Source organism: Monodelphis domestica, chromosome 5 (assembly GCF_027887165.1).
Source record: "Monodelphis domestica isolate mMonDom1 chromosome 5, mMonDom1.pri, whole genome shotgun sequence".
Classification (NCBI taxonomy): domain Eukaryota; kingdom Metazoa; phylum Chordata; class Mammalia; order Didelphimorphia; family Didelphidae; genus Monodelphis; species Monodelphis domestica.
The window spans coordinates 44,985,047-45,041,353 of NC_077231.1; the positions used below are offsets into that span (position 1 = coordinate 44,985,047).

The window sequence follows — 56,307 nt, forward strand, 5'->3', positions numbered from 1 at the left end:
GCAATTAAGATCAGTGCAAACTATATACCCAGCCTAACAAAGATGACAAAGAATCCAAAGAAACAAGTTGAGGTAGAAACTGAAATCTCAGGAATATCTAGGAAGAAAGATTGGAAAAAGGACAATTTGACTTGGAAAATAATTTACATTGTAATTCTTTTCCATGACAACTTTTGATGGACTTTTTTTTAAGGCAGAATTGGATCTTCTTGGAGGAAAAAAAGGCCAGTAAGAATGATTGTTATATTAAAAAAAAAATATTGTGCCATGTACTTAGGATAGTTTATTATCTATACTCCTTGAAATTGTTACCCATACTCTTGAGCTTTGTAGAATGTTTTAAGCTATTAAATGGCACTAAGACTTTTTGGGCACCTTGTCTGAGGTAGCTGAATGATAGTAACTGTCTCACAATAAAGGAACTTGGTTAGTTATTTTCTTCTATAAGAATTATGTTCCTAAGTACTGCTGGTTGTTTTTAAATTTTATTTTTTCTAATTATGTCTGCTCTCCCCTCCATGGGAAGTAATTTGAGATAGTCTATACTTATTAAGGACTGTTATTTATTTAATTTTTTAGTTATTCATTTTGTAATAGTCATCTTTTAAAACTAAGCCCCCATTTAAACAAATGACATGTTTTCTTCTGGATTTCTCCTCCCACAGTTCTTTCTCTCAATGTTAGAGCATTCTTGTTCCTAAATATCTCAGCACTGAAAGACGGTTATATTTGAGAGGCCATGGGGCACTGTGGATAAAGGAAGGCCTTGACCAAGGCCTAGTTTGATAACCTGCTCTTGATGCATCCTAGATGCCTGGGACCATGGGCAGGTCACAACCTCCAGAGGCAGCTCTTGGATTCTGGATCTGCTTCTGAGGAGGGAGGGAACTTGCATTCCAGGTGTTCTCTTCACTGAAGAAATTTTAAAAAAAAGATGCTTTGTCTGTTTTGTGTATCAGCAGCAATTTTGTGGGACCAAGGGCTCCCTGAAGGACAGTCTGTTCTGGACTCACTGGAACTGTGTGGCCTCTCTTCTAATCTATTTTGATAGCTTTTAAGCCTCAAGTCTATTCGGGTGTTTATCTTTGTATTTTTAAAACATTCTTTGGTTTTCTCTATTTTATAGAACTGTTTAATTGTATTAAGAATGATAAAGCAATTTGTACAGACCTCTGTTTGGCCTAAGTTTGATTTTACATAGACCAAGTGAAAATAAAGATAAGCTCCAGGTGAGTGTTTTTGGAGCAGTGAGGCACACTCTAGGCACTGGTGTGTGCTAGGCACAAACTCTTTATCCTAATCCTAAGTAAATTCTAAAAAATAAATAAAATGGGGCTTTGGGGGGTTAGGAAAGGGCTACCACCAAAGTCTCTGCAGCAAGAAGGGGGGCCAGAGGTGTGCTATCTGTGAATCTTACAGAGATTAGATAAGAACCACAAGAGGAGAATGTTTTCTGTACAGAAGATAATCTGAGTAGCACAAAGATAGAAGACAAGCACAAAGGTGAGATGTTTGAAGACTGCAACAGGAGCACTGGCCACCTTCCCATCCTGCCTCACAAACCAGCTGAGTGACTTCACATTTTTGGGCCTGGGCGCCACCCTCTTCCATTGTTGTGAGGTGAGAAAACATGGGGAAAAGGCTCTGCAGCCCTCCACATGGATATTGGGATTTGGCTGGATTGAGGGGACCAAAGTCATCTTTGATCACAAGCCAAGCTGCTTCGGGTTCTACTTGAGGAGGAAAGCTGGAGGCATTTCCTTGAATTTGAGGACGTTGGATGACCCTGAAGATCCCCTCCATGTCTAGGTCAGAGCCTGTTGCTTTGTGTCATGCATGTCATCTAATGGGACTTTGCATAGTTTCTGGATAGGTCCAGTTTAGTCAAATAAAATTCTTGTCTTCGTATTGAAGTCATATTTCCTGGAAAGAGAACACCCACTCCCCACCCCTGTTGTCCCCAAAGTGCATTCTTGGTTGTAGGGAGAGTTTTGGTGGGCACTGGCCAAAGTCTGGGGTGGCAGCCAATGAGCGTCCATCTGTCCATGCCTGCTAGCTGCTGCCAGATTACCAGAGTCCTTCATTTCATCATATCTATCTTTTGTGAATTTTAAAATCTCCATCTTGCTTTGTTTAGCACCCAAAAATTGTGCACACCCACACTACATGGGCATGTGCTAGTCAATGACAAATCAGAGATAACTAACTGCCCACCTGGGCTGTCCTAAGCCAAGCTGGAGTCACCATTGGCACTTGAGAGGCACAGGAAGTGAGGTAGGGAACAGCCTCTGGAATTCGCGCACTTCCTGTGGACAGGGCTAGGAGCTTGAGTGGAGAGGAGGCCCACAGACACGTGAGTCAAGGACTGATTCTCTTTTCTACCTTGGCCTTCGGGCCTAAACTCCCTCTGGCTCTGCCAGAAGGTTGAGTTAACCTTTTTCCCATTTCTCTTCTTTCCTTCTCTCCGTCTCCTTTTTTTTTACTCCTGTTGTGATTAAACCACCATAAACTCCATTCTGACTTGAGTGTTTCATTTTAGGAATTTCTTATGTAAATTCCTTGGCGACCATAAATTAATCTTATAACATCTTTAAAGGTGATTTTCACTATAACACTTTGTTATTCATATCCATATCATATTGTTCTGGCCAGGATACCAATAGAAAGTCTGATCTTGGCTCCTCTATAAATTTTTAAAGTTCCCTTTTATTTAATAATTCCTTCATTCGCAATGCAAAATCATTATAGTTAGGGTCAAACAGATCTATTGCCCTTTTACATTTCCTTAATAACTCGATTGGGTTCTTCTGTAAAGCTAGGTGTTCTCCTTTTAATTGATTCCAAGTCCTCAGGGGTGAATCTTTTGTGGGTTTTTACTTGGAATATTTCATCTTTGGAAACTACAGGGAGATTCCCAAGTGGAAATAGGGTAGCCATCCCACTAGCCTCTTGTTGTAATCTATTAAGTTGTTTCATTTCCCCATTATTTCCAGTATCCCCACACTCATCTCTTATTCACCATCTTTCTTTTATATATAACTCCAGCTGTTGTTTCATTTGCCCCACCATCAATTTAAATTCTGAATCCTTTGTAATTCAGATGACCATATCTTTTTAGCATTTGCCTATGCAAATAAATACCACTCTACACTTAAATAAGACATAGAGATAGACACAACAGAGGGGAATATGTGATAATACAGTTTTCAGTTTGATTTCCATTGCAGGTTTCATGCAGTGTAGTCTAAAAGCATTGCACATACATTTGGAAATATTACAAATAGAATGTAAAGGATATGCAGAATGTAATCCCACAAGATCTTAAAAACATCCATTATTATGTCCCCTGTCAGATTTATATTCATTTGTAATACAGTATACACTGGTGAAATAGTGGTATTAAACTCCACTGTGATCAGATTTTACAATAAACAATCACAAAGTTGAAATTTTGAGAAAAAAAAAATTCCAATATGGCTGCCAAGAGCATGTGGTAATGGCCCTTTAATGTTTTTAAATGTCCCACAGCTTTCCCAGAGTCTTAGAATTCTGATGGCCTCCCCCTCTGGACTGTACCACTCTCAAAGGGGCTTTAGAATGTTCCACTTAACTGCTTTATCTCTAATGAAATCTTATCTGGATAGATGAAAATATGTAAAAATTGTTATTCAGTCTACCCAGCTCAGCCAACTGAAATACCAGTATTAATTAGGAGGATTTTATAGGGAAGCAACACAGAGGGATTAACATAAATATTTGGTTTTATTTAATAGAGGAAAGGTGAGGGAAAGAGGGAGATTGTAAATTCCTAACTAATAATCCTATCATCCTACACTAAAATCCCAAAGGCCAGTCCAACAGAGATCTTACAAAGTTAGAGTTTTTGACAGGCAGTTGTTGATATCCAGATGGAGGTCTGCTGAGGTCCAGGGAATGGCAATCTTCCCCTTAGTCCACCTAAGGGTATTGGGAAACTGCTTACTCTTGATTGAAGGTCTGCTTGTCCAAGGTCCAATGGAATCCAGGAGACAGGAGATTTTCCACGATCAGGTTTCCCTATCAGCTCCAAATCCAGCTGGGACAAACTGACTCTTCAATAGCTTTGGAATCTTCCTCTGTCAGCTCTGAAGAGTCTGTCTTGAGGACTTGCCAATCATGCTTATCCATTAACCATTACTTCCATTGCAACATGGGGCGGCAGTCTGTCCGTGCCTGCCAGCAGTAGCCAGTTTACTTGGCTTTCTTTCAAGCCCATTCCAGGGGCTTTGGGCAGTTTTTAATGGCTCCCTGTGGAACAATGACTTATTTTCATTGTTTTAATAAGAAGAGAAGCCCTTTTCAGGAGAGAGACCTTGGTGTTGTCTTTGGGATGGTAGTCTGATTTTGGGAAATCAGGACCTGAGTTTTTGGGGAGCTCCATAGCGCCTGGTTACCCGTCCACCCACAGATAGGGACAAGAACTGTATTATCGTGGTGCCTCTCACTGGAGGCCCCCGAGTCTGGAAGACCTGAATTCAAACCCAGCCTCAGACATTCACCAGCCCAGGAACCTTGAGAAAGACGCAGATGCTTCACCTTGGTTTGCCTCAGTTTCCTCAAATGCAAAATGCAGCTCGTAGGGAAGTATCCATTGCACCTGGCCCAAACCGCTGCTGTGGGGAGGAGACACGGAGGGAAGCCCGGGCAGGAGCAGGCTTCCTGTGTTCTACTTTTGTCCCGTTTCTCTAGGTTGGTCATTTAAAACCTTAAGGCGGAAGCAGCTCTGGCCTCGGTGGGTAAATTGCCCGAGTCAGGAAGACCTGGGTTTGACACACCCCACACCCCCCTCCGGGATTACAGAGCTGATCTCTAGATCCTCAGGGGATTGGGGGGGGGGGGGGGAGGAAGCCGGTGACCATAAGGGGCGGAAGGGGCCCTCCCGGTATCTCATGGGCAGGTCTTGTGAACGTTGGGATCCTGCTCTGTAAGGGGCTGCCCAGCTCCCGATGCCGCCCTCGGGCTGCCCATGTCCCACTTCCGGCCTCACGGGTTAGACAGGGTCGGAGGGGAAGAGAGCTTAGGGGTCCTGCAGCCTCTACCAAGAAAACAGAAATGAAACAGGAATGAACTCGGTAGGCAATTGTTCTTCTCCGAAGCAGACCCTGGTCAATAGCGGTCATCTGAAAGGGGAAGGGAGCTGGGAACCCGGGGACGGCCTCCTGCATGCAGTAGATGGGCTTTAAGCGAGTCTGCAGAGAGGGAAACCAAGGTAGGGGAGAGGGTGCTGAGCATTCCAGGCCTGTGTTGGAGGGAAGGCCGAGCGCCATCTGGCGGCCACCCTGAGCGTCATCTTGCGGCTCGGTGCCGGATCACTTGGGCTACTAAGTGTGAAAGCAGTGCCCTCTGGGCCTGCTCTTCCCGGACTTTCTCCTTTTCCGTACTTTTTATTTCGCTTTTTATCATTATAATTTGCCCCTCCGCTCTCTTAACCTCAGCGTGCGCCCCGCCTATATTTTAAACCATCTCTGGAGACAAACAAGAACATCCAAGATAGCGCTGGGCCCGGAAGACCAGAGTCTGTTTGGCCTCACATTCTCAGCAGCTTTGTGCCCCTGGGCAAGTCACTTAAAATGAGAATAATAATAGCACCTCTAATAACAGAGTGGCGGCGCGATAAGATTTGTGAAGCCCTGGGCCCCGGGGGACACCCTATAAGGAACTGCCCTTAGGCCAGAGGGGAGAAGAAAATGGGTTTCTGAAAAGCTTAGAGGCAGAAAGGAGACCCGAGGTGGCCCAGAAGGAAGCCGAAGGTCCGGAACTATGACCAGGTTTAGCTCCTATCGAATTGCTCACCAGCTCAGGGAGGGAGAGGATTTGGCACCAACATTTTAAAAGATGCATGTAGGAAATGGCTTTTACTTGCGATTGGGAAAAATGTTAAATGACATCCAAAAGGATGTGGGGGAGTTCTCCGGGGGATGGTGAAAGCCGCGGAAGCTGGTTATGTATGACAAACGGCCTCGGGGGTCACACCGGGCTGAAAAGTCATTCCCCGCAGCAGAGAGAAGGGAGCAACCTTTGTCACATTCTTAACAAGCTTCCTCTCCCTGGTCTATTGTAGAATCACACATTCCGGGTTAAAAAGTCCCGTCGTCCACTGCCTTCTGACCGAGGAGGAAAGGGAAGCTCCAAAGCCCAGGGACTGGTCCTGGGTCCCACCGATGATGATGAGGGGCCTGGCATGAAAGCGAGGGAGCTAAGCGCCAGCCTAACGCTTCAAGTCACCTTAATATTGGCACAGGGTCGGCCGACGCTTCATCTCGACACGAGGGACTCCCTCCCTGCTGATTAGGATCCGAGGTGTGCGGCGGAGCATCCTTGGAAATGAAAAAAGTACTCCCGAAGTTGGTGTCTGTCAGCCGCTCTAACCACGTGGGCATTAGAGTAGTCCGGAAGTTCCGGGGCAAGGCCAAAGGGTGTGGACCAGATGCTGCCCACCGGAAGTGCTGGTTGCAGGTTGTTTCCTAACTGTGCCTCACTGCCTAGGGACGACGACGACGACGACGACGACGACGACGGTCTCCGTATGGGAGCAAATAGCTGTAGTGAGTTAGTCACTGATCACACGGGATCGCCACTGCAATGAAGGCCCCATATTAAAGCGGACATAGAAACAGGTCTCCCAGGCCCTAGGTTCAAATGTGACCTTAGACACTTCCCAGCTGTGTGACCCTGGGCAAGTCACTTAACCCCCATTGCCTAGCCTTTACCACTCTTCTGCCTTGGAACTAATACACGGGTAAGGGTTTAAAAAATTTTTTTTAATTAAAAAATAAATAAAAGTAATGAATATGCATTTCTTAACAGAAATATTTAGGTTTATAAGTTTGTAAAGAGATGCTCTAAGGACATTAGTTATTTAACAGTAAACATTGACAAAATAAGTCATTAAAGTATGATGGTTAAATAACTCCTTTATGAAGGAAATTTTCAGTGGTGATTTACACAAAGCCAAGCATGAGTTTGCTTTTTGATGGTTGTTTTTTTTTTTTAAGTTTGCACTTTAAAAAAATTTGTATCTTTTGTTTTCATGTCTTCCTCACTTACAAATGTTAATTTCCCCCACCTCCACCAAACAAAATAAATTTAAAAATGAAGAGGGAAAGAAAAGCAATTCAGGAAGACTAAAAGACACATTAACCAAGCCGGTTAGCATACACAGTGTTCTATATGCATAGTCCCTCTGTTCTGCAAAAGGAGAGAAATGCATTCTCATATAATTTTTCTGAGTTAAATTGGTCAGTTCAAAGAGCAAATAAACACAGTATTCAGTTTTCATTTTTGGTCTTTCCATTTATATTGTTGTATTCAATATATATTTTTCTTGGTTCTACTTATATCACTTTTCATCATTTCATATAAGCATGCCCATAATCCTCTGTATTCTTTTCATCATCTCTTCTTGTGCATTAATACTCTATTATGTTAATTTACAAATGAACATACATGAACATTACAAAATAAAATTTAGTTATTTTGCAAAATAAAAAAGAAGAAAAGAAACAGGTCTCCCAGGGCCTGTTCCCTGCCCAGAATGACACAACCGGGCCTCAGGTGACAGTGGTGGATGCTGTGGACTCCAGCTGAGAAAGGGAAGCTGGAGAGACCTCTTAGGAAGAAACCTGAGGGGAAACTGGACAGTAAACTTCCAATGGGCTCCTGGGGCGTTGGGGTGGGGGAGCCACCTCTGCTTCCAGGGCTTTCCAGGCTGCAGTCATCACTGCCTATACACTGTGCCTTCCTGTCCAGAGAAGAGATTTTGTTCCTGATACTCAAAACTTCTGATCCTCAACCATCATCTTCTCCATTGTGGGACTAAAATTGCATGTGGCTAGTTATTCCTAAAGAAAGTGTTAGGAAATCAGGGGATTTCCTTTTTGCTTAATGGAGACATAAGTACACTCATGTATACATATGTAAATAATAATTAAACATTAAAATAACTTGTAAAGGATACATTCACTAGAAGGAAAGTGAATAAACTATATTAAAGCAAATTATTGTTTTTAATTGCAATTAATATGCAAATTAAACCATTATTTGCCTTACTTTCCTTGGGTCTAAGTCATTTTTCCCTTTAAAGTTAGGCCTCATTTTTTAAAAAAAGAACATCATAAATTCTATACTTTACTTTCAAAGTTGTCCTGCTTGCCTGTGCTTCCTTCTGAACTTTCTTCAGTTCTCTCCTGTGCATTAAAAACCTGTATCCAAGGCCCTCTTCATTTTTGGCATCACTATTGCTAACCCTCTGTAAAGGAAAATTTAGCATTTTGACCTAAAGTATATTAATTATTTGGTCGCCATGGATATCCCCCCCCCCCAAAAAAATACCTAAGTCAGCTGGAAATTTATAGTGATTTAATTAATATAGTGGAAAGAAGAAGAAGGGAGAAGGAAAGGGTGTAGGATTTCTCCCGCCTGGCTTGTGCCAGGGGGAAGATTAGAGGCGTTAGGAAGGTAAGGTTTTGGAGAGTAAAAGAGGAAGGAATCAGCCTGAAATCCAAGAGGGCTCAGCCAGGATGCCTGAACCTGAATTAGCTCAAGGGCAAATTCACTGCCAAAACCCAGACAAATAGCTGACACCATGCCAACATGTCAGAACACTTAGCAGACTGCCAGCCAGAGTCACCTCTCCGGGGAAAGAGGGAGAGCAGAGGAAGTGACGTGCCTTATAGACAGTTTTACATCACTTTCCTGCATCTCATCTGTACCAATGTTAGCTTAGCTTGACTTAGGACAGCCCAGGGGTCTGTCAGCTGTTTCTGCACATGTCTGTTGAAGGCCATCTTCTTAGATACTTAATCTTTGAATATGGTGCAGACATTCCTGACCTTGTTAAACTAAGTAGGGTGGAGCAATGTAGAGTTCCCAAGACCTGATTCTGTTAGACCAAGTATCTCCATTGTTACAAATCAGGAAATAGCTAAATCAAATCTTCTAAAGTACAGTCTGAATAGGGTGGAGCAGTTTTAAAATTCACCCCTCCCCTCCCCGATTAACCTAGAGAGAAAAGGAAAGAAAAATTGCTTGTAACAAATAAATATAATCAAGCACAATAAAACTGCCCAGTGGTCATGTCTAAAAAATGTATGGCTCAGGACCTGGTGTTCACAGAAAATATGGTTGATCTTTGATCAGAATTGTGAAGTTTTTAAAAGTTGTTTTCCTTTACAGTATTATCCTTGCCTAATTGTTCTCTCTGTTCTGTTTGCTTCGTTTCAGACTATCTTGGGGTCTCAGAAATCATCTTTATTTCTCATAGGTTTTATTCTGCTACTTTTTTGATTGTTTAGCTACAATCTAAGCCAACCCCTTAGATTCTAGTTCTTTCCTTTACCCTCCTCTTTTCAATCCTTCTTTAAGACTCAGGAAGTTGTTTTGCTTTCAGCTATTGGCTCAGGGTTTAGAGTGCTGGGCATATTCCAGAATTAAAATTTGGTCTTGAAACTTCCTGATCCAGCAAGAAGCCTCAAGGTAGGAAGATAGAGGAAGGATAGAAGTTCTGGATGCCGCGAGGGGGATGGCAAGGCCAAGTTAGAGATATGAGGTGGCAGGAATGAGTCAGAAATCCAGGCCTTATTAATTATCATGGAGCCACAGCAAAAACTCCGATCAGTGGACTACTCAGAAGGCTCATACCCGTCCAAAGATCCAAATTTAATACCACACAGGTCAGAGACATGATAGAGAGAAGAAAGTTCCTGGCTGAAGGCCAGGTCCCAGGTGGGAGAGGTAGATAAGGAAAGGAATCAAAGATGGAGCTTGGCCAGAGGCCAAGCTCCAGCAAGGACAGGCATCAGTGAGAGCTGAGATCCAAGAGAGAGGGCGGAGCTTGCTGTGGCCTGGAATTTAATCTCTTTGATATGCAATATACACAATACATAGGGATGATTATCATTGGTTAATGACAAGGTATAGGTGTGGTTTCTCTCAGCCAGGTGAACACAAAGAAACCTGTTTTCCTGCCTAACCTGGGGGAAGCTGGGGTCAAGGGTCAGAGGCTTTCCCAGCCATGCTCAAGACTGAGCATGCTCTCTTCTAAGCCACTCTATACATACTAACTGTTTCCCTTGCCCATAGCTAGGGGTGGACTGCTACAGGTCTCAAACAGTTACTAGCTGTGTGCTATTGAGCAAGTAACTTAACCCTGTTTGCCTCTGTTTCTCATCTGTTAAATGTAAAAGTAGAAGGAAATGGCAAACTATTCCAATATCTTTGCTAAGAAAACCCCAAAAGGAATCCCAAAGAGTTGAACACAATTGAACAACAACAAAACCTGGAAAAACTATAGGGCCCTACCTTAGGAGTGCATGTCAAACTTGAAAATAAACAAATTTTTATCTAAAAAAAAAAAAACCAACCCCAGTGTCTAACAAGTTGCAACATTCTAGTTTACCTTTTAAAAATGTCAATTTATATCTACCTCCAGAGAAAGAACTGATGAGTCTGAATGTGAATGGAAGCATATTTTTTTGTTTTCCTTGTTTTTCTTTTTTTCCGTTTTGTGTTCTCTTTTGCAGTATGGCTAATAAGAAAATATGTTTTTGCATGACAGCACATGTAAAATATATATCAAAATTTTTGCCTTCTCAAGGAAGGGAGAGAGAAGAGAAGGAGGGAGCATGGAACTCAAAAATTATTTTAAAAAAACCCACTAAATTGTTTTTACATGTTATTGAGAAAAAAATTTAAAAATATTCTTTAAAAATTGCCAGTTTACTGTCCTGGCCTCAGGATAATCTACAATTTCTAATTTGGTTAGTTCTTTCACTTATAGTATTAATGATGGGATAAGCAGTAGCTATCAAAATGTTTGAATGAAAACACTGGACAATTATAACATAGAATGGACCACCAAGATTCCAGAGGCAATTTGCATCCTAGTTCTTTCATTCTCTGGTTTGGTTTTTGTTTTGCTTTTCTCCACTACACCTTCCTCCACTTTTCTCTATTTTTCTTCTATCTCTCCTCTTCCCCTTTCCCCTTCTCTGACTCTTTAGGACTTCTTCAGTTACTATACCTAGATCCACTTTTTTTGTTATTAAAAAAATTCTAAACAACATCAAATAAAATAAGTATTTTAATATACAAACTAAAGAAGGAAAAGAAGGTTGTATATGAAGTCACTATGAAATCTCTATTTTATACAACTTGCTTTTCCTTTTAAGAATATTATAAACCCAACATATCACTTTTAAAGCTGTCCTGCCTTTCTGAATTTCCTTCCTGGCCTTTCTTTTATCCTCTTCTGAGCATTAAAAAAAATGAATTAGTATTTTTTCTTATCGCTCTTTGTTGGCCTTGTTGCCACTCCTTTGAACCCCCCCCCCCCCAACTTTCTGTATCTCCCAGTTCCACCCACTCCACTGGAAAAAAATTATTGACATTTGTGACAAGTATGCATAATCAAGCAGATAAGTCTCCATATTGGCCACATTAAAAAATATGTGTCTTATTATGTGTATTGAGCCCTTCACATTGCCAGATGGTAGATGCTTCATCATTGTCCAGATATCCTCTTAAAAGATCAAGTCAAGCCCTGATTTGTAGCACCAATTTTCACAAGAAAAACTGAACAATAGGCACATGAAAGCCTAGTAGACCCCTGATGTTATTGTATAATTTATTTTCCTACTTCTACTCACTTCAAGCTGTATTATTAGTTCATGCGAATTTTCTCAGGTTTCTGTGAATTTGTCATTTTGTCATTTCTTACAGAGCAATTGTATTCCATTATGTTCCTCTACTACCTTTTAGATGGTAGGGGATTTAGCTTTTTTTGCTATAAAAAAAGAGTTGGTATAAATATTTTTTAATATGTAGATTATTTTTCTCTTTCTTTGGTCTCTTTTAAGAGTATATTGGGGGGGGGGAGCAGCTGGGTGGCTCAGTGGATTGAGAGCCAGGCCTAGAGACAGGAGGTCCTAGGTTCAAATCTGGTCTCAGACACTTTCCAAATGTGTGACCCTGGGCAAGTCACTTGACCCCCATTGCCTTGCCCTTACTGCTCTTCCAATATGGAAAGTAAGGGTTAAAAAAAAAAGAGTATATAGGCTTAATAGTGCTATTAATGCATCAAAGAATGTATACTGTTTAATGACTTTTTGAGTATTGTACCAAATTGATTTCCAGAATGAATACAGCAAAAGTTCATTTAACAGTACATTAGTGCACCTGTCTTTCAATAGTCCCTTAAATAACTATCATTTAAAAACTTTTTGTTTTATTTACCAATCAGATATGAGATGGAGCCTCATAGTAGTTTTAATATTATTTTTTCTTATTTTTAGTTATTTGGGTCATTTTTTCATAGGGTTATAAATAACATGGATTTCTCTCTTTTCAAACTACCTGTTTCTAATCTTTGACCATTCAGCTATTAAGGAATGGCTCAGACCTTTTTTAGAGAAATTTGCACAGGAATTTCCCTCTCCCCAAACACACACTAGTTATTTACTTTATTTTTTAAAATAATTTTTAATTCATATTTTCTGTTTCTCTTATCACCATAATATCTCATATATCCCTCCCCCTGTGTTTCTTTAAGAGTCATCCCATATGACAGCTTTTTTTTTTTGAGAGGAAAAAGAAGTAAAAAATGTTTCCTTTCTAATTTCAACTGTATTGACTTGTTTATGCAAAAACTTTTTAGTTTTATATAACAAAATTTTCTGTTTGACCTTCTTTATCTTTTGTTTGATTGTGAATTCTTATCCTATCCATAGTTGTGTAAAGATTAGGATCCATTGATTACCCCACCCACTTAAATGTAATTACCTTTGTTTGAAAAGAACATTTATGGATTAATTAGTCTGAAGAAAGTGTGAAAATGACAAACACCTCCTGGAATCATTGGAAGATACTTCAATTAGGTATGATTGTTTCTATTAGGGGAGGAAATTGGTCACACTTTGAGGAATTTTTATCTGAAAGATCTCTCAGAGATTATCTAGTTCATTCTCCTAGATTTCTAGATGAGGATATTTAGACCCAGTAAATTTATTAACTTCCAAAAGTTCAGTGTTAGTAACAGAAGTTGGGATTAGAACCCAAGGTTCTTGATTTTCATTCCTCCCATTATATTGGACTGAGGAAACATAAGCATTGACTGTATTTTTATTTGGAATTTTTTGGTTAAAATATTTTTACTTTAAAGAAGGGTCTTAAAGGATGTGAAGGATGTTAAAATGAAAAAGGAAGGAAGCCGACTATAGATCACAGGATCACAGAATTAAAGACAGAAGAGACCAATAAAGAGGCCATGTAGCACATGTTCCTCTTCTACAGCTGAGAAAACTGAAGCACCAAAAAGGGAAATGATTTCTCCAAGAACATACAGGTGGCAGAGGTGGAAGCTCAATATATTTCAAAGTATGAAGAATCTAGATTTTCAAAAGTAGAAGATAAGTGTTGCCAAGAAAAAGGTGATTGATAGTAATAAAACCTTTAAATGCATTTTCTCTATTTTGATTTCTACCATATCAATTTTTTAAAAATCAACTACTCATTTACAAGAGTTTTTTTCCCTCTTAGTATAAGGGATAAATTTAGGGTTTTTTGACTAATATATTATACTTATGGTTGCTAGGGATTAATTCAAATTCCAATAAAAATACTCAAGTCAGTTTGGGAATTTTATGGTGGTTTAATTAATGTTGAGGGAAGGAATTAAGAAGAAGAGAGAAGGAACAGGGTATAAGATTTCTCCTGCCTAGCCTGAGCCAAGGGAAGTTCAGAGACCTCAGCCATGAGGCCTCCTCCAAGATTTAATCTAGCTCAATTTCCAGCCACTCTGAGATGAGGGGCCTTCTAGGAGGATAGCATTTTAGGAAAGGGAAAGGGAAAAAAGGAAAACCCGGGCAAGAGCTGCAGGCACGCCAAGATGCCCAGCATGCTACCACCAGTCACATCTCCATTGCGAATGAGAGCCAGAGCCATCTCTCTGCCAAAAGAGGTGGGAGAGAGGAAGTGACGCAAAATATATAGACACTTTTTTACATCACTTCCTGTGTCTCACATGTACCAATGATACTTTTAAGCTTGACTTAGAACAGCCCAGGAGGTCTGTCATTTGTTTCTGATTTGTCATTTGCTAGCACATGTATGTCATAGGCCATCCTTCTCAACACTTAATCCTTACACCATGATACAGTGAAGTTAGAACAATTTATACATTGACAATATCATAAGGAAAAAGAGCTTTGAAACATCTGAGAACTCTGATGGTCCCTTCAGGATTGTTTTCCCATTTTGTCATCTTTATCAATTTTATGGGTGTAAAGTAAAACTTCCCAGAGCATTTCTCTAATTAGTAGTTATTTGGACCATTTTTTCATGTGTTATGTTTTATTTTTTTGGTATGGGGACATTTATTAAACAATTAAAATTCACCTGATTTGAAAGTGTGGAAGAGGCATGAAGAAAAAGAGGATTTACAAGCCAAACCAAGCATGTGAACCAAAGTAAAGGACCTGATCTGTCAATCAAGGCAAAGATTCCAAATGAAATGTTCCCAGGAGAGGCAGTTGGAGCTGGCCAGGGGAGATGAACTGAGATTTCCTCTCTGGGGTTACTGACGAAGGGAGAAACTCTTCTCTGGGGTTCCTGACCAAAAGAGACTGGCTTTTTCTGATCTAGGCAGAGAGACTTTTGGGAGGGCTTCTGGAATTAATCTGAGAAGAAATTAACTTTTGTTGGTGGTTTTGTGTGATTGAAAGAAGAAAGAAGATTTAACCATTGTCCTCCACCTCTCTGGCTATCTCTGAGTCACAGTTGTGACAAGACTGACATTTCCCAAAACCCTCCTAACCCTTCCTTGTAGATTAGGGACAACCTCATCCCTCTTACCTCAGTCCACATCCTGTTTATTCCCAATAAACCCCCCTTACTTGAGGAAGTAAGAGAAAAGAGTTTTTCCTCATAAATCTTATAGTCCACTCAGGGGGGAGGGAGGAAGCCAAAAGGCTTCAAGAAGAGGGTGATTAAGGGAGGTGAAGGAAGGGTAGAGGGTAGGAAATATCTTGACTTATTAGCCACTAGTGATCAATAGACAACCCCAGAGCACCCCTCTAGTGGTATCTATCTCTCTAGCAGCATCTCTCATCTATCTCCATTATAACCAGGCAGCCTCAGGTTTCCCCTACTAGCAGCTCTCCAGTCAACCAGAGTATATTCCAGTTATTACAACCAGAAACAGTTCCACAGATTATCTCTTTTATTACAATAGGTACTCTAATTTTCTTTGAATGAACAAAATAGCTGTTCAAGTCAATTTAACTCTCTTTTATTCTGTCATTTTACGTTAACTGATTTAAAATAATTTCATTTCATGCTAATTTTAGCTTTATTCTCCATAATCACTCAAAAATCATTTGGCTTATCTGTCCACACAGGAAAAATGTCTATTGTACTGACTGCTAATCAGTGGGATGGACAACCCACAGAGTTTGTTCATCAGTACAAATATTTTGGACAGACATTGCGAATAGATAATGAAGCAGGCCCAGAATTGAATAAGAGGAGAAGTAGACTTTAGAAAACCTGGCTGTCATTGGACAAAAAGACTTGTACAAGAATATTCATAGCTGCGCTCTTTGTGGTGGCCAAAAATTGGAAAACGAGGGGATGCCCTTCAATTGGAGAATGGCTGAACAAATTGTGGTATATGTTGGTGATGGAATACTATTGTGCAAAAAGGAATAATAAAGTGGAGGAATTCCATGGAGACTGGAACGACCTCCAGGAAGTGATGCAGAGCGAGAGGAGCAGAACCAGGAGAACATTGTACACAGAGACTGATACACTGTGGTACAATCGAACGTAATGGACTTCTCCATTCGTGGCGGTGTAATGTCCCTGAACAATCTGCAGGGATCTAGGAGAAAAAACACTTTTTCATAAGCAGAGGACAAACTGTGGGAGTAGAAACACCGAGGAAAAGCAACTGCCCAACTACAGTGGTTGAGGGGACATGACAGAGGAGAGACTCTAAACGAACACTCTAATGCAAATACTAACAACATGACAATGGGTTCGAATCAAGAACACATGTGATACTCAGTGGAATCACGTGTCAGCTATGGGGGGTGGGGGGGAAGGAAAAGAAAATGATCTTTGTCTTTAATGAATAATACTTGGAAATGATCAAATAAAATATATATATATAAAAAAGAAAACCTGGTTGTTCCTTTAGTGACTTCAAATTTCTTCTTGAAACAGAGACTTTTAGCATCTTTTTAGCATCAATATTCTTCCAGTGATTCTATGTAGTTGCAAGTTATAGAGTGCCAGTCTCTAAAGAAATGCAGTTGAAGGGTAGCAGAGAGAAGGTGTGAGTAGGCAACATTACACATTACAAATGAGGAACTTACATGAAAAGGATGTAAAGGATTTCATCAGAAAAATGTCTGAGCTTTAAGTCCTTGATGAGAGTTAGGGATGTCTAATGGAAAGCCCATGTACTAAACTGACATTCAGATGATATCAAGGAATCTAAAGGAAGGCTCCATGGACAAAAGTTGCAAATGATGGAAGGGCATCAATGCATTGAGAACTGGACTGTTGCAGGGAATACCCATACTGATGAAAACACAGACAAAGCTGACAATGCTCTCCCTCTTTTGCTGCTTGGGCCCTCCTTCCCAAAGCACCCTGTTCTTACCTGTTTTGTATTTCTTTGAATTTATTAACTTCATATTTTTTCTGGATTTGAAGAATATTCTTCAAAAGCTTCAAAAAATTCTGGGCAAACTAAGAAGGCTGCAGAATTTATGTGATCTAAGTTGTTTCTAGACTGTTATTAGTTCTTCCAATTCAAGTTCTATAAAATATCTTGATTATAACAGAACTCTTACCAAATAACAAGTGTGAAGACTATTCAAATTTACTCTAAGTTCATAAGTGCTGGGATTTTTCCTTTTAAATGAATTATTCACATCTTGTTATTTCCAAGGCTATAATGGAATTTGGGTTATGTCTGGAATTTTTATCTTTGATGACTGTTGAAAAATGTATTGCAAAACATTTTGCTCCCAGATAAACTTGTTTCCTACCATTTTGTAAAGGCAGTCAGTTATCACAAATTAAGTCAGATGTAAAGGTGTCCTTGGACTGTGATTAAAGAGACCATTCTCAATGTGTTTGAGATGAGGTTAATAGACTGAGGCAACTGAAGATAAGATGGGGAAAAAAAGATAAAAACATTCCTTGTATGTTTAATTTTATGGAGCTGCATAACTGTGAACCAAGTTCTAACTGAGGTTTAGGGTTTATTTTTAGATACATGGATTCTTACATTTTACCACCAATGGTTTTTATCTTCCTTGTATATTCATGTGAATTTAAATATCATGCACTAAATGTTTTGCCCTTGTTCGCTATTATGTAGCCAAGGTGTTCCTAGGCACCATTCTGTATAATTTGCCCTTGTAAATGGTGTGGGTCAGTGAAAAATAGATATATATTTTTTTCTTGCTCAATTTACATTAGTAAATTGTTTTCCAGTGTCATATTAATTTATTTCTGCCTCTTGTTTCTGCATAACTGAAATAGTTGCTGAATCCATGTAGTTTTCATTGGTGTTGCTAATATCTATAGTTTTAATTTTAAATAACCTGTACTTCCATTTTTTAAAATGTAACCAACCCAAGCATTTTAAGCAATAATTTCAATGGTGTGAAAGTTCAATCAGTTTAACCCCTTGCCTCTAAAGTGGAGTTTGCAAAAAATGAATAAATAAACAAATAAATAAATAAACAAAAAAAAAGAAAAAATGACTGTTATAAGAAAACAAGGTCTGGTTTAAAGCAAAAGAATGTTCGTTTCTAGAAATTGTGCAATAAATAAGGAGAAGTTCATCTCAGTAATGATATTTTAAAGTGAAGCTTTTATGCACCATTGCCTAACATGCACAGCCTAACTGTGGAATGCTGGGAAACAAGAGTGGTTGATAGACCAGCTAAGCATGTATTGATGGAAACATGACTGGCTTTTTCAGCAGCCCCAGAGAATTGATAGAGGTATCATACCTACACTGGCAATAAACTACAAAATAAATCGCACCTGTTTCTTGGACAAACTGATTCACAGAAGATGAAGCTGTCACACAGATCAGGGATGGACAGTCTAACTCTGCCGTGCTGCTGGACAGTAACCCAAAGCTAGACAAGCTGGCCATGCTGTCTCCTGCCAGCTGCCTCCCCAAACTACCTGTTATGTATCTCTTTGAATTTATCCCCTGCACATTTATATACTGAGACGTGTAGGTGTAGGTGTTGTCCTCTCCATTAAAACGTAAGCTCTTTTTGAGCAGGGATTGCTCCACACCTGGTATTTGTATCCTCAGAGCCTCATAGGGTGCCTGCCACAAGGAGCTACTCAATAAACATTTGCCAGTCCATTGTGGCTGACTGAAAGAACCCTATGAAAAAGCTATCCTTGGAACTCCACGACGGAGGAAGAGGCTTTGAGGCCATCGGTAGGGATTCCTCCCCACTTCCACGGAGGTTTTTGGAGAGCATCTTTCCAGAAAGAATAATAGAGATGACTCTTTTCCCCCCCTCTGACGATGGTGCTATAATTTCTGACAGTAAGGTTTATTCAATAAACTTTTATAGAGTGCCTATTTTGTACAAAGTGCTGAGGATGTGAAGAGAAATAAGGCATAATCCCTGGCCTCATGGAGTGTGTACTTGTAACAAGGGAATCACTTTAAAAGACTGATATATATTAATTTAAGGTTGCCAAGGAATCAGCTATGTAATTCCTAAATGAAAAACTCAAGTCAGCCGTCAGCCTTTTTTGGAGTTTAATTACAATAGGAGTAAGAAAGGAATTAGAGATAGAGAGAGAGAAAAAGGGAGAGAAGGGAATAGGGCTTAAATACCCCTTCTGTTTAGGCTGGGCCAAAAGGCCCAAGCCCTTAGATAGCTGGAGCAAAGAAAAGAGATCAGTCCCTATTACTCATGTGTCCAAAATGGAGAAACAGTCTCAGAGGCCCCCACCTTCAGCTTCCTTCAGAGCAAGCCTTCCCAGAGCCCACAGGAACCACATCGACCAAAACTCCTCAACCCCCTGGAGTCTTCAGACCCCCTATCTTTAAGGAAACTCTCCAAGTTGCCTCCCCTCAGTCCTCACATCTACCAATCACTGTCTATCAATTTCCCTGTCAATGGAGGCTCTAGCTTAACCCAGGACCGCCCAGAGGTTTCTGGCTTTTGCACATGTCTGTTGAAGGTCATATTTTCAAATGATTAAATCTTTACTCCTTTGCTACAGCCCTTTCTAAATCCTGTTAACCTGAGTAGGGTAGAGATTGGAATAATTAAATTTTGATCTAGGCTGCAGCCCTTACTCAATCCTATTAGGACTGAATAGGGTGGAGATTTACTCCAAGTATCTCCATTGTATCAATTCTAAAATCAATCAAGACTCAAAGAAATTCCTGTTCTATGCTTAAGTATAGGTCAAAGTCCTTTCCATTGTTCAGCAAAGGGTTTCTGTCCTAAAGTAATCTTAAGAAGGGAAGAGAAAGAACCTCCCATGCCAATGGGGTTCCCATTCCAATAGACTATCAGTAAGAAATTTTCCAAGTATGAAATATCCCAATGGTGAAATTTCCAACATTTATAAGTCTAAGGAAATTTGAGGTTTACATACTTTAATAATTATGATAGAGAGGGGTCAGCTGGGTAGCTCAGTGGATTGAGAGCCAGACCTAGAGATGGGAGGTCCTGGGTTCAAATGTGACCTCAGATACTTCTCAGCTGTGTGACCCTGGGCAAGTCACTTAACCCTCATTGAATCAGTAGACTCTTTTTTTATTCATCTTAAGCTCTTAGCTGAGATCCCAATGATTAACAGAAAATCTTCATGTCAAAAATATATCAATATAAAATCGCTTTTGTCTAAAAGCTTTATCACATATGATCTCTCCAGCTGCTCAGCATCCGTTCCAGGTGGAAGTTGTGAAGTTTGTCGATTAATTTGAGGAAATGATACATCTAAAGTTAATCCTTGGCTGGCTGAAGCAGCAGCATTATCTATGGTGGCCTTAGAAAGCACAAGAAAGTTCTGTAGAGCAGGTCATCCCTGAAAGCTATGAGAAAGAACCTAGCTCTGGAGAGGAATCATGCTTTACCTTTTCCCTTGAAGCTCTTCTAGGGATATTTCTCTTCTTCATTCACTGGCAATGGTATCTGAGGTTGGAACAACTTACTTAACAAGAAATGCTGCATTCAACAGGGAGCAGGTCCAAAGAATCCAAGTTGCAAAGTGAAGCTGTGGAGAGGATTAAACCTAGACAACCCAGCAGAGCAATCTGTGCAGGGGGAACAATGTGAAGGCATCATGAGAAAAGATACAGGGACTCTGAAGTGCCAATTAAGCAGTCTATCAACATTTCTTAATCATCTACTGTGTATGAGGCACTGTGTTAATCAATGGGAATAAAGAAAGTAGAAAGATACAAAAAGAGCTTACAGTCTAATGAGGGAGACAACATGCAAACACATGTACAGAATAATTCAAAGAAGGAAAGCAATGGAATTGAGGGGGTAAGAAAGGCTTCCTTGTAGAGGGTGAGATTTTGTTTTTCTTTTTCTTTTTTTTAATAATTTATTTATTTTAAAGTATTTTTCCAAGGTAACATGATTCATGATCTCTCCCTCTCCTTTTCCCTCCCCCTTCCCAGTGGAATTGCTGGCAATTCCACTGGAATATACATGTATTATCACTTAATATCTATTTCCATATTATTGATTTTTGTAATAATCTTTTAAAGCCAAACCCCCAAATCCTATACTGTTATGAGGGAAAGGAGAAATGGTTTGCAAACAGGTAGCAGAGAGGAGAATTTGCAAAGAGAGATCTTATTGCATGCTGCAGAACTGACTGTGTTCTGGACAATATAAAAAGTAGACACTGGGCTTTTGGTTTCCGGTTTCTGGGAGAGCCTGAAGTGACAACTTCCTCCTGCTCAGGATATCTACAAGCCAAGGAGGGGTTTTGTTTCCTACCTCCTTGAAGCTGAAGCTATCTATCCTATTGTCCAGTTGGATAAATCCTGCCTACTTTGTGATCTACTCATGTTCCAGTGTCCTGAGAGTGTTCCCAACTGCTGTGAAGCTCTGCCAGCATGCCAGTAAACTGTGGGGGAAGGCCTGAAGCCATCTTGGGCCCAACCCAAAGAGGGTTGAACCCTATCATAAAGGGTTCAACTCAACTACTTTGATGAACTATATATCTAACCAAACATTATCTGGGAGGATTATTAGATCAGGTAGTCAGATAGCCAGGAATTTCTAAACAGTCAGAATAGAAAAGTAGGCAGGTAGAAGATCAGAAGACACCCCTATGCAAGGGTCTTAGAAGGTGAAGGGTTTAGCTAGAATTTATTAGATCAGGGTATCCTTTTCCCTAATCCTCCCTTGTTTTAAAATCCTTCCTTGTTTTAAAATAAACCCTTGACCTATTTTTTACATCTGTCTGTGAGTCTGAGCACACTGGCCCAGTGAGGCTTGTGGGTCTCTTCACTGTGAGTTACCAAGAACCCAATAAAACCTTGGTATCTCATCTTAACAGAGACTATCCACCTTTTTCAATACCCATATAAACAAGTGATAAATCATTTGTTTTTAGAAGGTGAGACTTTGGATGGGACTTACATGATGTGAATAGTTGAGTAACAACATAGAATTCCAAATTGTTTTCTAGAATTTTTGGATCGCAAGAATTTTTTCAATAGTTGTCTATTGTGTGGCATGAGGCAGGCAAAGGCCAGATTTTTTTTTTTAGTGATATCAGCAACATTATACAGGGAATATCCATATGGCTTTTTGCTATTTCTTTACTATATTATTTTCCCATTGGAGATCTCTTACTTCAAGGTTTTACTTAAGCCATTTCTCAGAATGATTATTGTACTTATGTTTAACATAGGTCAACTTGGTAGTATGGTGAAAGTTAATGCTTTTGGGATAGCGAGGTTGCTCAGTGCCTAGAGTCAAGAGAAACTAGATTCAAGTCTGGCCACAGATACATCCTAGCTAAATGACCCTGGGCAAGTCACTTAACGGCCAATTGCTTAGCCCTTCCCACTCTTCTGTTTTAGAATAGATACATCAATTCTAAGACAGAAAGTAAGGATTTTTAAAAAAACAACTTAAAAACTGAATGCTTTTTATAGCACAATATTTGGTTTTCTCTACTAAAGTCTTCCTCTGTGATTGTCTCCAGATGTAATGGAGTTAATATAAGTTCTTTTTTTATTAAAAAATTTTTTTTAATTTAAAAAATATTTTCCCATGTTTACATTATTTAATTTTCTTTCCTTCCCCCAAACTGGATCCAATAAGCACTTCTACTGGGTACAAATTTATCACTTATACGTATTTCCATATTATTCATCTTTGCAATAATCTTTCAAAACCCAAACCTCCAATCATATAACCATATAAATAAATGATGTCATTTGTTTTTCTTCTGTGTCTCTACTCCCCTAGTAGCAAAGTCCATGACATTGGATTGTTCCACAATGTTTCACTTTCTGTGCACAATGTTTTCTTGGTTCTGCTCCTTTTCCTCTGCATCAGTTCTTGGAGATTCTTCCAGTTCATATAGAAATCATCTTGTTCATTATTTCTTATATCACAATGGTATTCCATCACCATCATATAACATAGTTTGTTCAGCCATCTCCAATCAAGGGATATCCCCTCATTTTCCAATTTTTGGCAACATTTTTCATTATCTCTTTAGAGTACAAATCTATTAGTAATATTGCTGGATCAAAGGGCAGGCAGTCTTTCCACCAGGAGTGTATTAGTGTTCCAATTTTGCCACATCTCCTCCAACATTTAACTTTTTCCTTTACTGTCATATTGACCAATCTGCTAGGTGTGAGGTGGCACTTAAGTGATGCTTTGATTTGCATTTCCCTAATCAGGATGGATTTAGAACACTTTTTCATGTGATTATTGATAGTTTGATTTCTTCATCTGAAAACTGCCTATTCATGTCCCTTGACCATTTGTCAATTGCTGAATGGCTTGAGAAATTAGACCTTTGTCAGAGGTTTTTGTTATAAACATTTTTTCCCAGTTGCCAACGCAAGTTCTTGAAAACCATGTCAACAAATTTTGATTGATTTTGCTCAGGTGGGTTAGGTTACAAATATAGCAAGCACTTATGTGTCTGCCTCACATGTCATATAGGTATGTATGATATATATAAAGCAAGAGCTGCTGTAGCTCTGCTGGGAACTGTGTTGAATTGCCTTCCACCAAAGAGGGCTTAGCAAGTCGTCTGTAATTTCCTGCCTCGGTACTGAAAGTACCAAGTGATTCAGTGACTCGGTTGGGATTTTGAAAGCGCTTTATAAATGCTCCGGGGTCCGAAGCGACACTTGCACCCAACTTGCCGACAGTAAGGCGGCCTGGCCTCTCTTCCCTCCCATCGAGAGGTAAAAAGTTGCACTGAATGAGCCCGCCTGCCCGCCGCATTCTCCCCTTATGACTAAACAAGTCTCCCTCCTGGGGCCTGTGCTCAGTTCTCCCACAGGGCCACTGTTTTGCGCGGGTTGTAAATCTCCTAACGAGACTGAGACTTTCGTTTCCCTCGTGCCCTATTTTCCAGGGAAAGCGGCCAAAAACGGCGAAAAAGAGCAACAAGTTCAAGAGAATCTATTAACTTCCAACCGTTGCTCCACACGCTCGTGGACCTGCTTGAGGCGGACGCGCGAGCCCAGTCTCGGACCGACCCCGGCTTCTGAAGAGATCTAGGAGTAGGGGGAGGGGCTTGCGCGTGCGGGCGGAGTTCGAGCGGTTTCCGGCGCGGGCCTGCGCCAATCCCCAGCTAAACGTTGGGGGAGGGGAATACCCGGAGAAGCTCCGGGAGGTTTCCGGCGCCGACGCGTTCGGGGCTTCCCTGGGGTGCGCGGATACCACTGAGGCCCTTACCCGACCCCCCCCCCCCCGGCCCCATCCCCGCAAAGCCTCAAAGCGGGGCCTATGTCGCCGGAAGCCACCCTCCGAGGGCGGTAGGGCCCCGTTCCGCTGGGGGCACAGGCCATCGCCAGCACGGCCAGAAGTTCCCCTCAGCTCTGGAGCCGGAGGTGAGGCTCGAGTGGCGGGGGTCTCGCCCGGTCTGGGTGGTCGGGGTAGGGGCGCTCTGACCACGGCGTTTCATTCTTATGGGGCCTCGCAGCATCCCACGCGGGGGTTGAGGGGAAGGGTCTGCAACCGCTGGCGGGGCGGGAAAGGAAAGCAGCGGAGGGGCGGGGGGTCTATATGTCCCGGAAGCCCATGGTCGCCAGGTGGGCACTGGGGCAAAGGTAACCGGAAGCCTTGGCCTGAGGGTGGGCGGCCGGGCTCTTCCTCCTGGCGGGTGGTACTGCACTAACAGGTGCCGGTTCTCCTGCAAGTCCCGACAAGAACCGTGGCGCTGGGCCGTCCTTGCCCGCCAGCTGACTCAGCTTTTCCTCTTTTGGTTGGTCATGTTCGGACACGTCAGGAGATGGTTGGCCCGGGGAGCTAAGTCCCTACTTGTCTCTCACTGTGGCTATTTAAACCCCAGCCAGAGCAACGCCTTCACCTACCGGCTTTTTTGTTTTTTAGGCTCTGGTTCCCCTTGTCCGATTTAGGAGAACGCTTTCCGTACCCAACCAGGTAAGGAGGACCTTAATCCACGGAATACACCAGTTTTCTTTTCTGTTCTGTTTCCATGGGTTGTTTATTCTCCTGTTAATAATTCTGTTAATGCTTGTGCTTTTAGTTAAGTGTTTTAGGTTTTCTTCAACTTGTGTCATTTGTATTTCTCTTTTCCTGATTTTAGGCAAATGTGCAATACCAAAATGTCTTCTGATACAGACGGTGCCTTAAGCACCTCACAAATGCCAGCTTCGGAACAAGAGGCTCTGGTCAGTATTTGTCAAAAAGTATTCTATACTCTTGTGTCAAGGGGGTTTCAACTAAAAAGAATGAAACCCAAATATAACATGATTTTCCTCTTCTAAGTGGATTAATTGGGATAGACCGTGATTAAATTGTTCCCCTTCAAACATAATTTTGCAGAAAAAAATTTTTATTTACTACTTATGATTATTTACTAATTCGACAGTTTGGCCTTGTTCCTAATAGTAACATTAACCCGCCCCCCCCCCCCCCCCCCAGTAAAGGAATGGAAAATTATGCTTTAGATTGTACCTTAACTTTTCTTCTTTTTCTATACTACTATTAGCCGTCTAGAGAAATCTTGAAATTTGCAGGTTAAGATGACTAGTATTACTGGTCAAATTATAGTTTATATTAATTTTGTATAATCCATAACATTATTTTGTATCCTTCAAAGTACCTAACCAGACCCTTTTGCAATAAGTACTTTTAAAAAAGAAATTAAGGACCTTCAGGAACAAGATTTCTTTCTAGGTTTACAGTATGTGTTACCTCTTAAGCAAGAGAGGTCTTGTTTTCCTCCTGCCTGAGGAGTCAGTCAACTTGTGGCAGAGTGCTTGGCCTGTAGTAGACACTTAATACATACTTACTAGTTGGTTGACTGGCATAAAACAGTTAACAAAATTTCTGAGCCTTATGTTCAGGCAATCATTCTTTTATGTACTTTACTTTTAAGTTCTGGTAAAGAGGTATCATGGATATCTTTATTTGTAAAAGTTGATTTATCTACATTTATTATCTTTTTATAGTTTATTTTAAAGTTAACTCTTAGTAATGAACATTTGTTGAATATTTGAATATGAACTGGACTACTTCCAAAAGTGCTCTTTTTGCCAGTTGGATCTCAAGCTGTGATCTCATCATAGCTCCACAAGTTAAGCAGTGCAATTGTTAGTATTTGAATGGAAAAAACCCAAATGTTCCATATTTAGAACAGTGTGCCTATTGTTTACTCATGAGATCCAATGGGGTGGTGAGACCTAGAATAACTTTTTTTTTTTCAACTGGAACTACTTTATGAAAGTATGAAATTTATTTCTTTAAACAAACATTGAATATTATTGCAAAAGAGTTTGGCTACATGCTGTAGAGGATACAAAGTATAAAAAGAGAAGGCCTCTGCTCTCATAATTTACTCTCTAGTAGAAATAGATTTGATGAATATTGGAGATAATGAGGTCCTGAGAAAGTAATTTATGAACTTAACAATATGAAAGCTTTATTTGGGAGGTCATTGCACTGGATTAAAAATAAAAGCACACGGTCCTATTATTCTGCTTTTAAGTTTTTAGCTTGACAATGAAGAATTTGTTACACATTTATTTAATAGTTTATAGACTAGTATTTCTGGAGCTGGAAGGGACCTTATAGGTCACCTAGTCCACCTTCCCATTTTGCAGGTGAAGAAACTGAGGCCCACAGAAAGTGTGATTCTTTTATTCCTATTTATTTCATGACAATCCATGAGTTGTCTTGATCAAATTTAAGTGTAGACAATCTGTAGAATTGGATAGATAATAGATTTAGAACTGTTAGGAACCTCAGAGGTCATCTAGTCCTACCCCCTCATTTTACAGAGGAGGAAGCTGAGGCCCAAAGAGATTAAATGAAGTTGCATATTGAGGTTTTAAGTCCAAATTCAACATTAGCATTCCATGCTTTATAATATCATTTATTTTGAATATTATTACATGTACTTACATACTAAGAAATTCTTGGTTATAGAAAGATTTGCAAGTGTAATAGATTATATATATACTTTATAGGTTAGACCAAAGCCATTACTCCTGAAGTTGTTGAAGTTTGCTGGTGCACAGAAAGACACATTTACAATGAAGGAGGTGAGTTATTTTCAGAGACTATGAATGAAGTAAATTGTATTTTGAGATGAAATATATATAACTAAATTTCTGTTATTTCATCTAATGTAGCATATAGTTGTGGTGAAATAGTTTTAATGTGGGGCTATTTGTTCAGTAGCTAGGGAGATGAGATATCATGGGGAATATGACTATCTTTTTATTAGGTGTATGATATTAAAATACTCATTCCCACATTCAGGGGAAAAAGCACCACGTTTAAGTGGCAGAGACAGGGAGGATATCTATGTTCCTAGAGTACTATCAAGTTGATTCACCTGTGAATATTTTGAATAATGTGAACCATGTTTTAGCTCAAGGATTATCCTGTTTTATACTTGGAATATTTTGACTTTATATTTCAGTGATACTACATCCAAAATTGTGACCTAAATTCTTCCCAAATCCTCCTCTGCTCAAAAACTACCCTTCCTTTTCCCTAAATTTTATTCTCATCATGTTATTTAAAGTAATTTTATGCTGGTATGATCATTATGCTACTTCCTAAGGATGATTTTTTTTAAAGGTCTTGTTAGTCCAAAAGTCTCAGTTGGAATTTTGATATGTAGAAGAGAGGAAAGGAGACTTTTAGCAGAGATTTTTGCTTTTTCTTTATAACTGTTTTAGGTTCCACTACTTTGCTCTGACATAATGACCATAAAATAGGGTGGGCAGGATTTGGGATGCTTCTTTCCCTCAGTGTCTGTTTTTGAGAATAGATGAGCCACTTCTTAACTGTTTTCTAGGAAGAGGAAATTAGAAGATTTTCTTCATTTTTACTTCCCTAATCAGGGGTGTCTCTAAATAGTGTGTGTGCTTCCAGCCTATACACATCTGTAGCTTCAAGTTGAATTATGTTGTTCAGGACCAGTAATTTAGGTTTGACTTTTATTTTTCCATTTCATATTCTGCCCCCAAAGGAATTTTAGTCTCAGTTCAGCATACATGTAAGGTTTCAGAGTCAATGAAAATGGTATTTGATGTCTAGGAACATGTATTCTATTGGAGAGTTGAAAATACAGTATTTAATTAACAAGCAAAAGGGATCAGGAAAAGTGGAAAAACTTTCAGAAAGAGGTGGCACTTAGGCTGTACTTTGAAGGAAGCCAAAGCTTCTGAACATTAGCTAAGTTCAGAAAACCAGATTTAGGCCAGTTTGTCTGGAAGAGAGAATGCATGAAGAGAAGGGATGTGACATATTTTTTTGGGGGGGGAGCAAGAACTGGAAAGAGTTTTAGATTCCAAGCTCTGAGGGGTTCATATTTTATCCTGGAACAATTAGCAGAGGAGTGACATGATTAGTCTTTTGCTTTAGGAAGATTATTTTGGCAGCTGTATGGAAGTTGGATTGGAAAGGGGATTCAGGGGAAACCAGTTAGGAAGGCTATTGAAATAGTCCAGACAATGGAAGATGAAGCTGTGATTTAAGGTGGTGACTGTCAGTGTCTGAAAGAAGGGGATGACTAGGAGAGACATTAGGGCAGTAGAATGAACAAAACTGGACAACTGATTGGATGTGGAGAGTAATGAGAATGCAAGGATGCCAGAAGAGTTGAAGTACTGTCATGTGGAGGGGTCACTGGGTTTGTTTCACTGGACTGCACAGGGCAGAACTAGGGCTAGTGGGTGAAAGTTTGCAACAAGGCAAATTGAAGCTTTGTACCAAGTGGGAATGGGCTACCTTTAGAGGCGGCCAACTCGGAGGTTTGCAGGCCAAGGCTGAGGGATTACTGGTTAGAATGTTTCAGTAGGGATTTCTTTTGTATCTGACTAAGATTAGAAGAACTACTCTATTTTCTTCCACTTCCCAGATTCTGAGTTAGGTGACACCAAACTACCCAAAAGAACATAATGGTGGATATTTAACTGATGGGTATTTAACTACATTGATGCTTGCTATAGATATTTCACACTCTAGGGTTGATTTCTTAGTATTCATAAATTTAATTTCTATTTCAGGTTTTATTCTATCTTGGCCAGTATATTATGTCAAAACAATTATATGATAAAAAGCAGCAGCATATTGTCTATTGTTCAGATGACCTTCTTGGAGATCTGTTTGGGGTACCAAGCTTCTCTGTGAAAGAACATAGGTAAGCTATTTCAGTTGACTCATGTCATTTATAAAGCCAGTTATGACTTCAGGTTTGTTTATCATGAGATAGTCTTAATTAACCTGAAATGTAATTCTTATACGCTGCATTTTTGTTTTCTCCAAATGCAGTATCCCTTGTGTACCATCAGTATATGTACTATAAATAACTTGCGTCTAAACTACTTTTGAAAATGCCCATTTCCCTTTAAGTATGCTATTGTGAAACTCTTGTTTTGATGACTAAATGGAACCTAGAGACAGTGTTTTCTTGTAGAGCTGGAATTCATTATCTTGTTTTTATATGATTTCTGACTTACTACTAGTTTGTTAGGTATTTTGATGGTATAGCCTCTAATGTGTGCTATTTAATTTTTAAATGATTTTTGACAAGAAACTTAACATATAGAGGAACCTTGAACATTCAAGAAAATTACTGACTAGGAAAATGATGTAAATAGGAATCCCTACGAGGAAAATAAATGGTAATGCTAATTTTCCTTCTCTTTTGGAAACTACATAATATGTAATAATGACTTGTGTGGTAGTCACCACCCATTCTTTACTTAAGGGATTATTAGTTCTTTTATAGATGTTAAACTAATAGAACATCAAGTGACTAGTCTAAAGTTAATGACAAAGAAACAAAATTCCTTTGTAGATTGGATTCTTCTTCCCTTTGTGAGAAAAGTTGTATTTTTTCCCCCTTGTTTTGGCAAATTAGGAGAAAAAATGCTAATAATGGCACTGTTCTCTAAATCCTTACTTTGGTACTGATTAAGAGAGGACAGTTCTTTATATAGCTTTAAGGCCTGTCAATAGTGTGCTAGATTGGCCCTAATCTTTTACTTTCAATTTGGGACTGTTTAATAGCATACATTTTAATCTCTATGCAGACTTTCCATTACAGATGTCACAAGAGTTTCACAATTTTTTTTAAATTTCCCTCTCTCCAAGGAGATTATATGCGATGATTTCTAGAAACTTGATAGCAGTCAATCAGCAGCAAGGTAAGTTGACTTTGAAAAAATTCCAAAGTGATTTTTAAAAAAATTGTGTATATATCAGCATTTTATAACTAGTTTTCATTAATTATGTAGAGTAGTGGTTTTAATAATTTGATGGAATAATTTAATAAAACAGTACAGAGAAACAAATTACATAAAGATTCTCATTCAATTTAATAATAAATGAAGTTTAATTATTCCTTATTTGTATATATTTAAATTAGTTTAAACCTTCATTAAGTTGGAGAATATTGATTTATGTTGAAAGTTGGATAATTTAGTTAGTAAAAGTAATCAATATAGCCACAACTTAAACACTGAAAAGGTGTATTTCATGTCCTGGTTAGTAAAATACTTTCTATCACTGGTTTTGGGTAGGATCATTGGAGAAGTATTTACTTTTTTTGGTACACTAACAGTACCAGGTAGAATAGCATGTCCTTCATCTCTAATGCATGGTTTTGTTTCAGCATATCCTTGCTATTTCATGGTCTTTCCATGTTTAAGCAGTCCCATTGTCCTAAGGATACCCCTGAAGGCCAAGTTGGTTCTAGATCTGACTAAAAATTAGGAATCACTCAGCTTGAATGTCTACTTTAAAGTTTCTCCCCAGTCTCTATCTGAAATCTGTATCCAGAAGAAACCAAAGCCCTTCCCTAAGTTATCCCACGTCACAACTGCAAAATAAGACATGCTTGGTGTTCATTTGAAATCAATAAATATTATGCACCCACTGTGTAAATAGTAAGGTACTGGGTAGACTCTGAGGGCATAGAAATAATAATAATAATAATTGACATCTCAAAACAACTATGTTTGTGCCTGGGGTTTTATCTTTGACAGTCTGTTTCCACCCTCTACTAAATGATAGATGCAGATTTAAACTTAGGTTTTCCTAATTCCATTTCCAGAATGCTATCTCTTGTTTCATGCTGTGTATACCTTTGGAGTTCATTGGTTGCCCAAGGATTATTTGGGGCTGGGTCTGCCCATTGTGATCCCATATTTAGGGCTGTTCTCAAACTAGACTTTGCTTAGGTTTGGGAAGAGAGATGATTTTTGCCACTTAGGGTCTCAGTGGCATAGCCAGTGTTTGTACCAAGGTCCTCTGACTTTACTTCTGGCACCCTTTCCATTATGCCACACTACTTCATCTGTTAACCTCATCCCTGCTTCATAACATAGCCTTTTCACTTGAACAGCTTTGAAAAAAATTCAGTCAAATTAATGTATCACTCAAAAAAACTTAATGTTTACATATGTTTAGGCCCAAACTTATTTTTAAATTATCAGGAAATTTAAAGTTAAAATTTGAGAATTAAGCTACTAAGTTTTTTTTTAATTATATGAGTCTTAGTTAACCATTTCCTAAGTGTCCACAGGTATTATAATATTTCTTTGTTTTAAGTCATACTCATAATGTTAACCTCCAAGTTCTTTCTATGGAGCATCCTGGACCTCCTGCCACTATCCCCTTATCCAGAATTTTTACTTCTTTCTATCTTCCAAACTTTCCTTCTCTATAGCCCGAGCGCTCTCCTCAGATATTTTGAGAACTATCATATGTATTGCCTATATGTGAGTAAAGTAGCCATTGCATTTATTCTCATCCTTTGATTATTTGATAGAAAGTTACCCAGGATAGAGATTTGTAGCTCAATCTCCTAATACTGGAATTAAAAAAAAATTGTTATGCTCTAGGATACGTATTTTTAGAGCCTTTTTTTTGTCTATCAACTCAAAATGTATTTGATGCATTAATAATAGCTTCTTGTTTGGAATAGAGTTTCTCTTGTTTTGAGGTATGTCTCTAATAATTTTGATAGCCCTTATAAGGAGCTATAGAGAGCGTGTCTTTCAATGTTCGCTTCTGTCACTAAAACAAAAATATACAAAATTATACTAATAGTGCATTGTTTCACTCAATGTTTATATTAATCATAATGACTGACATTTAAATTGTGTCATATATATTATCTCTTTTAAACTTTCAGGGTTGGGAGGTAGGTACTACAGGTATCCCCATTTTATAGAAGACCAGGTATGCTTAGAGAGATTAAATAACTTTCCCATGGTCATATAGCCTCCAAAACATAACCAGCATCATTAACTTGAGTTTTTATTTTGAGGTGGGGAAGATGCTATTTTAAAGAAATATATTTGTATTAGCTACTAGGAGCATATTTGACAGGGATTTCAATTGCATAAGGTGTGTTTGTGTCTTTCAAGTCTCAATTAAATTTTATTTTCTTAACACCTTATTTAAATTTTTTTCTTTAGAACCTGCTTTTCCAAATACATCAAGAAATGAAACCAGGTGTCAGCTTGAAATAGCAAGTGGTCAAAAGGTGATCTTGAAACTTTCATATTTTACTGTAGTAGTTCTTTTACATTAAAAATAATGACTTCTAGCTGACTGCTCTTCTTAAGCTTAGTGTTTATTTAGTATCTTTGTGTTGAGTACTTAGGAGTCAGTGCAAGAATTGCAGGAAGAGAAACCATCACCAAATTTGAATTCTAGACCAACTACCTCATCTAGAAGGAGAACACTTAGTGAAACAGGTATATAGTAATATTTAACTTAATTTTAAAGTTTTGCTTCACTCTTCCCTTGAAATGAACTTTTATATTGATTATGGTTGATTTAATGATAATTGCAGGAGGGATTATGTATATAAATGTATGTGTATACATTTTTATTAGGTGGATGGATCTCTTAGATCTTTTTGTCCTCTGGTTTTTTTATATATGTGCTCATAAACATTGGCTAATTATTTTCTTTAAATTCATTCTGGCTTGCCTCCTCTCCAATTAATGCATTTTCATTTTAGTGCAGTACATCTCAAATTAGTTTTTACACTAATAGGTAACTTTTTATTTGAGAAAATGAAAAATGAAGATATCTTTGATAGAAAAGTAAAAAGATAAAGGTGCTTAGAGATGAGTGAAATTTAAAGTATGCTCCTTCTACACTACACATAAGAGAACATTTAAAGACTCAATCTCTATAGCTCCCATATAAATGCTTTAAACATTATTAGGGAGACATACTTCAGAACAAGAGAAACACAGTTCAAAACACTTGATAGTACTTTATTGATTGTGCCCTTCTTTTAGTAAAAAATTTTGAGCATATAGCCTCAGTATAGCATATTAACTTAAAATTTATATACATAAAAATGGAAATTAGGGTGACAGATGAAGGGCACTTCATTTTTTATCAATGGCACATAAAATACTAATATTTAGCAGAATTGAATATACATTATCTTTGAAAATCATGATAAATCATTAACATTCATCAATAATAATGGATAAAAATCTATATTTCAAACATTTTTAGTACTTTACTTTTTTTTAGTCATCTCTGCAAGATTTAATTACATTTCAGTGTATTGTTTTATTTTGTAATATAGCTTATGGAAGAGCCCTGAGGAGTAAGAGAAGTGGCAGGCCTGCCATATGCTTATTTTTTTGTGCTACGCTTGTTCTTTTGTGCTACGCTTGTTCTTTTGTGCTCATACATTATTAGTATCATCTTCAATCCATGTTTTCTTTGCAGAATCTTTTTAAGCCACTTGTCTTTTATGAAGATTAGTGTAGTTAAATCTCATAGTACTGTAAGTCTACTTAGCCAGGACAACAAACTGCAATGTGCTGCAATAATGCCAAAAGCAAATACATAAAGAAGGATACTATTCTATACCTTTCAGTATGACATCTCTCCCACTGTGTCCCTGCATGCTTTCCATGATATATGACCCATCTTGACTGAGTGGTGTCGGTACTCAACTATTTATTGAATGTTAATAAAACTTAATTTTGCTTTTTTTTTTAAGATTAAAAATTAAAGGCATTCTAACACTTTTACATGTCAGTGGTTTTATGTATACACAAGTCATTGTGATCATTGACAACTATCTTGAGGTTTTTTTTTAAAGATATAGAGCTAATCTTTTGTTTAAAAGTAGCTCTCATTTAGATTGATATATCCTGCTGAAGAATTAGTCTGAAGTTGAATAATGAAAGTACTTCAGCAATAAACTAATTTTGGGGTTATATTTTTATTTTTGAGATACCAGTGATAAAAGTTCATATCATAGAGTACTGTATCATTGTATAGAACACTTAATGAAGAAAACGTTTTTATGAATTTTGTAAATCACTTAATGGAGATACAAGTCTGCAAAAGTAATATGTTATTTTAAAAGACCCATTTGGAGATATTTCAATAGAACCAGTTTTTCTCCATCAAACTTATCTCTATGTCACTGTTACCATTTAGCCCATTATGCCTGTAATTTTAATTTTACTGGAAAAAGTTTTAATATGCAGAACATTTTCTAGATTACTAAAATTGTATAAATTAACACAGTTTTTCTTACTTTCACACAAAGAAGAAAATTTGGATGAATTGCCTGGTGAAAGACACAGAAAACGGCACAAGTCAGATAGTATTTCCCTTCCATTTGATGAAAGCTGTGCTCTCTGTGTCATAAGTGAGATATGCTGCGAACGAAGCAATAGCAGCGACTCGACAGAAATCCCTTCAAGTCCGGTAATCATTGTTTGTTAAAATAGATTAGATAGTAAAAATGTAGATAAAGGGGGTCTGAAAGAATGTTTTTCAAAAGACAGATGTGAGCTTCTAAACTTATAATAAGATTTTCTCTTTAAGTGAAGCAGCTATATAGTAACATCTACTTTTTAAAAGTAGTCTTGAGGTTGGAGAGTCAGACATTTGATAAAATTAATATTAAATGCTGCTGAAAGATACTTAAAAGAATCAAGTTTATATATATAAACAGATATATAGATATACTTTTAGAAACTCAAAATAGCAATTCCATTTTAATGATTGGAAAAGTTGAAAAAGCAAGGGCAAAACCCTCCAAATTTTATTAACCTAAATACAATTGGCTCTTCATATCGTTTTGAATACTGTAGCTGGTATGTTTCCTAATTTCTTCAGCTGCTAGAATTTGTCTTTTTTCCTGGCAATGCTTTATGTTTCAGACATCAGCAAGTAAGTCAGTAAATCATTGGCAATTATGTTTACCACCTACCATATGTGATGTGGTATAGTTGGAAGTGAAAAAAGGCAGACTTACTTGGATGGTGGGAAATAATAATATGATGTTATTTTTGACAGGACGATGTCAGTTCTTCCTGGTTTCTATTTAAATTCAACAGACATTTTATTAAGTACCTACTATGTGTTCAGCACTGGAGGAGATATTAAGTTATAACTTTGGTTTCCAGTTTATCCATTTAACTGGAGGCCTATATCATGTATCTTTGAAGTTAACTGCATATTATTTTAGCTGCATTTCTAGCTATCTTGCTCTGTAACCCATTTTAAGTATCCTTAACACAATGTCTTTTATACTATTTATCAGAGAATCATAGGCTAAGAGTTGGAAGATAATGTAGAGATCCTGTAGCCGAACTCCTTCCCTGGTCATGAATCCTGTTTCTAATATTCCTACATGGTGAACATTCAGCCCCCGAGGGAAGATTTTCTTTGTTGGGGAGCCCATTTGTTTTTAAGTTAGTTGTTTTCACTTAAAATGTTTTTTCTTAGGTTGAACCAGAATTACTCTTAAAAAAAAAATAGACCGTTACCTTCTGTCTTGGAGCCAATATTGTGTATTGACTTCAAGGCAGAAGAATGGTAAGGGCTAGGGAGTGGGGGTTAAGTGACTTGACCAGGGTCACACAGCTGGGAAGTGTCTGAGGTCACATTTGAACCCAGGACCTCCCATCTCTAGTCCTGACTCTCAATCCACTGAGCTACCCAGCTGCCCCTTCCTCCCCCCAATTACTCTTTTGTAATTTTTACTTGTTGGTCTTAGTTCTAGTTAGGGGCCAGGCAAAGCAATTATGGTCTTGCCTCCACATGACAATACTTTCCATATTTGAAGATTATATTATAACCCTTATTGAATGTTATCTTTCTAGGCTGGACATTTCTGTTTCCTTTGAGAGTGAAACTTAAGATGATTTAGAACTCTCCTATCACAGTTGTATTCCTGATGGAATATTAACTTTTCACCATTCCTTCAGAAAATGTACCCAGAAGTAGATACAGTTCTCCTCCCCCCCCACCCCCCGCAGTAATCATATATTGTATTTTACTCCCCAGTTACATGTACAAACAATTTTTAACATTTGTTTTGTGACTTTTTATGATCCAAATTCTCTCCTTACCTCCCCAACCCCTCCCCAAGATGGCAGGTAATCTAATATATGTTATACATGTGCTGTCATGCAACACCTATTTCCATATTCATCATTTTGTGAAAGAAGACACATCACATAAAAGGAAAAAATCATGAAGGAAATAAAGTGAAAAATGGTCTGCTTCGATCTACGTTCAGACTCCATCAGTTCTTTCTGTGGCGGTGGAGAGCATTTTTCATCATTGGACTTTTCTTGGATCCTTGCATTGCTGAGAATAGTTAATTCTTTCACAGTTCATCATTGCCTAATTTTGCTGTTATTTAGAATATTCTCCAGGTTCTGCTCACTTCACTTTGCATCAGTTCATAGGAATCTTTTAAGGTTTTTTAATCATCCTGTTTATCATTTTTTTTTAAACCCATACCTTCCATGTTGGAGTCAATACTGTGTATTGGCTCCAAGGCAGAAGAGTGGTAAGGGCTAGGCAATGGGGGTCAAGTGACTTGCCCAGGGTCACACAACTGGGAAGTGTCTGAGGTTAGATTTGAACCTACTGTTTATCATTTTTTATTGAGCAACAGTATTACATTACAGCCGTATACCACAAGAACTTCTCCAGTTGATGGACATTCCCTCAGTTTCAAATTCTTTGCCGCCACAAAAAGGGCTCCTATAAATATGTTTTTGTACAAGTAGGTCCTTTTCCCCTTTCTTTGAGCTCTTTGAAATAAAGGCCTGGTAATGGTATCACTGGGACAAAGAGTATGCACAATTTTTTAGTCCTTTAAGCATGGTTCCAGATAGTTCTTCAGAATGGTTGGATCAGTTTGTAACTCTATCAACAGTGTCCTGATTTTCCCGTATCCCCTCCAACATTTATAATTTTCCTTTTTTTGTCATATTAGTCAATATAATAGGAATAAGGTGGTATCTCACAGTTTTAATTTGCATTTCTCCAATCAGTAGTGGTTTGGAGCATTTTTTCATATGACTACAGTTTTAATTCATCTAAGAACTGCCTATTCATATCTTTTGACCATTTTAGATATAGTACTTCTAATATGGTCTGAACACATCTGGTATAATACAATGTAATTTTCACCTTATTGTGGTAGGCCACTTCCTTTATATTTTTTGGTAGTCTTTGATCTCATTGATGCAAAATCCTTGATGAGGAGGCATCCTTTCCTAATGCAAATGAGCAACTGTTTCTGTAACTTAAAATCTCATAGAATTGTCTGAGACACTGAAGTAGAATTAGAATTTCGTCCCTTTATTTAAAAACAGTCTTGGGACAAATGACCCATGGGATTAACCAGGCTGCTAGGAATGGGAAAGCATGATACAGAAAGATAAGAACTCCTTCACTATAACATGCTGCTTCATTACACACTTATACTCCCATCACTGATAGGAGGTAGCTTTTTTGAGTTATTCTGTTTTTCAACTGGTCTGTTAGGACTCAGTCTTTTGATCACTGTTGGAATTTTGAATCCATTAAAACTGAAACTACCTTCATTGGATTATTGGAACCTGAACTCAAAGTTTACTAATTGGAACTTGGATCTGGACATTCTACCCCCATTTGATGAGATAGGCCTTGTGAGAGAGAAAGGGTAGTGATTGAACCTTCCCAAGGCCCTTTTTACTCCTAGATGTAATGATCAGGGTAAATAAAGTCAGGAGGAATAGGGCAGCCTTGCTTGGGTTGGAATTGAGAGAACAATATTTTAGGGGTTGATTTCAAGGGCTAATGGGGGACATGGGATCTAGGAATTTTTGAAACCCTATCAAAAAGAGATGGATTCTTTGGAGAATGGGGGTGGTAACTGAGGGAAGAATCCATTTGTAGTAGTAAAAGGATAAATCAGAGCCTTTGCCTCAAGATTAGAGGTACGGCTGAATTGTTTTGAATAGCTTTTATTGATTCTTTATCTTTTTACATTGTCACTGTTTCAGTTTAAACCTCCTCTTCCTTCCCAGCATACATGCAGTGAACCCTCCCTTGTAACAAAGAAAAATAAAGAAAACCAGACTATGAGCAACTATGTTTGATAGTATTCAATATCATTTCAAACCCAGTCTCTTCTCAGGGAAAGAAGAGAAATATTTTATTTTATTTTCCCTTGGGAAATGGGAGGGGTGTATGGTGGTGAGCCACAGAAGCAATATTTGTCATTAGATTTTCAGTGTTTGGCTGTTTTGGCATAGTTTCAATTTACTTTATCATTTGTATGTATTGATTTTTTGGGCAGCTAGGTGGTGCAGTGAGTGGAGTGTGCTGAGCCTGGAGTCAGGCCTCAGATGCTTACTAGATGTATGACCCTGGGCAAGACACTTAAACTTGTTTGTCCCAATGAGCTGGAAAAGGAGATGGCAAACAACTCCAGTATCTTTGCCAAGAGCACCCCAGATAGGGTCACAGAATTGGACATGACTGAAAACAATTGAACAACAAGCAATATATTGTTTTCTTGGTTCTTACTTTGTACTCTGTATCACTTTATATTAGTCTAAAGTTGTTTCTCTGAATTCCTCATATTGTTTTTTTGTGATAAAATATTTTTGTGCTTATAGTCCACAATTTGTTGAACTATTTCCCCAGTAAATGAGTACCCACTTTGTTTTCAGTTTTTGTAACCACCAATAGTGTTGCTATGATTGTTTTTGTGTATTTGAGAGATATTTGTCTTTTTTTTTTCCTCCTGGCACTATACTCTCATTATTTGGACTCTCTGAGCCAGAGGTTTATGAATAACTTGAGAGTTTTTTTATATAATTCCACATTGTTTTCCTGAATTATTGGACTAGTTTATAGGTCTGCCAGTGATGTATTATTGTGTCTGTCTTCCCCATTGGTCCTTCAGTACTGACTATTTCCATCTTTTGTTAAATGATTTGTTGAGTATGAGATAAAGCTGCAGAATTGTTTTCATTTGCATTTCTGTTATTAATAGTGATTTGGACCATGTTTTTGCATTCTTGTTGACAGTTTGTGATTCTTTTGAAAACTTGATATCTTTTCACCACTTAACTATTGGAGAATGGCACTTTTTCTCAAGATACTTTGTGATGATGAAGATGATAGCTACTAACATTTACAAAGTGTTTTAAAGGTTTGCAAAGCCTCTTACAGACATCTTATTTTTATGAAATATTTAATACAATGAATTTCCCCATTGATATCTTCCCTTCTTATTCATGATCATTGTTTCACAATACAGAACCATTTGGTGTATCTATCACTGATTGGTGTTAAAACAGATTTCTGTATTTTAATTTTAAAATTAATTTTAAATCTAAATGAACAATTTAAAATTTTAATAATTAAAAAATTTTAAATCTAAATGAACCCACGAACACAAATGTAATCCACCCCCAAACCCATACAGCTCCATCTATATCCAAGCTCACCTTCCATATGGAACACCTATCTAAACAAACAATTGCTAAACTTATTTGATAGGATATCTGGCGTTGTCTAGGCAATATCTTTTTTAAACCCACTATTTCTTCCAATTGTGGATGATTAGGTCAGTCTCACATTACTGTGAGTTTATTTGAAGTTTTGTGCTGTTTTCCAGGGGATGATGCAAATAGTAAGATCATAGTTCTCTAAATAGAATCTGTATTTGGATAGACTTGCAATTGATAAGGAATCCTTTGTTCAGAATTTAATAGTACCTTCTTTATGATGTTTTGTTTGCCATTAGTAATAATTGAACATAATGTCTAGTTAAATCTGCCATGAAATCTTTTTTTTTTTTAAAACAATATCTTATTTGGTCATTTCAAAACATTATTCATTGGAGACAAAGATGTTTTCTTTTCCTCCCCCCACCCCCTGTAGCCGATGCACGATTCCACTGGGTTTCACATGTTCTTGATTTGAACTCATTTTCATGTTGTTGGTATTTGCATTAGAGTGTTCATTTAGAGTCTCTCCTCAGACAAGTCCCCTTATCCCCTGAAGTCAAGCAGTTGCTTTTCCTCGGTGTTTTTACTCCCACAGTTTGTCCTCTGCTTGTGGATAATGTTTTTTCTCCTAGGTCCCTGCAGATTGTTCAGGGACATTGTATTGACACTAATGGAGAAGTCCATTACGTTCGATTGTACCACAGTGTATCAGTCTCTGTGTACGATGTTTTCCTGGTTCTGCTCCTTTCACTCTGCATCACTTCCTGGAGGTTGTTCCAGTCTCAATGGAATTCCTCCACTTTATTATTCCTTTTAGCACAATAATATTCCATCACCAACATATACCACAATTTGTTCAGCCATTCTCCAATTGAAGGGCATCCCCTCATTTTCTAATTTTTCTGCCATGAAATCTTACATCATTTTGATATGTGCTTCCTAGATATGCAACTGAGGATATCTTTCAAGTCTTGTTTTTTTTTTTTAAGTTAAATTCTTCTTAAATCATTGAATAGTAGCCAGGAATGGTGCCCATCTATAATTGTTGCTACTGGAGTAGGCCGATGGATCCCCTTAAGTTCAGGAGTTCTGAGCTGCAATATGGCTAATGCTAATGGTGTATCTATGCTAAGTCCAGCACCGACATGGTGAGCCTTTGAGAGTGGCAAACCACCAGGTTGCTGAAGGAGAAGCAAACTGGCACAGGTTGTAGATGGAGCAGACAGAAGTTTCCATAACAATTGATTTTGGATCAAGCTTGTTTAGTGATTGCTCTGCGTCTTCCATCTTACACTGGTTGAGGAGACCCAGGCTCCAGAGAAGAAAAATCAGTGAATAATAAATAGCGGTGTATTAATATATTCTTTGTACCTTTGAGTCAGTATAGATGACTGTGAAGTTGTGGTCTATTGTAGAAAATTGTCTACAAAAATATCTCTCTTATGTTTTTTGTTGAGGTTACTATTGATGTGAACATGGACCATTTGACTATTTGCATAAATGAGGTTCTAGTTACTGCTGTCTTCTCAATCCCTTTCCTTCCCTCCCTCCTTTTTTATTTAATAAAATCAAGCTCTTATAATTCTTTCTATCTTAAGGAATCTTCTCTCTTTTGATTATCTTGCTAAATTGGTCCTTTAGTGCTTTAAAATTGTTTTCTGATAGTACAGATTTCTTCTGTATGTAATTGGCCAATTCCAATAGCTCCAACTTCTGTTTTAAGTACAATTGCTGCTTCTTCACAAAGTTAATTGTATATAAAGCCTGAATATGATGGTTTCATATCTTTTTCATGAGAATGATATGCCCTCACAAACCCTCACAAATCTGCTATTTTATTTCTGTTTGATTTCCATCTGGTTTTATCTGCAAATTCATTCAGAATGAGCTGGCTTAATCTGGATCTCAGTTTCTTTGTTGGATTGTTTTTGTTTTCTTAACAGCTTTTCACTATTTTTGAGGTAATACTGCTGGTAATCTTCTAACATTTTCCCATAGTGGTCTTGTACTCAACTGGTATTGCCTTTGGTTGCCATATGTGTCAACTTGCCAATGAAGTAGTGTTTGCTGGTTGAGGTGATATCTGGGCTTTTTTTTCCTTTTCACTTCTTTGCTGTGATGACTGTTTTACAAGAATTAAACTTCTTAAAAAATGGGATTAATAACTTCTATGAAGATGGAGGAGTAAAAGACCAATGAAGAAACTGTCATATTTCAAGAGAAGAATTTTAGGGGAAAAAAAATCCAAGACTTGAACAAATCAGAAAAGAGCTTCTAATGTAATGATAATGGATTTAAGAGTAGAGACATAAACACCAGACACAAACACATATAGAACACAAAACCAGAAGCATAAAAGTCAGGACACTGGATGTTAAAATTGGACATAGTGAAGGAATTTAAGAAAGAAATGAATTTAAGAAAAATGCCATGGGACAAAAAGGAACTACATATGTCTTGGTGTTATCTTTCCTGAGTTTTCTGAAACAGCTTAGAAATATCTGAAGAAAAGGTAAAAATCGAATTATTTCCCTGGAGAATAGAACTGAAGAAACAGAAAAAGAAACACGATCAAAAATTTAACAATTGGACAAAGATTGAGAACAGTAGGATAAGTTGAATCTGGAGGACAGAACGAGGAGACAGAATTTTAGAATTGTCAGATTTTCTGGAAACAGAAGAAGAAAAGAAAATAAGTTGACACATCCTGGGATATAGTAGAGGGAAAATTGAGTATATTGAAAAAGGAAAGATTATAAATCAACAGAAGGGTTAAAACCAAGTCCAGTTTACCTAGATACATCATTGTCAAGCTTCAAGACTGCCAAGATAAGAAGATGATTTTGCAAAGACTAAGAAACTAGAAAACTAAGAAAAGTATCTCTTAGAAGAAAACATCAATTTGAATTATATAAGATTTTTTTCTACCAAAGAGAAAGGACAGACTCTCGAACATTTTATTTATGAAAATTAAAAATTTATGAAATTTAATTCCCAAACCAGCTTAGTTTTCCATTTATGCCAAGTTTCTAATACAGTCTTTTTGAAGACAAAAAGATGGTCATTATGAATCTACAGGAATTTCAAGGATTTGTGGAGGAGAGAGCCAGTCTTAAGTCAGCTTTCCAACAAGAAGGCAGATCATCATCAAGGTATGAAAACCAAAGTGAATTTTACAATTTAACTCAATACAGGGAGATAACAAGCCATAGAATGATGTAAACAATTAAGTTTTAAGGGTGAGGGAGAAGGGAGGAGGGAAGAAAAGAAATTAACTAAGCATCAAAGGTGAAGAAATTGAAAGTGAACAGCAAAGAGAACAGGAGGAATGGAAAAAAGGGAAAGCAGACTTGATTAATACCCATTTTGAACAGGAGGGATAGGAAATTTGAATGTTTAGAAAACGAATAGTGGAATTTAGAGTGTCTTATTTATTTAGTGATTGCTATGATTAAGGTTGGAGTAGGATTAGTAACAGTGAAGAAAGGACAATTTTATCCTTTTACCAAAATGAACAAAAAAGTATGCTTTTGCAGCCAATCCAAATTTCAGATGAGGTTGGGCTAGAAATGGTGATAGATAATTTAAGCCGACTTTATGTGTTTTGGAGTTTATAGGATTTGTAGGAGTTGCTATAGTTGTACACAGCCTCTATACTTCTTATTTGGTGCCTGGTCTATCCAGTTATCTTATTACAGACAGCTAATTTGATGTGTTTTGTTTCCTGTCAAGAAATGGTACATTAAAATTTTCAATCTTTCCTGTTGCCCCATTTAGTGTCTTCCTGCTCTTCTGAATGACTGTACTTAGGGTTTATATGAGGATTCTTGGGAGTCTACTTTTCACTTTGGCTTTTGATTTCTTGATCCTGAGCCTTATTAGCCAGTGTAGTTTTCACTCTCTCTCCCATTTGTGTATTGAAGTTGTTAAATTTCCAAGTATATGTTGACTTAGCCTGAAGAATGTCAAGTTCTTTAGTAGAATTTCTCTACTTTCTGTAGTAGATATTGAGACATGAGCTAGTTATCTTTTAGTACATTTGCTTATATTTATTTTAAATGCTAATAGATGAGATGATAGTATCTTTTGAAATGAAAGTTTTTTGAGTACACAATGAAACCAACACATCTAGCTTCTTTATTCATTGTCTCTAAAAGTCGAATTTGTAAGCTGTTTTTCCTTTAGGTATGACCTCTTTTATCCTATTGATATTTATAGTTAGAATGCCAATATAAACGTATTCAATTGATGCCAATTTGTTGGGCATTAAATATAAATCATAAGTATTTTCTGCCAGACTAAGAATCTGCCCTTTCTGGCCCATCTGCCAAATGAAGTCACAGGCAGCATATTTAATTAGAAAAAGAAGATGGCTTCCTGCTTTCTGATAGGTAGTAAATTAAATGCAAATGTTAAAGGTCTTTTTTAACCTTCCCCTAAAATGCTTTGTGAACTATAAAGACTGAGTTGCAGCAGAATATTTGAGAAATAATATTCAGAAGGCCAGTTACAAAACTACAGAAATTAAAAGATATACCCATTTAAAAGGGTATAAACAGTTCTTTAATGAATCATTGTCAGTTGTCCCTAATCTTTTTGAAAAGAAAGATATAAGGACCATCTTTCCTTCTGATTCTTTGTTACTTAATGCTGCTGTAATAATGAGACATTTGGAAACTATTCCTGTCCATATGATTGAAATATGTACCACCCACCACAAGGTTTTATATTACATCTAAGTATTATCTTATAATTCTGGCAATGATAAATATTGTAATCCAGTTTCCACCTTGATACTTTTATGTATTGTTATTTAAATACATATTTTTGTATTCATTGGTAAGGAAGGTATATGTACGTATTCTAATGGATGAAAAACTGGAGAGAAACAACAAACTCATCCTAGTTTGATTACTGATAATTCTCCTTTAACAAGCAATCAGTTGTAAGTCAGATAGAACATTTTCCTAAGAAGCACTTCTCTGATTTAAGATTTCTTAATTCCTGTTTTCTCTTAGAGAATTTAGGAAATGATAGTAAATGTTCTGTTGCCCATCTCCACCTCTGTCATCCAGTGAATGATCAAATTAAAGCATAGTGGCATTATCTTTCCTTGTTAATACATTTAAACTTTTCCTTTCACCCACAAAATTTATTGTGCAGAAAGTGGGCTAGGACTAAATTACTTATGATCTCTTAGTGAAGAAAAGGCTTTTCTCAATGTGTATGAAGTTTAAAAATGCAATATGCAATAGGGCTTTTTTCAATATGCAGTATAATCAGTATGCAAGGAGTTATTGATTCCTTAAGTACTTTGTATGCATGCACATGAAAATGTGTAATTTGACCAGAACCATTTTATGTCTGAGGAGAAATTGGCAGTGATTTCTGACTAGGCTGTATGAAAGAAAAATGAATCACAGTGAATAAACAGGGAAGGGGAAAAGAGGAAGAAAGGCTGTATTTGAGGGACGAGGGGTGAATATTGGTTGGATTTCTTTCCCAAGCTATGGTAATGTGGCGTTAGTCATGTTAGCTACTGACCTGGTTGTCCTGATCCATTGTACTTAGGACTGGATCTCTACAAACTTGGTACTAATTCCATAAGTGCCAGTTCTATATTACTCAGTAAGCAACCTGTGTTACAAATGGAGAAGTTGGACTTTTGTTAGCATAACATATGTCTTCTATTAACATAGATAAGTGTCTACTTAATTATCCTTAGGCTTCTAGTTAGAGTCTCTCTAGCCACTTTTGGATTATTGACTAAAAAAGTGGCATGTTGAAAACAATTATCCCTTCCACCTCTACCTTTTCTGGGATACAGCAGTATCAGTTGGGGGTGGTGCCATGATGGTCTTATATTCTTCAGGGGTGGTACTTGAAGTTTCTTGGCAAAGATCCACAATCGTTGATAGAATTTAGAAGCAGGAAAGGACCTTAGAGATATTTTAGTAGACCTTATTTTACAGAGGAGGAGACTGAAGCAATTAAGTGATTAGCCCAAGGTCACTTAGGTATTAATGCTTGAGGTAGGATTCAAACTCATATTTTCTGATTCTGAAATCCATTGTCTACACTAAATTATGTTACTAGATCTCATTCCTTAATAGGGTCTTTGTCATACCTGCATTGGTAATTTGTACAAGACACATAATACTGATAAAAATTAGTCTTTTCTGATACCTGAAATTGTCCAAGATAGCTAGAAAGACCACATCTCAACAATTGTCTCAAATTTGAGAATCTTTAGGAGGATTTATTTTATGACTGATCTCAATCTAGATTATTTTGCATAACCAGTTATTTGTGTTTGCTGGGCAAGTTCTCTGGTAAGTGCTAGAACTGTGTACATTGGACCATTCTTCTACCTCCAAATTCAACTGGAAATTCTATTTGTTAAAATTTATGGTTTTAATCAACAGATTAAACACCAAATGTTCATGAGCCACTTGTTAGATTTTGTGGGGGAAGCAAGAAAGTATGGAGAAGAGTTCCTGTCCTCAGATATGTAATCTATTGGGAAAATAGGATATTACATCTGTGACAAGTGAATAAGGAAGGAGAGAATTGAGGTCAAATGATGAATAGTACAATAAGTTTCAGTAATTCACAGGAGACAGAGCATTTTCAGCTATGTGATTAGGAACATTGAACTTGTGCTGGGGCCTAAGGACTGTGGGAAAGTGGGATGTGTAATTGGGGAGGATCATGAAGGGAAGGGAGCATTCAAGCAAAGACCTGGAGGTAGGGACAGTCTGAATTGGAGTAGAGGGTTCCTTTTGAGGCTTTCGAGTATAAGAGCAATTTAAACTTTAGCATTGTGGAAGGCCCAGAATGCCAGGGTGTAAGGAATGTATATTTTGACCTATTTTGTACAAGGGATGACAAAGTATTTTAGGAAGAAAGAGTTAGATGATGTGCTGATTGAATTTGAAAGTGGAAGCCGGAATTGGACAACAAGTAGGGGAGAGCATAGGAAACTATGGGTCGTTTTGTTTTGCTTGAGTTGAAATTCCTTTTCTTTTGTTTAGGATATTGATACTGGTGTATTAAGTGAAAATTCAGATGATTCAGTTTCAGACCAATTCAGTGTTGAGTTTGAAGTTGAGTCTATTGATTCAGATGATTATAGTCACAATGAAGAAGGACAAGAACTCACAGATGAAGATGATGAGGTGGGTTTTTAAAAACAAATTACCTACCAGAGAAACAGGTTAAGTGTTTTGATGTTTAGTGTCTTCTGTATAGCAAATGAAAATTTTGATTCCAATTTTTTAATATAGTGGTTCACTTAAAATCTGAAATTTCTTCTTTGTGTCCATCATTCATCATGCAGAAGAAAACCTCATATTTAATGTACTTGAAAGCATATAGTCTGCTTCCCTTTTAACTCTGAGAAGTAGATAGCACAAGCAGTATCGTTCCTGTTTTATATGTAAAGTTTAGAAAAGTAGCAGAGTTGGTCTGGACTCTGCTCTGCTCTAATGCTGTGCTTCTCTTTGGTTGGCAGTCACTTCTTCATTTTCAGAATGCAACTTAGATTAAATCTATAGAACTTTCTTGGATTAAATGAAGTAATGGATTTGTATTGATGGAGTTGTTTGGTCTTGTTTCAGATATACCAGGTAACTGTATATGAGGCAGAGGAGAGTGACACTGACTCATTTGATGAAGACCCTGAAATATCCTTAGCTGTAAGTATGAAATTCTGATTTCCTTTGATCCAGAAGATGGTAATAAGCATGAACTGGGGATTAGGGTTAGGAAGTTGTATCCATTCTTTATGAGATGTAGATATTTGTAAAATTTATTTTTAACAATATACTATACACTAATGACTTAGGGCTGTAATCTATTATTACATATTGTTATATTTTCATGTTGTTATAATTATTGAAATGTAATTTAAAGATTTTTCTTAATGCTCAGTTTTATATCACCCCTTATAGGATTTTCCGTTTCATTAATTAACTGATATTGAGATGAATTTTGCTACCCACAATTTCAAGTTTCAGAAGAAGCTGCTACAAGTTAAAAGTGGGATAGAGTTTGAATTGATGAAAAATAAGCTACAAAATCTTTTTGTTATTGTGAAACCCATTTTTTATCAAACAGACCAAATAAATTAGTGTGACCAGCATTTTTATTCCTAGCCATTTTAAAACTATTGAAACTAATTCTACTAATTATCTCATTGCAGGACTATTGGAAATGTACTTCCTGTGATAAGATGAATCCTCCACTTCCATCACATTGCCACAGGTGCTGGGCTCTGCGAGAGAATTGGCTTCCTGAGGAGAAAAGTGATATGTCTGCTGATAAAGGCAAACTAGAAAACCCAACACAGGGGGAGGAAGAGGGCTTTGACTTGCCAGATTGTAAAAAAAATAAGATGAATGACTCTCAAGATTCCAGTATTGAGGAAAATGATGAAAAAATAATACAGCTATCAGAATCCCAGGAAAGTGAGGATTATTCTCAGCCATCAACATCTAAAAGTATCATCTGTAGTAGTCAGGAAGATGCTAGAGATTTCGAGAGAGAAGAAGCACAAGACAAAGAAAGAAGTATGGAATCTATTCCCCCGAGCACTGTAGAGCCCTGTGTCATCTGTCAGAGCCGCCCTAAAAATGGTTGCATTGTCCATGGAAGGACAGGACATCTTATGGCATGTTTCACATGTGCTAAGAAGCTGAAAAAGAGAAATAAGCCTTGTCCAGTGTGTAGGCAGCCAATTCAAATGATTGTATTAACTTATTTTCTTTAAATATGATATCTTAAAAATGGAACCATATATCTTCATGTGTGTACATGTGGCTATGCATGTATGTTTTACTCTTTCTTTTAGAAGGAGAGACCGAATCTAAACTATGTTCACACATGGCTTGGAAATGTGTTTAAAATTTTATTTTTGTACACTCCCTCCCCCCCAAGAAAATGAATATTTTAATCTGTTTAGGTTACCTCTATAGTGCAATTTGCTTATTTGGGAAGATCCTTTTTATTCTCTTCCTTTGGGAAAAAAATATTCAGGTGTCCATTTTTTCCATTTGTTGTTTCTGTTTTTCATTTGAATTATTTATAGAGGCAGTTGGGTATAGTGGATAGAGTGCTAATCTGAAAGATTTAGATTCAAGTGCCACATTAGACACTTAAAACTTATTGAACCTAGACAAATCATTCAACTTTTCTGTGCCTTAATCAATTCCTAAGGTTTTTCTGCTAAATGAGATAAATTGAGTGTAAGTCATTTGACACTCATTGTGGATGTTGAAACTACACATCTTTTTTTTTTCTTAATTCAAACTTCCATTGTAATGTCAAACTCAAAAGTACACAAATGTTATAGGCAAGGATGATGCATTTGCCATGGACCCTGAACAGTGAGTAGCTTTACAGTAAATTAACAAGTTGACACAGCCACACAGAGTCACCTTTCAGCACTAATAGAATACATAACACCAAACACGCTGAATGGGTCTCATGAATATTTGCTTAAGACAGCTGTTAACTGACACCTGTTTGGTAAAAGTTGTACTTGATAGAAGTCTAATTTACATCCTTACTATACATTGCTTTTGAGATCTTAATTTATAAAAAGGCCAATACAGGATTTCAATTTGCATGGAACAGAAATACAATTGGCATATTTTGGGAGGAGGGGGAAATTCACAATTAAAAAAAATTATTTTTTGGAAATTTTATTTAATTAGTCAATTTAGAACATTATTCCTTGGTTACAAGAATTATATTCTTTCCCTCTCCTCCCCCACCCATTCCCATAGCCGACGCACAATTCAAATGGGTTTTACTTGTGTCCTTTATCAGAACATATTTCCATGTTGTTGATGTTTGCACTAGGATGTTCATTTAGAATCTACATCTCCAATCATATCCCCCTAGACTCATGTAATCAAGCAGTTGTTTTTCTTCTGTGTTTCTACTTTCACAGTCTTTCCTCTGAATGTGGATAGATCCCTCTGGGTTGTTCAGGAACACTGCATTGCCACTAATGGAGAAGTCCATTACATTTGATTATACCACAGTGTATCAGTCTCTGTGTATAAGGTTCTCCTGGTTCTGTTCCTTTCACTCTGCATCAATTCCTGGAGGTCATTCCAGTTCACATAGAATTCCTCCAGTTTATTGAGCACAATAGTATTCCATCACCAACAGATACCACAATTTGTTCAGCCATTCCCCAATTGAAGGGCATCCCCTTATATTCCAGTGTTTTGCCACCACAAAGAGCATAGCTATGAATATTCTTGTACAAGTCTTTTTCCTTATCTCTTTGGGGTATAAACCCAGCAGTGTTATAGCTGGACCAACGGGCAAGGCAGTCTTTTAGCGCCCTTTGGTCATAGTTCCAAATTGCCCTCCAGAATGGTTGGATCAATTCACAACTCCACCAGCAATTCATTAATGTCCCGACTTTGCACATCCCCTCCAGCATTCATTACTTTCATTTGCTGTCATATTAGCCAGTCTGCTTGGTGTGAGGTGATACCTCAGAGTTGTTTTGATTTGCATCTCTGATTATAAGAGATTTAGAACACTTTTTCATGTGCTTATTAATAGTTTTGGTTTCTTTGACTGGAAATTGCCTATTCATGTCCCTTGCCTGTTTATCAATTGGAGAATGGCTTGATTTTTTTGGTACAATTGATTTAGCTCTTTATAAATTTGAGTAATTAGACCTTTGTCAGAGGTTTTAGTTATGAAGATTTTTTTCCAATTTGTTGCTTCCCTTCTAATTTTTGGTTGCATTGGTTTGTACAAAACCCTTTTTAATTTGATGTAATTAAAATTATTTATTTTACATTTTGTGATTTTTCTAACTTACTTGGTCGTAAAATCTTTCATTTCCCAAAGATCTGACATGTATACCATTCTTTGTTCACCTGATTTACTTAGAGTTTCCTTCTTTATATTCAAGTCATTCCCCCATTCTGAGTTTATCTTGGTGTAGGGTGTGAGATGTTGATCCAAACCTAATCTCTCCCATACTGTGTTCCAATTTTCCCAGAAGTTTTTATCAAATAGTGGATTTTTGTCCCAAAAGCTGGGATCTTTGGTCTTGTCATAGACTGTCTTGCTGAGGTCACTTACCTCAAGTCTATTCCACTGATCCTCCTGTCTCTTAGCTGGTAACATATTGTTTTGATGACCACTGCTTTAAATCAGCGTTTTTTCATGTGTACTACATTTTCTAATAGCAATCTAAAATATGACATTTTTTTCCCCCCAATGTGCAATGCCTGGCTTAGGACCTTTATAAAATGAGTATAAATTTGTCTGAATTTACCACTGTTTCCTCCTGGAAAAAAAAAACAAAACATTTGCAAGTTGCTCTTTCCCAGACAGATATAGTTTTGATATAAGTATAAACAGTTATTAGTTTTGTGACATCCTATTAAGAATTGCTTGTTATTTTCAAGATTAACTATTTCTGTTTATTAAATTGCATATGTGTTTTCTATTTGGGAAGTGTCAAGGATTTTTTGAAAAATATGTAAATAGTAAATTTAATAAATATTATTTAAGTTAAATACTATTGGTGAAAGGCGGTGATGATTCTTGAAAATGATTTTTTTCTTGAGTTTGTTTGAGTTTTTGAGTTGATTCTTGGAAGCTTTATCTAGAAGTTTTTAGTTCTAAGAATTAAAGGAAATGCTAGCTAGGAAAAACTTAATGGTTTTCATTTGTTACTTGGAGATCTTTTACTATTGTGCATACAAATTAAATTTGACAAAAGATGCATGTTTTTCTCTTTTGTAGAGCCCATCATAATTCCTTTGCCTCCTGGATTGCACCAGGTAGGTCTTTTTAAGAGATCTAAGTGCATTTTGACATTGACCCTTGAGCACTGTCTTACCCCAGACCCTTTGTATACTTTAAGGTTAGTATTTGAAATAAGAAATGACCATTTCTACCAGGGGGAAAGTAATTGAGATGTGACTCAATATATTACTGGATTCAGGCTCTGGGTAAGTGTCTAGGTTTTAACATAATCAGGGCCTGTTATAAAAACTTCTACTCAGAATTTACACAAGTAAAACCGTATTCTCTTAGAATCTTTTATTTTTTTCAGGCTAACTACCAATAAAATATTTACTAGATTACTTGGTAGTTAAGCCATTTGCCATATACTTGATTTTCATATTTTAAAATTGAGGATAGCCATGATAATTTAAAACAAATATTAATGTTACAAATATGTTTTTCCATGCTAATGGACCAATTCAGGTTTGAAAATTTATAACAAAAATCCACATGTAGCTCATTGAAAGTTGATTGTAAATTTGTTAACAAAGTCTAGAACCCCTTTCTGTTTGTATCAAAGAAGGCTGGTAAATGACCCAGATTGTTTCTAGAGTGAGCCCTGCTGCTGAGTCTGGCATTCCCTGGCATGTGAGGTCACTGTTGGTAGGTTCCCAGCCTAGCCGTTGTGACAGAGCAGGATCAGGCAGAGGACTGCAGCGTTTACCACCAGACAGCACAGCCCTGGGCCAGGCTGCCGGGCTGTGGCCATGAGCATCAATGGTGGAGTCAGGGCAGTGAAGTGGCCCGGGCTGCACTGAGTTCAATATATATTTCCTGAGTGTTTTGGTTTACACAGTACTTTCTTAGGTGCTGAGAAAATAAGGGTTGAAAAATAAAATAGTCCCTCACATTGGGAACATTCCCATCTAGTAGAGTGGATAAAGCTGGTGAAAAAGTTAGCAAGAGAGATTGGAGAAGGTACAGAGGCCCCTGGGGCACTGAGGACCCCAAGAGGGAGGGGTAACGTGGGAGAAGGGGAGGGATGCAGCCAAATGTGGGACTGACCATGAGATGAACCTGGAAAGGTGGATCTTGGACTTGCTACACTGATTTATGGCTGGACTGCATGGAGTGGCTGAGGATCATTCTTTACAATGAAATAATTGTGAGGTTGGCCTAAGCTGGATGGGTGTGTTTAGTCTGATGCCTCGGGCTTCTGACAGCCTTAGATTGTGTTCAGATGAGGGAGGCCTCTGGAGAGGAGCTCTCAGTTCTGCTTAGGGTAATGATTGAACACTTAGATGTTTTTATTTGTATCGAAGCCATAGGTGTGCTGTCTACTATGACTTTTAAATGCCTGTATAAAAATGTTAAATTGGAAACTTTGGGATGAGAAACTAATGATGGTAATAGATGTAAAATCTAAAATCCATGTCACTAAAAAAACCCTTTAGCTAGCCTGGGTATTCTGGGCCTGGGTCATAGTGACTTCCTCAACTTGTAGTTTATTATTATTAGCTTGAGCTCTGTAGTTCTGTGCCTACAATATAAAATGGTCCAAAGGGGCACAAAGGAAATTGGAACCTCAGGATGAATATGGAGTTGGCTCTGCTCTGCTTGGAAGAACTGTGAAATACACATCTGTGTATGTTGGCACAGTACATCTATTTTAGGGTAAAATAGGCTTAACATTTTTTTTTTTAAATTTAAAATGATTTCTACTCCCCTCCTGGGGGAAAAAAAGAAAACCAAGAACTTGTAGGCATAGTCAAACAAAACTGATTATTGCATTGGCCAAATCTAAAAATCTTCCCCGATCGGGTCCATCTTCATTTTTGTCAGGATTTGGGTTGTTTGAGTGGGAATTTTCTGGAAATGTGTTTAGTCTTTGTATTGACAGCGATGTTTTAGGTCATCCAGATTTGTCTTTATTATGTTGTTAACATAGAATTTTTTCTTCTAGCTGTAGTCACTTAACCTTTTATTGGTTCAAAAAAGTATCACCAGGTTTTTCTGAAATGGTCCCTTTGCTCATTTCTTACAGCACAGTGGCATTCCATTATATTCAGATGACATGATTTGCTTAGCTGTTCCTCAGTTCCCAGTTCTTTGGCAACACAAAAGGAATTAATATTTTTGAACATTTGGTCCTTTTCTTCTTAAGTCCCTGAACTATATATAAACTTGGTAGAACAGGGAAGGTGCACAATTTAGTCACTTTTGAGTATTAGTTCCAAAGGACTTGCTGGAACAACTTATATGGAGAATGCCCTACCAGCCCTTCATTACTGAATCTGTTCCTGCAGCCACCTCCAATGATAGTTTTCTTTTCTTTCTTTTTTAAAAAATTTATTTGGTCAATTTCAAACATTATTCCTTGGTTACAAAAATCATATTCTATTCCTCCCTTCCTCTTGGCCCTTCCTGTAGCCAATGCGCAATTCCACTGGGTATTACATGAGTCCTTGATCAGAACCTATTTCCATGCTGTTGATGTTTGCACTAGGATGTTCATTTAGAGTCTACATCCCAAGCCATATCCCCCTTGACCCATGTAGTCAAGCAGGTGTTTTTACTCCCACAGTTTTTCCTCTGCATATGGATAGTGTTTTTTCTCATAGATCTCTCCAGATTGTTCAGGAACACTGCATTGCCAATAATGGGGAAGTCCATTACATTTGATTGTACCATAGTGTATCAGTCTCTGCTCCTTTCGCTCTTCATCAATTCCTGGAAGTTGTTCCAGTTCCCATGGAATTAATCCCCTTTATTATTTCTTTTGAGCACAGTAGTATTCCATCACCAACAGATACCCCAATTTGTTCATCCATTCCCCAATTGAAGGGCATCCCCTCATAGTCCAATTTTTTGCCTCCACAAAGAGCACAGCTATGAATATTCTTGTACAAGTATTTTTCCTTATTATCTCTTTGGGGTACAAACCCAGCAGTGCTATGACTGGATCAAAGGGCAGACAGTCTTTTATCGCCCTTTGGGCATAGTTCCAAGTTGCCCTCCACAATGGTTGGATCAATTCACAACTCCACCAGTAATGAGTTAATGTCCCAACTTTACCACATTTCCTCCAGCATTCATTACTTTCCTTTGCTGTCATGTTAGTGTAACCATGAAAATGTGGGTTTCAAGACTGTGAATTACCCAAACTGTAAAGATAATTTTCAGTGTCTTGATTTAAATAAAAAATAAGTGGTCGCCATGGGAAAAATTCCCAAATATGAAAATATCCAAGTCAGCTGGGTTTTATGGAGATTTTAATTAATACAAATGAAAGAATTTAAGGGAAGGGAGAGAGAGAGAGAAAGAGAAAATAGTAGGAAGGGCCTAGGCCTAGGCCTGAGCCTTAAGAGAGACTAGTCAGTCTTTTATCACTCACCATAAGATCGTCCTAAAGCAAAACTCCAGTCCACTGAAATCCTCAACTCCTGAACTCAGTTCAGAGAGCCAGACTAACTCCAAACTCCAACTAAGTTCAGAGACCCAGCTCCTCCAAACTAACTCCAAACTCCAACTAAGTTCAGAGACCCAGCTCCTCAAAACTAACTCTAAACTCCAACTAAGTTCAGAGAGCCTTCTCTGAACTCCTGACCTCCTTTTAAAGAGAATTTTCTCTTATATCACCTCCCTTAAATTTTCACATCTACCAATCATAGTAGATGCTTTTCCCCAGGACTGTCCATTCTTAGTTCACATCTTCTTTTGTTATCACCTTCTCTGATTAGATTATATCTTATGAGTATTTCACATCTCTTTGCTAAGCTTGCCCTTTGTAAGTTGCTTGACCTTTTAGTGATTAATTTAACCTTTATAGGTACTTATCACCCTTTTGTATTAGATCTAAAAATAGACCACCTAGCTTAGGGTTTTTGCTTCACTATGAGTATGAGTTGGGGACTTTTCATTGTTCAAACAGGAATTTGCAACTTTATCTTCCCCTAAGGCAGAGTCTGAGCAGGCTGGAGTAATTTTCAAGTTCTCAATACATTCCTGACCAAGTACCTCCATTGTAGAAAATAGAGGAATACCTTAAACAAATCTTCTGAAGTAGAGTCTGAGCAATTTTAAGATTCCCAATCCCCCCTGATGATCATTAGGAGACTAGTTTTCCCATTGATCATTTAACATAATCATCGGGTAGTCCTAATGTGAATTTTAAAATCTCCATCTTGGTCTAGCACCCAAAATTGTGCACACCCACACTACACGGGCATGTGCTAGTCAATGACAAATCAGAAATAACTAACTGCCCACCTGGGCTGTCCTAAGCCAAGCTTGAGCCACCATTGGCACTTGTGAGGCACAGGAAGTGACAGAGAGAGCAGCCTCGGGAATTCGCTCACTTCCTGGGGACAGGGATAGAAGGCAGTTCGTGTGAGGAGCTTGGATAGGGAGGAGGCCCACAGACAGCTTCCCTTCAGATCGGTCACGTGAGTCAAGGACTGATTCCTTCCACCTTGGCCCTTTGGGCCGAAACTCCCTCTGCCTTGGTCAGAGGTTGAGTAACTCCTTTCCCTTTTCTTCGCTCTCCTTCTCTCCCTCTCCTTTTCCCTATTCCCATTGTGATTAAACCTCCATAAACTCCATTCTGACTTGAGTGTTTCATTTTAGGAATTTCATAAGTAAATTCCTTGGCGGCCATTGTTCAATATTATAACAATCTTTTTTTAAAAAATAATATTTTATTTGATCATTTCCAAGCATTATTCATTAAAGACAAAGATCATTTTCTTTTCCTCCCCCCCAGCCCCCATAGCCGACACGTGATTCCACTGGGTGTCACATGTATTCTTGATTCGAACCCATTGCCATGTTGTCAATATTTGCATTAGAGTTTCATTTAGAGTCTCTCCTCTGTCATGTCCCCTCAACCGCTGGAGTCAGGCAGTTGCTTTTCCTCAGTGTTTCCACTCCCAGAGTTTATCCTTTGCTTATGAATAGTGTTTTTTTCTCCTAGATCCCTGCAGATTGTTCAGCGA

The 56,307-nt window shown here is 37.8% G+C and overlaps 2 protein-coding genes across 3 annotated transcripts in view; both read left to right on the top strand.

Annotated features, from left to right (window-relative positions):
- Nucleotides 1-2,514, top strand: part of SLC35E3 (solute carrier family 35 member E3) — a 12,631-nt gene extending 10,117 nt beyond the window's left edge. The window contains exon 5 of the mRNA XM_001364185.5: nucleotides 1-2,514. This exon is cut by the window's left edge and continues 1,076 nt beyond it. The gene's annotated coding sequence lies outside the window, so the exon portion shown is untranslated.
- A 21,368-nt stretch (nucleotides 2,515-23,882) lies between these two features.
- Nucleotides 23,883-51,099, top strand: MDM2 (MDM2 proto-oncogene). Of its 2 annotated transcripts, none has more exons than XM_001373534.5 (12): nucleotides 23,883-24,148; nucleotides 24,651-24,701; nucleotides 24,868-24,952; nucleotides 26,753-26,827; nucleotides 28,805-28,938; nucleotides 29,895-29,947; nucleotides 32,225-32,292; nucleotides 32,413-32,506; nucleotides 34,342-34,502; nucleotides 46,579-46,722; nucleotides 47,164-47,241; nucleotides 47,748-51,099. In XM_001373534.5, exons 3-12 carry the CDS (start codon nucleotides 24,872-24,874, stop codon nucleotides 48,312-48,314), a joined length of 1,455 nt encoding a protein of 484 aa, XP_001373571.2. In that variant the 5' UTR covers nucleotides 23,883-24,148; nucleotides 24,651-24,701; nucleotides 24,868-24,871; the 3' UTR covers nucleotides 48,315-51,099. The 2 variants fall into 2 exon arrangements, with proteins under 2 accessions (XP_001373571.2, XP_007502946.1); XM_007502884.3 differs by having other exon boundaries at nucleotides 23,887-24,148; nucleotides 34,345-34,502.
- The last annotated feature ends 5,208 nt before the right edge of the window (nucleotides 51,100-56,307 follow it).

What these genes read in the sequence shown, in the direction of transcription:
- MDM2 (XM_001373534.5), top strand. Translation starts at nt 24,872, where the DNA reads ATGTGCAATACCAAAATGTCTTCTGATACAGACGGTGCCTTAAGCACC. An exon ending in AGCAGTCAATCAGCAGCAAG is followed by an intron (nt 29,948 to 32,224) that starts GTAAGTTGACTT and finishes TTTTTTCTTTAG; the next exon opens with AACCTGCTTTTCCAAATACA. An exon ending in TCACAGATGAAGATGATGAG is followed by an intron (nt 46,723 to 47,163) that starts GTGGGTTTTTAA and finishes GTCTTGTTTCAG; the next exon opens with ATATACCAGGTAACTGTATA.